This window comes from Heloderma suspectum, chromosome 3, assembly GCF_057233095.1.
Source record: "Heloderma suspectum isolate Gila_16-S chromosome 3, 16-S_ref, whole genome shotgun sequence".
In the NCBI taxonomy this organism is placed as follows: domain Eukaryota; kingdom Metazoa; phylum Chordata; class Lepidosauria; order Squamata; family Helodermatidae; genus Heloderma; species Heloderma suspectum.
Window position 1 is genome coordinate 189,107,268 of NC_139460.1, and position 71,822 is coordinate 189,179,089.

The window sequence follows — 71,822 nt, forward strand, 5'->3', positions numbered from 1 at the left end:
AGTGGGAAAAGTGGGTGGCAGGGACATATGGATGCAGTGGAGAGATTGATGATTGTGTGAGTGGCTACTGCAGTTTCTGACGCATACCATTGACCGTCCGGGTGCCCAGGCCAGTAGCAAAGTGCGTGGTGTGTAAAATCCTCTTGTGTCGGCCAGTGAGACCCCTTACTCACTGACCAATTCCCATTCCCTAATTGTGTCTGTCTTCAATTTAGGAGGGAGGTTATGGGTAGTGGGGGAAGCAAACCTTGCACCCCCTTGGGATGTATGCTAGCAAATTTTAAGAAAGGTTTTAGTGGAGATTATGGGGACCCCCCCATGAATCCTCAACGGTTGCAGACTTTGTGTGAAATAGAGTGGCCGTCTTTTGGTGTAGGATGGCCTACTAAAGGCTCTTTAGAGCCCAGCAAAATCAGCCGTGTATAAGCCATTGTGGTTGGGAGACCTGGGCACCCCGACCAATTTCCCTACATAAACTCGTGAGATTCCATAGTCCGCGCTTCTCCTCCATGGCTAAAGAAATGCCTAGAATCCCAGGCAAAAGTTTTGGTGCTCAGAAAAGAAAAATTGCCCCCCCAAAAAATTACAACCAGTGTTAGAAGCCTCGTGTAAAGATCTGGCAGAGCTAACGGCGTTTCCACCTGCTTATGCCCTGCTTCCACCACGGGCCCATGTTACTGTAAGACCGCCCCGTCGAGATCCAGATCCTGTGGCTCCTGAGCCCCTGCCATCCCCCCTACAGAGGCATTGCCCCTCGCTTTGACTTAGAACTGTCGCCATCAGTTTCAAGCCCCACCGGCAGTAATTCGCTGATTTCAGCTACGGTCCTCAACTCCCAGATATTGTCTGCCGAGACTTTCATCTCTACGGGATCGGGAGGTTCCCCTCTTACACCTCAATCAGCATTAATAAAAGAAACTGAAGAATTGAAGTGTTGGGCAGAAGATTTAATAAAATTGGCAGTGACCCTTAAAAAGATGTGTTCTCACAAAAAAGGGGAGGCGAGCTCGTCTACTGCTCAAGACTTGCACCCCCTTGAGATGTATGTCAAACAAAGAAGGAAAAAGGTTTTTTAAAAAAAGATTCAGAATAGAGAGAGAAAACAGCAAAAAGCTCAAGGTCGAGCTGAGAGGAAAAAAAGAACAAGATCTGAGGCTGTTAATTAGAAAAATGTTGCAGGACAGCCTGGCTTTTAACAAAGCGTGGGAGCGTGAGAGTGTAAGGCCGAAGAAGTAGCTGTTAGCCTAGCGCGCCGAGAGAGAGGAGGCAGGAAAATTGCCCACAGCGTTCTGAGCTGTGCAACATCATCACCTCGCCTAATTGAGATGAAATCCCTAAGAAATGCAAACTGAAAATGAAGACCCAGAAGATGAAAGCAAAATGGAGAATAAAGATGAAGAATCAGCCCCCAGAGCACAGGCTAGACCCCTCTTCAAGTGAAAAGTGTGCCATAAGACTGTCCCAAAGCAGAATGAAGCGGAAAGACCATGATGAAGATCTCTGTCAAGGTAACCGTGTTTAGCTTTGAACTGTGTTAGAATTGCATAGAGCCTGTAGCTACTGACCATCGGCTATATGATTTCTGAAGAGCGTAACCATTAAGCTTTTGCCGTGGGATTCCCTGCAATGAAGAAATCTCACTGATTTAAGTGTCCAGTGTTACACTGCCTGAGTGTGTGCGCTGAAGAGACCGAGAAACCAGACAGCATGTTCCTGGCCAAGCCAAAATCACGCTACTACCATGCTCCTGAAAGCTGCAATAAACTGTGTAAGCTGGGAGACCCAACCTGATTGAGAAGAAAAGAAGGTATTGGAGTAACTGTCTTGAAAAACAATGAGATCTGTGTAGCTGGCTGGCTGACGCTGTCAGTGATGTTACAACTTTAAATTAAGACTGTTTTCCTGTTTGAGACCCCAGCGAAGAAAGCTGACCCGAGTTATTTGTTGCCCGTGCCAAAGCAAAGATTTTGCTGCCCTGTACCTCATCATGTCCTGTTTTGAGCTTGAGATTTACAAATACAAACAAACTGAGAAGCTTGCCTTTGAAGTCCTGCAAATCACCCCACCGCCTCCCCCAAAATTAATGGCTGCCTGAAAAATGCAAGTATAAGGCGATGCCCTTCACCTCCCAGCATCCTGAGTTTCGGCACTCAGTGTTCCAGTGCTTTCGTGTACCAGGTTAGAAGAGGAAAAAAAAAAAAAGAGTAAGTTTTTAAAATATCTGTGAGAACCTGACAGAAGTAAAATAAAATTTACAGAGGAGTTGCCCAGGTTAAAGCGTCACGGCTAGAGAGCTAGGCTGTGCCGCTCTGTTTAGACAGAGGCCTTGCTAAAAAGTTAAAGGCCCTTGTCTGTCAGAAGGGGTGTAGGGCCACACTTTCCCTTTTTAAACTGATGCAAAAGTGGAGAGCCTTTGCTAGAAACATCTCATCTTCATTGCCCAGAGCCTTCTCTGTTTGCCTCCATCATCATCTAGGCTTGAGACACTCTGCACATAGACTAAAATTTTAAATTGTCAAAGACTTGCCATGGACAGTGCTGTAAAGCTTTTGATAAACTTGAACTCTCATCGCTGTGGACCGTGTGTCTGTATTTGTAGTCAGCTCAGTGTACAACAAGCTAAGTTTGATCTATAACTTTTAGATTTCCTTCTGCTAAAACTCATGCAGCATAGAGTTGCCGATGCAAAAATAGTGACCTAGAACTCTTTGCGTGTGTGGGTATGCCCGTCCCTTAATTTTAATGAGCCCTGAGCATGCCAGAAGAGCAGTATAATTGCTGAATCTGCTCCATCATGCCTTACCGTGCTAGAAGTGCTTTCCATTCATTGTGTTAAATTGCAGAAAAAAAGTTTGTTGTGTATATTTTATGATTTCTTAAATATCATAAAATCTATGTGATATTTGCAGATTAGTGTTAGTTGCAACTCCAAATAATACTGAGTGTGGTTCCCAATGGATGACAAGAAGAAAAGACAGAGGCAAGTAGAAAAGAGGAAATAGAAAAAGTAGCAGACAGATAGAGAAGAAAAAAAAGAAGAAAGAGGAGGCAAGAGGCAAAGAAAAAAACATTTGTAGAGAAGAAGCGTGGCCATAGTTGCCCCCAGGGTAAATTAAAAGCAGCTGATTGTGCCTGGAGCTTATTACCTGGGGTAAAGTAGCCACAATAATGTAATAGTTCTTTAAGATGAAGAAAATGTAACTAGAAAGAGAAGAAGAGCCTATCCCAAATGTGTGTCATTGAGACCAGTGTAAGGCAGAAAGGTTTAAGTAAGTAAGTTTAACTTGAAAAAGACAAATAAAGAGACAAGGCTGGTGCATGGAGCAGAAAGTTTTATGTAAAAAGTTTGAAACATGATCTGCAATACAGGCAGGTCAGCAAAGAAAAAGAAAGCAAAAAAAAGAGAAAAAATTTGTCTTCCCATACTAATGAATAAGTGTTATCAAGCACTTTGGGAAGCGAAGTTGTTTACAGGAAGCTGTGCCTGAGAACCAAACACTTTTAGCCTATGCTGAAAATGCTTGCTAGTGTTGTGCTGCCTCATGGGTAACATGTATGGTATAAAACCCATTTAGCCCAGTAGCTCGTGGTTCAGAGAAGCTGTCTGATCCAACCATTAAGTATGCCTGTGTGCTGTAAGTTACCCAATAAAGTCTCCTTGTAAGTAACCCCCCCCCCGCTGGAATCCCAAAACACAAGTGGGGCTAGAGCGCCTCACCCAGTATCAAACCCTGCTGTTAGAAGCCATGAAAGCAGGTATGAAGAAGTCAATTAATATGACCAAAGTGTCTAAAGTGCTGCAAGGTGCCACCGAGGCCCTAGAGCGTACTTAGAACGTCTTTTAGATGCCTATCGCCAGTACACCCCCTCGACCCAGAGGCCCAAGAAGACGTGGACGAAAAAAAAAAAGAAGAAGACCCGGCAGAGGCAAAAGATTCTTAAAAAAGAACCAGTGTGCCCAGTGTGGACAAGATGGACTTTAGTGGCATGAATGCCCAAATAAAATAAATCAAATACAAAAGAGAAAACCAAAGGGGCCAGAATGGGCGAAGAGAGAGACAGCTTGAGAGGGGCCGTGACATTGACTGTGAGGGGCCGTGACATTGACTTCATAATTGACACTGGAGCAGCATCAAGAGCAAGCAAACGTTAGCCTTAAACAAGAAGTCCAAACACTGAGCAAAGTTCTTCAAGCCCAGCGTCGCTTTGTCTTAAAAAAATAAGCCATTCCCATCACAGAAGTTCATCCTTTCCAACCAAGAGTTAAAGTATGAGTTAAAGAGGGAAAAATAACCCTTTGACTCTCAGATAGAGAGGACTGAGAACTGTCATACTTTCCACCCCCGCAGCTATGAAAGCAGCTGGAGTTAAACCCTGGATACATTGGACACGAGTCAAGAGAGCGAGAGGGGGAGAGTAGACTGTAAACAGAAATCCTGAAAATCCTTTAAAAATCATTCTGAAAAAGCAGTAAGAAGACTCAGGCTAGACCTTACTGTGGACACACCGGGAGACTGTCCCCCTGCGTACGGTCAGATCCCAAAGAAGATCAAACATGCGTGTTGTAGTGTTAGTAATGTTGCATTGTGTTTCCTTAATAAGGTGCAAAAAGGGGGGTCTGCCCCTGGAAGGAGAAGTTTGTCCCAGCGATTTGCTGATAATTACTGGCTTCACCTGGCTAACATCACGAGAGTAAAACATTTTTGTTTGCCAAGAGATATACCTGTCTATAAAGATATAAGATATAAAGCTATCCCTGGCCCCCTTCCACTGTAATAAAATTCAAAACATATATTTTAATGATGCCCACATAGTTTTGCCTCATGGATGGTTTTAGACATGTAGTTCCCACACTTGGTCATTCATTCCTGCCAACTTGTCTAATAACCACCCATGTTGCCTCAGCCGCCTGGTGCCAATTCTTCCCCTGTGGCCCGAGAAAATCCGTCGACGGCAGCCTCGAGCACTCCAACTAACTAAAAATTGTAATAGTCATGTGCAGTTATATTCTGACTCAGAAAAATTGGCCTTAGCAATGTCACTGGTTGGGGTTCCAGGTTTAGCCTTGGCTGATGGTCTGGAGATCAACCAGTTAGCTTGCAGCTTAGCCGAAAACATAAATGCCACCTCACGAGCATTGTCATTGTTAAATAAAGAGTTGCGTGATCTAAGAGGTGCAGTTCTAGAAAATAGAGCTGGTATAGATTACCTCTTCCTTCTTCATCATTTAAGTTGTGAGACACACCAAAAGCTCTGTTGTTTTAACTTAACTGATAATGGCAATGCTGTAGATGAACAGATCAACAAGCTGCACAATATAGTAGCTAACAAAACAATAAGACAAAACAATTAGCTCAATTAGTTAACCCCTTGGCTTCCAGATCTTAGCTGGCTTGAAGCATTGTTCATCCTAATTCTACCAGTGTTGTTCATAAAAGTTCTGTTATGTCTCTGCGTTCCTTGTCTTATGCGCTGTTTAACCAATCTGTTTTATGTCTCAGCTAGTAAAACTGCTGCCCTCTACGCTCTAATAGCCCAACAAGAAGCTAAGTAATATGTATGTCACAAAAAGCTTTGTATGGTTATCAGAAATGCTATAATTGTAATGAAATTATGCATTTAAGGGGGGAATGTAGCAGCCATATCGGGGGTCAGACTAAGTAGCCTCATGCAGTCTCATGCTTCATGTTCTTGCTGAGCTCTTTCTCCCTTGAGTATATTGTTGTAAGCTGACGAGACACAGGAATTCCTTATCTTGTCAAAGGTCATACAATTGTATAACTTGTTCTCGGCTGTTCTCTTCTGTTCTCTGCTTATCATGGCTACCCTATAACCCAGTTCTTGTATTATAAACAATGGTGCTAGGAGGAGAAATGTTGAGGACTGCAACCCCACACGGGTGGGGGAGGAGGAGCCGTTTCATATGTGTCACAATGTCTATAAAAACAATGTGCTGATGTATTTCGGGGCTTCTGGCTCTTTGGAAATGATTCCAGCCTTAAGCCCGCACGTTAAATAAAAAATCTCTTTTTCCTTCACTCCGTGGTCTCTCTGACTCTGGGTTCTGCAACAATCCTACTCACATACATCTTATCTTTCCTTCCAGCATTTTCTCTTTAAAAGGCTTAAAGGTTGTTGCATAGTAATGGGATCATGAATTATAATGAAATATTAACTCCTATACATCTTCATTAACCAAGGTACCTTGGGGAGTGCCTCCTCCCCTATGTCCCATCCACCACCTAAAGTCTTCTGAGGGCTCTCTGCTGCGGCTGCCTAATGTGAGACTGGCAGCCACACACAAGAGGACCTTTTCCGTGGCCTGCCCTCAGTTGGGGAATGACCTGCTGGTTGACATGCGCCTGCTGACCTCCTTGAAGGTTTTTATGCGGGCATTAAAGACTCCATTATTCCGGCAGGCCTTCCCTTTTGAGAAGTCTTGTCCTTTGCTGACTTTTGTATACTGTTTTTAAGCAGTGTTGTTTTAAGCTGTGTTGTTTTATTGTTGGACTTTTAAAAAACTGCTTTAGTTCAAAGTTGTTTTTAGTTATATGTTAATCGAATATGTTGTTTATATGCTTTATGTAAATTAAACTTGTATATTGTATTTTAATGTTTTAAGTTTTGTGAACTGCCCAGAGAGCTTTGGCTATGTTGCGGTATAGAATTATTATTATCGGTGGCAGCAGCAGCATCCCTAATAGAGAACCTCAGAGCACAAGCATTTTTTCCTGGTCCTTTATAATGTATAATGGTCAACTCAAAATTATTTGTTAAATTATTTTTCTGCTGGGCGATTCTTCTTACATTTTAGAAACATTTCCTTTGGCTTCCTGTTCTTAACATTTTTGGATGCTATGAAGAATTATGCCTAATTCAACAAAGCATATAAGAAAGATTAGTTTTATTCAGCAAATTCATTTATGCAGAATTCCATGATGAATCTGGTCAACCATGCTGGATTTCAATCTCTAAAACACTTGGGAGTCTTTCTTTTTTTTAAGGAGCACACTTTTCGTTCTCATGGTAGCAGTTTAGAACATTACACTGAGAATCAAGAGATGTCATTTCTAAAGCCATTCCTGCTGCATAACAGGACTATCTAAAGAAACATTGTGGTATAGTAGATAAAAATGGAAACTTGGAAAAATGGACCAAGGAAACTTGGATTTAAATCCCTGCTCAGACATGAAATTATGCTTGGTGATTTTAGGCTAGTCTTTTGGTCTCAAACCTACCTCACAGGGTTGTTGGGAAGATAAAGAAAGCAACCTCATGTACACTGCCCAAATGTGAGAAATACATTTGAAGACATTTAGGCTGACTGGGCAAATCGGGGTGGGGGGGGCCTCTTTCCCCTGCATGGCTCTCTTTCCTTTTTTATGGGGCCACCCAAGCTGTCTCTCGTTCCACCTCAGTTTTTTGCAAAGCAAAAACAAAATATTAAATTCTGCAGATGCCAGCATTGACTTCACACACAAAAAAGCCTAAAATAAGGCAAAATAACCATTTTTTGCATAAATATTATTGATTAACTTAATTTCAGCAGATATGGCTACCAGCATACACTGGTTCTTGTTTGAAAACTTAGGAAATTAATATGAAGAACAAATTTAAATGAAAACATTCCATGACATTTAGAACAAGGCTTAAAAATACTCTGTTTTCCTAGTTATCAGGGGCTTGTTTTTTCCTTTGCTTAATGTTTTCTTAGCTGAATGTCCAAATTTCTTAGTTGTTTCAGAAACCCTCGATTAGGAAAAATCCACCGATGCTCTTTCACTGTCTGAATTGCTTCAATCAAAGAGAAATGATGGTAGATCATGAGGTATGCCAGCACCAAGGAAGATGACCGGCTTATCCCAACTGCACAGTGCACTAAGATTTTGCCTGTAAATGGAAGTAAAAGGTTAGCAATGTTTTTGATAATCTTGAAATATGGCATTTTAAACCACAGAAGAGAGAGAATTCAAAAATTGCATGAGAAGGATCTAATATATTTAACAGTTGTTCATTCTAACCCCAGCAGATATAGTCATACTGAATAAAATTTAGCACAGATCCAAGCTTATCTGCATTTATACCTAAGCCATGCAGCTCTACAATACACAGCTTCCTCAGTTCAGCCAAAACAAAATTATTATTTAAAAACTCACATGTTTAATTAACACGTAAAATTTGCATCTCAAAATCTACATTTTAGCAGAAGAGAAAGGGGAGATATGCCACCTGCTGCTGCTGGTATGCAAACTATGGGTAACTTGCCAAAGTCAAGCACTTTTAAATCGCACTGATTTCATTGGGAGAGTAAATGGGACTTAAAGGGCTACATCGTCTGAGCAGGATTGTGCCTGATATTCACAACAGCAGGATAGAATTATGCAGATTAGCTGTTGGGTTCTCAGATACTAGCCAGGACACTTGAGTCAGTTAACTCCATTCTACATATTTTCAGAAGCTGGGAATCTGTGGGCTTAGGTTTTGTTGTAAGGTTGTTAGCAGAAATAGGGTGTTGGGTGGGGAAGGAGAGAATTTTGATAGAAATAAAATTTGGATGTTGAAAATGCCTCATATGCTCTATATGGATTGGTGGTTTGTTAAAACAACAACAACAACATTGTTAATAACAACAACATAATCTTATGGCTTCTAATGCAGGGCATGCTGGTGAAAATATCTGAAAACATCAGGATAGATGGTGTTGCTTCTATACATTTTTTTGGTTCTCCCTGGAATGAGCCCTAAATTTACTTACCTTCCAAAAGCTATGTTCAAACATATTTCAGATAATAAGCATTTGTCAGAGAAAGCTTGTGGGAGGAGTGGGGGCAGGGAGCGGGGAGAGTAGGCTCTGCCCTGACAAAGGATCTGGGAGAGAAGCAGGCACCAATGGGCTTGTGGGAAGCAGGAGGCATGTATCAGTATCTATAGAAGCACAAGGAAATAGCAGGAGACCACCTCATTACACATGCAATTGGGGCACATGGAACCTTCTCAAGAAGTTACAGCTAACATGTGCAAATAAGGAAAGGCGAACAGGATGGGTCCTTGTAGGGAAAGGGAAACTGGAGGTGGGCATAGTTTGGGAGCTGCTGATAAAAGACTGAGGCAGATAAAAGCTAAGGAGGAATTCCCTGCATCTCTACCTCGAACCCAAGAGGAAGTCGGGGATGAGATAAAGGACAAAGATACTTGGCAATCCCTTCCATCTTAGGTCACAGGGAGGCATCATGGTAAACCCAAGAGCCAAAAAAAGAGCTCCCAGTCCTCCCCTAACTTCCAGCAGTACAGAAAGAAATGGCGGTGAAGCTCCTGGTTAGCTCCAGTTTGCCAATATACCACAACATAATACCAACTTGTACCACCCACAATGATTTCATACCTCCTGGTGTAGTCAAGGCTTTGTGTATAAATTCTGCTGCAGGATAAAAATATGGACTGATGTCAAAACCAGGAAGGTCATGAGCTGGTACACCATGATATTCGATAGTAGTGCCATAAAAGTCATGGGGTTCTTTGCAATACACTGTGCCATGAGCAGCATTTAAAACGTGGCTAATGCCCATTTTCCACAAATCAAATCTGCTGTGAGCTGTAACACTGCAGAAAAGGCAAACAGAAAGTAGGAGACAGATTGGTAGACAGGAAAAAAAATTCTGATCCATTCATGTTCCAATGAGAAAATATCCCATATTAAGTAAAGATAAATGTCATACCATGAATGAACATTCTGCACTAAATCAATTAAGCACTTTTAAAAAACTAAAAATCCAACCCTTAATGTGCTTAATGATATCTGGAAATGTTGCAGTGTGGTAGTAAAAGTTAGAATATCCTGGTTAGGGTGGGAGCCCACAGGGCACTGGACAAAGCCTGGAGGTCTTAACTGGCAGCAGAGAGTACACTGAATATTAGAATGTAGTTATCAGACTGTGGGTCAGAATCAGGACCTGGGAGAGCTTCCAATAAAAAAAAAGACAACAGAGTGCTGCCTGGAAGCCAAATGGCATATGCCTGGGTTTTGGTGAGGTAACAGGAATTTCTTAAATGGGAACTTACAGAGGAGTGAAGAGCCTTGGGTTTTGGTGAGTTTAACACGTAGGTTCCTCATTTGAAGGGGATGAGCCACTGGCCTTTGGGGCAGTCCTCTTCCACAGAATATCTGCAGGTTGGTCTCCTTCAGACTGGGCCTTGGATACCCCTGGATATGTGGGCATCTTCCCAGACAGATTACTGCTAAACTGTATCTCTTTAGGCATCCTCTGACTCAAAGGCTGAGTTGCCACACAGAGGTGGTTACCCTGTGCTGAACCACTTCAAACTACAGGTGGGAGTTCATGTTACTGAATGCTCCTCCATTAATAAAAAAAAAAATCCCTCTACATATAGAAAACTAGGTATCGTTAAGAAAGCTAGGCTAAAACCAAGGTTCATCCCACTGAAATCTAATTTCTATATGGAAGGGATGTTTTGTTTGCAGTGTCGAGATTATTTGTTATTTTTGTTTTTAAAGTTATTTTACTGGTATGTTCGTTGCTTATCTATTTTTGTTAGCCATCTTGGTTATTTATATAAAAGGCTGGATATTGTCATAACTGCCAGATATGAGCAGTGACCTCAACACTGATACAGAGGGAGGGGAGGAGCCAAATAGGTTGGGAGGGCCACTGGCACAGGTTGCAGAGGCTCTCGACTTGGGCCCTGACAGTGAGCCCAAACTCAACAACATGGAATCCCCCAAGCCAGAGACCCCTAAGCCAGGAACCCCAGGGAAAGCATTGCCTAAGCTGGATTCCCCCAAGGGGGCAACACCTTCACCACCAAAGGCCCCGTGCTCTCAAAGGCCCACTCACCAACAGTAGGCAACATGCCTAGTGGGAAATAGAGAAGGGATGGATGGAAGACACCAGGTGAGAGGACGGCCTCTCTAAAGCTCTAAATTCTACAGGAAGGGGACAGAGCCTGGGAGAGCTAGTCAGGTCCAGAGAGTATGTAAGGACTCAATTGGAGTGAGGAACCTCTTGGAACAGGCTGTCTTTCTCTGATTCAGAGTACTGAAGGCCTCTGATTATCCTTGTTCTCAAGGCCACAGTTCCTTACACTGGAGGGAACACACTGCCCCTGCCTGTATAATGACTCCTATTACCATCAGCCCAAGACTGCTCACTGGATCTGCTTACTCCCAACACTTCTGTGGGCTCAGTCTTACTTGGATTAGGATGATATAAATACTAGAAATGAATAAAAAAGTGTAGATATGAGTTTTTCATTGGAGTGAGAACTAAGGGGTTAAAACAGTCAGGACAGTCAGTAAAATATAAGTAGATGCTATGGGGTAATGAAGCTGCACCCAATGAACACTTCAGCCTTTTCAAACACTCCTTGTGTAGCTTCAAACATATCCCTCCACAATTACAAGGACCAGGAATTGCTTTTTTTTTTTAAAGGTAACACATTCAAAAATCCACCTTGTGCCAGATTCTGTATTGAATTCTGCATGCACAAAATGAAAGAAGATAAATTTTTTAGGTCTTCTCAGCAATTAATTATTCAATGGTCTTCCCAAGAAAACATGATTCCACGCAATGTTAGGGTGCAATACTGCTACCCTTTATGCATTAAATATATTTTTATTTGCAACATAACAATAACAGGAGACAAAAAAGCCAAATGAAATTCATATTATGAAACATCAATATACAGTAATCATTAACATTCCCCTTGACATACAGAAAAGAAAGAAGAACACACACACAAGGAGGGGAAGAAAAAGGATTAACATTTCCATTTCAAATGAGTTTGATGGTTGTGGAAGGTTTGTTCAAATGTAGCAAGAGCAGTAAGATCTTCAGTCCATTGAGTGATAGGTGTGAGTGTTTTTCCTTCCAATCTTGGAATAAAAGTCTCTTTGCAATTGTAAAGGCTCTCAGTATCTACTTTTGCTATCCATCTGTTAATCCCCACATCACAGGGATGTGCCATCACTTATCCATAAGGAAGTCTCATTTATTTAAAGGGTGGGCATATTGATGCACAACTAGTAACTACATCCAACCAAGTCACAGAATTAAACATTCCTGGAAAGCAGCATTTACTTGGCTGCAGTAACTATGCAAGAGGAGTCCTTCATGGCTGTTAAGATATGCTGTGCTGTTCTACAAAGATATACTTACTGATCTCCTAAGAAAAGATTAGGCCACACTTCATCAGCATGTTTACAGGAAGGCCTCCCAGTATTCAAAAGCTGTTCTATGTCTTTAACAGTGGGGGTCTTTGCTGTGGATGTTCCAGAGCTTTCAGGCTCTTTGGAGAGTGATACACACGCTTCAGCCATCATAATTAAGGCAGCAACTCTGCCCTCTGAAACCTGAGAAAGTGAACCAGGTTGGCTTGTTTACTGAGATCCATGAACCTGTGCAGTTGTCATTTTGCATTCATTTGTAATGACAGATAGTGGACAGCAGCAAAGCATGTAGCCAGCTAAACCAAAGGTTATAAAAGGACTGTGTCAGTAGCACTCCCTGAAGGAAAACAGTCATTCTGTGATAGCCATCACTAGGTAAGAGGCAAAGTCTAATTCATCGAATAGCAATTAAACTGGAAAATAAGTTCTAGCAAGAAAACATCTCCAGTCCACATGTCATCTAATCTCTTGAGCAGAGCCTCCATTTCTCTCTCAATCAAGCACTCTTTATTCTGTTATGATTGCCATGGACTAGCCTTCTTCCTATAAGAGTTTGTTCTCTGGACTACTGACTGTAAAGTTGAACACAAAGAATCCTAGAGTAAGAAAGAATGTACATGTTTTTATTAATTTTATTTATGTATAAAATTATTTCAGACTCACCTTTCAGCCCAGGAAGGGCCCCCTAAGCAACTTATAATTTAAAATTTTAACAAGTTACAAACTTCACATCACACACAACAAAATTAAGAGCAGGACAAAACAATATTTAAAGCAGATGGCAGAGCTAATACATTCAAAATCACTGAAAAGCCAAGCAGCAAACATTTTGATAAGGAAGAGTCATTCTAACTTCCTCAGCAAGAGAGTTCCACAATTGGGATGCCACTACAGAGAAGCCCCTGTCATGTGTTCCCACCAATTTAGTCTCTCTTGGTGATGGGACACACAGAAGCACATCTGAAACAGATCTTAAAACTGCAGGCACGTTCATATGGGAGGCAGCAGTCTTTCAGATATCTTGGTGCCAAACAATTTAGGGCTTTATAGGTAAGGATAATCACTTTGAATTGTGCCCAGAAACAAATTGGCAGCCAGCAGAGTGGATGCAAGATCAATGTAATAAGGTTAACAAAGCATGCATAGAAAGCAATCTGGTCACCACATTTTGCACTAGCTGTGGTTTCCAAACATTCTTCAAGAGCAACCCCATGTAGAGCGCATTGCAGTAATCTAAATATGAAGTGGCCAGATCTGTCTTCTCCAAGAAGGGATGCAATTGGCATACCAGTCAAAGCAGGGCAAAAGCATTGCTGGCCACAGCACCCACCTGACTGTTCAAGAACTATGCTGGGTCCAGAAGCAGCCCCAGGCTGCGAACTTGATCCTTCAGGAGTGCAACCCCACCCAGAACAGGTTGGACCTCCAATCCCAGATTAGTTTGTCTACTGACCAACAGTACCTTCATCTTGTCTGGATTGAGCCTCAACTTGTTAACCCACATTCAGTCCATCACTACATCTAGACAATGTTTCAGAACTTCCCCAGCCTCCTTGGCACCAGTTGTAATGAGTTCATTAATAAGACACGTTAAAGACAAACCTGTCCATCTCAGAAAGTAACATTTTATTCCAGAGAGATGCTAAAGGGGCAGTATGCAGTATATAGGATACTGGACAACTAAGTCTTGACATATGGACCTAGAGATTCCAGGGGCATGGTAAGAGTAAGACTGAACAGTGAGGGGATTGTGATGTCGCTGGACATCTCCCATCCTTCTAGCCAGTTTATTCATTTTAAGCATCATGAGTTGCGAACTCCTCTATATAATGGGTTTCATTCCCACCCCCGCTTCCAATTGCATTGTCCAGCAGTGAATCACTCCAACTGACAAGGTAAAATGCAGGAACACTTTCAGGGTTTGGCACAAAGTGAGGGGAAGAGATTTCAGAAGGGAGCAAGGTTTCAGCAAGGTCCAAAGGCCTTGAATGTGTCCAAAGGTTCACTGGACACATTCAAGGTCAAATGGCAAGGAAGTTATATGTTCTAAGAGCATCAGTTGCTATTTGGGGTCTATCTATCTAATCTCAGAATAACTATAGCAATACTATCCGTGCAAAACAGTCCCCCTTTAAGTGTATTTACTTTTTTTCTTTTAAACTGAGGGATTTTGTGTGTGTTTAGCACTCAGTTTTTAAAAGAATGTTGTGAATTTCATTGGGCACAATGTAAAGTACCAAAACAAGCCTACATAATAATGGTATTTTAACCTACAAATCATGAACACAGCAAAACTTTCATGTATCTTCCTGCAGTATAATTCATACATTTTACTCTATTGTCCTTTAAGAAAATAATCTCTATAAGCAGTAACCATTGTTGTTCCTCTTTCAGTGAAGGAAATGGGAGTGGAAGCCCATTTTCCATTCCTTTCATTAGTTTTGGACCTTGACTGCTGGGATGTTGCACTCATTATCACAATCTTGTTCACTGTGACCATGCTCATGTGACTCTTTGCTGAATTAAGGGTGCAATCCTATCTAGATAGGCAGCCGCCTCCGAACTCGGAGGCGACTGCCTATCCAAAGCAAGGCAAGAGAAGCATGACAGGATTGTTTCCTCCGTGACTCTCCTGCCCTGCTTTTTCTGCTAGATGGCTGATTTCGGCTGTCTAGCCACGGGGGGGCCAAGCAGGAGAGGAAGCTGCTGTACAACACGCAGTTCTCCTCTCCACGCCCCAGAATGCCCCCAGCCATGCCCCTTTTCAGCTGCTCCACGCTCCTCTTCCGAGTGCACAGGATGGGGCTTCTCCGTGCTGCCTCTGAGGCAACGTGGAAGTGGTGGGAGGTCAGTTTTCCAGGAACCGACCTTGGAGTGCAGGCTCCGAGGTCAGTTCTCGGAAAACAGCATATCCTATGGCCGTCTAGCTGCTGTCTAGCAGCCATAGGATTGCTCCCTAACCCTATTCAGCAGAGATCATGCTTTGCTAGCCAGGAATGACCCACGATCTGAGGAGCTCTCAGATTTTTGGACCTTTAACTTGCAACATGGGGCCTACTCTTAATTTTCTATCATGTATACTTGTATAATACTTCAATTTTTTTGCTAACCATGTATGTCCTTTCTTTTTTCATTTGTTTCAGTAGGGCAGGGGGTCAGACTGCTTTCAGCCCAAGGGCCAAATTCAATTTTGAAGGAGCTCTCTGGGGAGTGGGGAGGGGGTGGATTCCAATGGTGGGTGGGGCTGAAGGCAAAAGGGGTGGGCCCAGAATACCAGCATATTTTAGCTTGGAGCTCTCACGGCCACAAGCTGGGAAACCACCAAAGGCTCAGCAGTGAGGAGAAAGGGGGCATGGCTAACTGGGGAACTCTGGGGGTCCAGATTGGAACCCCAGTGGGCCAGATTTGACCCATGGGCCTGATGTTCAACACTGCTGCTGTAGGGCAACCAGATGCAAAGGCAGACAGGGCATTTAACAGTTGAGTAGAACAGTGCTCAGATTAGATGGGGAGCAAGATGGGGCCCAGCTCCATTACAACTTTGTTCGTTCAGTTTATAAGTCACCCTATAGCCAACACTCTCAGTGTGACATACATAATATAAACAAATACAATAAGGCTATGAAGCCTTTAGAAGGCTATGAAGGGCATTTATATGGTTAAAATGTCAGGAGGAGGGTTTGTGAATATCATTAGCCCCACTCCTTTCCCCATAATTCAAGGATTGGTGTGAAAGATGGAAACTTCACAGATGCAGCTTCCCATACAGGGGTGAGAAAAGCTGCAGTGGTTGAAATCCCTTCTTCACAAGTATTAACACTAAAGGACCTCTTTACCCTTTCTGTGTTTTAATCCTTCAGGCTTCTCCCAAAGGCAAAATAGAGACAAGTGATTTACCAGGAACAGGCACTGTCCCTGGTAAATAGGGACAGTTGGAATGTATGCTGCTTTTGGCAACACGGGACAGCAATTAAAATCTGGGAAAAAGTTCCTACTATTGCATAACAGGCAGTGAGACATTTTCTTTATCATTTAGTGAGTCATGCAGTGACAAAGCTCATGGCTTTGTGACTCACTGAAAAAGACAGGAGTGGAAACAAAACTAAGTAAATGTTAATGGTTGACAATTCCATATTAAAGCTGAGAATGAGACTTAATAGACTAGTAATATGTTGAAAAAAGGGCAGGCCTAATATGTTCAAGCACTTTTGAGTAAAAGTTGCCGCTCAAAAATTCTAAAGGATTTGGGGTGAGAAATCCATTTTTGGCATTTGCAAAGCCACATCAATAATGCTTAGTGTGCAACCCTATTGGGTTTCCACCTGCTCGGAGGCTTCCAAAATTCCTATGGCTTGCGGGGCTGCTGCTGGCAAAGTGGGAGGAGCAATGGAGCTGATTTTTGCCTCTCTGTCCTCCTTTTACATTTTTTCCACTAGATGAGCCCATCTAGTGGAGTTGCACTGGCAGGGGTGGGCCAAGGGCGGGAGAGGAAACAGGATAAAGCAGATCCTGGCCAATCCTCCTCCCTCCCCGCATCCAAGGTCGTAACACTGACCTCAGGAGAGGAGCCACCCTGGAGCTTTCTGTGGGAGAAGGGAGGGGTGTGGGAGTGAACTTCTGAGCAGGGATTTTCATCTCTGAGGTTGTAGCTTTGTCTACAGCCTCGGAGGTGAACATTCTGTGGCTCCTCAGACAATGTCTAGGACTGTGACCTTAAACTTAAAAATAAATATGGTTTCACGAAAAACCAGGTAAGTGCCATATTTGTGTACTACTGTGATGGGAAATATTATTTGTGGTAAATGAATAACTTTGGTATGTTGAATCCAGTTGCCATGTGCACTGGATTCCTAGGGAAATTCAGAAATGTAAAATGCACTCAGAAAGAATTACCATCGAGGGGGAGCTCCATTCATCAAAGATGGTAATGGTTTCTAATTTCTTGAGAGCCACTTAATTACAAATTTTAAAAGCACGTATCTCTACAATATTGCAAAAGGATATATTGTCTCAACTTATTTTTATGCGAATCAAATGTTGCTACACATGCCACCTGGATGCAACAAAGTGCCGTCATTTAACTTGTATTAAGTTAATGTATTCATTTTCAAGGAAGCACAGTTCCTTCAGCATCACTGCAACTGTCACTGGTGACTCTGTATTTCCGTAGTGCTGTGTGCAGATATTTGGGCCCATACACTCACAGCACAGTATATAAATGTACTTTGATGTACAGTTCCAAGGTATCAGTTCCACACATGAATCTGAAATAGTAGATAGCACTATAAAGGTAGACAGCGACCTTTTTTGCCAACCTACCAGTTATGTGGGGTGAGAGCTATTTTCCTGTCAAAGTTGTTAGAGCTGATGTTAATGTTGTACAGATCTACTGTGCACTTGGCATTATTCCTGCTCATGTAATTATTGTTGCATTAACATAAAAACCACATACTAATTTCTGTGATCATTTTACTGGCCTAATATAGGGTACATCTACATGGGAGATTTTCTCTGATGCTGCCGTGGCTTAAAGTTGTTAAGGACACATGACGTCATGACCACTCTGCAGCCACCCCAGAGCTTACCTGTAGGGAAGCCACATTTTTGCAGAGTACTTTTACTCCCTTGTTTTTCTGTAATTCTGCTCCCCTGCAGTTCAGCTGCTGTGTGCCCTAGGGATGTCAGAGAATTCAGCAACAGATTTTGGTGAAGCTGAATGCCAGTGCATTCGGCCCCCCGAAATCTGTGGCGGAACGGCCTGCCACCCCCCCCGCGGATCCCCCCCAGGACGAGACTTACCTGGGGCAGATGTTCTGACCGGCTGCCGCCACCATTTGCAGGCTTGTCATTGTTGTTTTTTACAGAGACGTGATAGGCTACGTAAAGACCCGGTAAAAAAACAACAAAAAACAGTGTACGCAAATGGCGGTGACTACGGCTGCCACCATTTGCATTCCTTATTTTTTGCCGTCTTAGTCTACATATTTACATATAAATACGAAAATAAAAATAATTTTTATTATTTAAAATTTAATATTTAAAATAATAAAAATAATTTTTATTTAAAATTTGGCAAAAATAAAGGGGAACGCAAATAGCGTAGTGGGCGCTATTTGCGTCCCTTTTTGATTCGCCGTTTTAGCCTACGTAAATATTTATGTAGGCTAAAACGGCGAATCAAAAAGGGACGCAAATAGCGCCCACTAAGCTATTTGCGTTCCCCTTTATTTTCGCCGTAATAGTCTACGTAAATATTTACATAGACTAAGACGGCGAAAAATAAGGAACACAAATGGTGGCGGCCATAGTCACCGCCATTTGCATACGCTTTTTAAATTATTTTTTACCCAGAGCCCTCCGCGGCCAGAAATACGGCTGCAGATGGCTCTGGCCTGAGCCTGGCTGGCTGCTCCGCGGAGCTGCTGCGGAGCACAGCCGGCCGTCGAGGATTCCGGGGGGGAGGACCGGATCGCCTCCCCCCCGTCGAGGATTCTGGGGGGAGGGACGGAACGCCTCCTCCCCCATGAACATAATCCGCGGAAAGGTAAGTGACTTTCGTACATCCCTATTGTGCCCATCCCTCAGCTTTAAATTTGGTATGATCTGGGCATTCCTGGAGGTGTATCTTTCACCTGGCTGTGCCCCCCCTCCGTAACCTAGGTAACTAGAGTAACTTGCCTGCCTTTCCAACATATCAAAGCCCAAAAGCTCTCTTTTGAGCCTTCCGAATCGCCCTGCACTCCCAGTTTGCCAATGGGAGCAATTAGCCTTAGTGGTTATGTACTTTTCTGATGTTTGCGTTACTTCTCTTCCCCAATGCTGTGTTAAGTCACTTCCCTGATGCATAAGAGCTTTATTAGAGTGGCGTTCTGGTGAGGTCTCAGGAATACGGGCAAAGGGTCATTTCCTCAGATTTTCTTCTCTTCCACAAAGATCGCTGTAATTCCTCTGAAGTTACCATTTTGCCACACAACCGCCGAATGTGCGGCAACAGCCTTTTTCCTACTCGGCAAGATATGACATGACTGAGGTACCCTGGGATGAGGGCAGTCAAGAATCGGGCGCCCTTCTCTCTTTGCAGCCGGCTGAGCAATCCAGCCCCTTTCATGGATCACTGCCTTGTTGTGGTGAAGGGGCTTGCGTAACTCAGTGAAGCCATAAGCTATGCCGTGCAGGGCCACCCAAGACGGACAGGTCATGGCGGAGAGTTCTGACAAAATGTGGTCCACTGAAGGAAATGGCAACCCACTCCAGTATTCTTGCCAAGAAAACCCCATGGAACGTATCACAAGGCTAAAAGAGATGACGCCGGAAGATGAGCCCCTCAGGTCAGAAGGTGTCCAATATACTACTGGGGAAGAGCAGAGGGAATTTCCAAGTAGTGCCAGAAAGGGTGAAGCGGCTGGGCCAAAGCCGAAAGGACACTCAGCTGTGGATGTGTCTGGTGGTGAAAAGAAAATCCGATGCTGTAAAGAACAATATTGGTTAGGGACCTGGAATGTAAGATCAATGAATCAAGGTAAGCTGGAGGTGGTCAAACATGAGATGGCAAGATTGAACATCGACATCTTGGGAATCAGCGAACTAAAATGGACAAGCATGGGCGAATTTAATTCAGGTGACCATTATATCTACTACTGTGGGCAAGAATCCCTTAGAAGAAATAGTCAACAAATGGGTGGGAAAAGCAGTACTGGGGTACAATCTCAAAAACGATAGAATGATCTCAGTACGAATCCAAGGCAAACCATTCAACATCACAGTAATTCAAGTCTATGCCCCAGCCACTGAGGCCAAAGAAGCTGAGGTTGATCGGCTCTATGAAGACCTACAACACCTTCTAGAACTAACACCAAAAAAAGATGGCCTCTTCATCATAGGCGATTGGAATGCTAAAGTAGGAAGTCAAGAAATCACCGGGATAACAGGCAAGCATGGCCTTGGTGTACAAAATGAAGCAGGACAAAGGCTGATAAAGTTCTGCCAAGAGAACACGCTGATCATAGCAAACACTCTTTTCCAACAGCACAAGAGGCGACTCTACACATGGACATCACCAGATGGTCAATATCGAAATCAGATTGATTATGTCCTTTGCAGCCAAAGATGAAGAAGCTCTATACAGTCAGTCAAAACAAGACCTGGAGCTGACTGTGGCTCAGATCATGAGCTGCTTCTTGCAAAATTTCGGCTTAAAGTGAAGAACGTAGGGAAAACCACTAAACCATTCAGGTATGACCTAAATCATATCCCTGATGAATATAAAGTGGAGGTGAGGAATAGATTTCAGGGATTAGACCTTATAAACAGAGTGCCTGAGGAACTATGGACGGAGGTCCGTAACACTGTTCAGGAGGCAGCAACTCAATCTATTCCAAAGAAAAAGAAATGCAAGAAAGCCAAGTGGCTGTCTGATGAGGCTTTATAAGTAGCTGAGGAAAGAAGGGAAGCAAAAAGCAAGGGAGGAAGGGGAAGATCTATCCAACTGAATGCAGATTTCCAGAGAATAGCAAGGAGAGACAAGAAGGCCTTCTTAAATGAACAACGCAAAGAAATCGAGGAAAACAACAGAATGGGAAAGACTAGATATCTCATCAAGAAAACTGGAGATATCAAGGGAACATTTTGTGCAAAGACGGGCATGATAAAGGACAAAGAAGGCAGGGACTTAACAGAAGCAGATGAGATCAAGAAGAGGTGGCAAGAATACACAGAAGAACTATACAGGAAAGATCTTAATGTCCCTGATAGCCATGATAGTGCGGTCACTGAACTTGAGCCAGACATCCTCGAGACAATATTTCAGCTAAGCTATTTAAAATCCTAAAAGATGATGCTGTTAAAGTGCTGCATTCAATATGCCAACAAATTTGGAACACTCAACAGTGGCCACAAGACTGGAAAAAGTCAGTTTACATTCCAATTCCAAAGAAGGGCAATGCCAAAGAGTGTTCAAACTACCGTACAATTGCACTCATTGCACATGAGAGCAAGGAATGCTCAAAATCCTACAAGCTGGGCTTCAGCAGTACGTGAACCAAGAACTACCGGAAGTACAAGCTGGTTTTCGAAGAGGCAGAGGAACTAGAGATCAAATCGCCAACGTTCACTGGATCATGGAGAAAGCAAGAGAATTCCAGAAAAACATCTATTTCTGCTTCATTGATTATGCTAAAGCCTTTGATTGTGTGGATCACAACAAACTGTGGCAAATTCTGAAAGAGATGGGAGTACCAGACCACCTTACCTGTCTCCTGAGAAACCTGTACAAGGGTCAAGGAGCAACAGTAAGAACCGGACATGGAACAACCGATTGGTTCCAAATTGGGAAAGGAGTACGACAAGGCTGTATATTGTCACCCTGCTTATTTAACTTATATGCAGAGTACATCATGAGAAACACCGGGTTAGATGAATGACAGGTCGGAATTAAGATTGCCGGTGGAATTATCAACAACCTGAGATACGCAGATGATACCCCCTAATGGCAGAAAGCGAAGAGGATCTAAAGAGCCTCTTGTTGAGGGTGAAAGAGGAGAGTGCAAAAGCTGGTTTGAAACTCAACATTACAAAAACTAAGATCATGGCATCTGGCCCCATCACTTCCTGGCATACAGAAGGGGAAGAAATGGCAGCAGTGACAGATTTTATTTTCTTGGGCTCCAAGATCACCACAGACGGTGAATGTAGCCATGAAGTTAAAAGACATTTGCTCCTTGGGAGGAAAGCTATAGCAAACCTAGACAGCACAGTAATAAGCAGAGACATCACCTTGCCGACAAAGGTCCGTATAATCAAAGCTATGGTTTTCCCAGTAGTAATGTATGGCTGTGAGAGCTGGACTATAAGGAAGGGCAAGCGCTGAAGAATTGATGCTTTCGAACTGTGGTGCTGGAGAAGAGTCTTACGTGTCCCCTCGACTGCAAGGAGGTCAAATGAGTCAATCCTAAAGGAAATCAACCCTGAGTGCTCATTGGAAGGACAGATACTGAAGCTGAAGCTCAAATATTTTGGCCACCTAATGCGAAGAGAAAATTATCTGGAAAAGACCCTGATGCTGGGAAAGACTGAAGGCAAAAGGAGAAGGGGACGGCAGAGGATGAGATGGCTCGATAGCATCACCGATGCAATGAATATGGACTTAAGCACGCTCCGGGAGAGAGCAGAGGACAGGAAGGCCTGGCGTGCTGTGGTCCATGGGGTCACGAAGAGTCGGACACGAGAGAACGACTGAACAACAACAACGACGAGCAATCCAGCAACAGCGGCTGGCGCGCAGCGCCATTATGCCGAGGGAACTCCCCGAGCTCAATGGATTTCACCCCGGAGTGCTTGGTAGGGCTCACACGGCGGCCTTGCCATGGCCGGGCGGCGGCGGCCCCTCGTCGCTTCTTTTCCTCCGGGAAATCAACAACAAACGCGAACGCGCCGCGGACATCCCCCCTCCGCCCAGCCCGCGCGAGGCTGCCCGAGAGACGGGCGAGGCCCCGCGCCCGTCGTGGGGCTTTGGGCGGCGCCCGCCCGCGCGGCTCCCTCTTGCGGAAGCGGTGTGGCGTCTGGGTTCTGCCCCTTCCGTCACGTGGGGGTGGTTCGGTTGCTGGCTCGCCTGGCTGGGGCGACCTGGCGGCGGCTCCTCGAGGGATGGGGAAGGCGCGCCGGCGCGGGGGACGAAGCCCCTCGGCCCGGGCTCCCTCCGCCAACACGTAGCGGGCCGGGCCGCGCTGTCAGGTGAGGAGGGGTGCTTGGCCTGGGGGGTGCCCGCTCGCCCCGCTGCTCGCCCGCTCCGCTCCTTGGGGTGGTTGCGGGGAGTTGAAGCTTCTCCTCCTCCTGCGGTGTGAAGGGGGGCAGAACCAGGGCGGGCTGGCGGGGGTGGGGGAGCATCGCTGGGGTGCTGCTGCTGCCGTGATGCGTAAGAGGAGCCTCCGTGTTCGGAGGCAGTCTGCCTTTGCAGTAGCGGTTGTTACCTTTGGGGAACAGCTGGGGATTACGACCTTTGCCCAGCTTGTGAACCTCGCAGGGGCATCTGACTGGCTGCTGTTGGACACAAATGTGAGCGAGATGTCTCTTCTGGCTGATGTGACAGGGCAGGGCATTTTAGGCATAGCTGTGTTTATATATCTTTAAATACCAGCCAGGATAGATGAAAGGAACCTCTATGTACAGAGGCAGTCTCCCAGCTGCTGTACACAGGTAGGGAGCAGCTGCCACCTTCCTGCCCTGTTTGTGAGCTGCTCCAGGGGCTGTTGTGAACAGAATGCTACACCCAATAGGCCTTTTGAACTAGTCTTTATTCCTATGGCTACTTCGAGGGCAGCCTAAGTCTTTCCCCACCTCTCCCTAGCTTACACCCACCCAACAGAGCTCATATGTATGTTAGGTGTCCCTGGCAGTAGAGTTACTACTTAAAAAATAAAAATCTGGCCCTGCTGTTGTACCTTTTAATGGAGTCTCCACATAGAGAGGCAGTGTTCCTGGATACCCGCTTCTGGGAACACACAGCAGGAAAAGTCCATTGTTGTGCTCTGCTTGTGAGCGTCACAGGGGTGTCTGTGAATGGCCATGGAATATGGGAGCTTTGGTCTGAACCTGTTGTGGTATCTGAGGGTGTGGATGAGGCAGGTCTTCTATGGCGTGTGTCTGATTTCGCTGAGGAAAGCATATCCTCTCAGTATTTTGTAGATGAACATAGGGACACCCCCTGGTGTACATGTTACGTGCCTATTTTCACATCAAGGATCGCTGCCTGAGCTGCTTTCTCCCACTCCACCTCACCTGCCACACATGGCTGAAGGCTCTTGTCTGCCTACTGCATGCTGTACTCGTTTACTCTGCAACAGCCTGTCCCGCACTGGCATTTGAAGTGGGATGGGTAGGGCCAAATCACATGCTATGTGAAATACATAGTTCAGCATAGTGTTACTATCTCTTAAATGGGAAGTAGCTGCTTTGGGGGTAATCAGAATTTGAGCTGCATAGCACAGGGAGGGGACTTAACACTTTCTTCCCATACCATCGTCCTGATGAACATTTCCCCACTCCCACCTGCTATTTGGCATGGCAGGAAAGCTGCTGTCAATATTGGAGTCAATATTGTCTCTTATGAGAGTACCCCTATAAGCTTAAAAAAATCTACAATCATTTTGTGCTCAGACTATTGTTTAGGGAGGGTGTGAGAGGGCTTAATTTTTTATTTTTGTTTAAGGAGATGCTAGGACAGAAGCCAACAAGGAAATCCTGCCATCTGCTTTGGAAGGAAGTCTTGTTGTGTGTTCAGACAACTCCTAACTAATATGGGGGGTTGTGAAAAATGGTAACTGTTTTTGAATTTGCCACCCAGTTTGGAATTTGACATGTAACATTTCTGGAAATTTGGAAGCTGTGGACATTTTGGAAAAAATGGAAACATACGTAAATACTTTTATATCCAGTCTGATTGTACATCACTACTTTATGAATATGAAATATACAATTTGTAACTTAGCTGTTTGATATATTTATGAAATTTAGAAGTATAAATGCCTTTGTTTTATTAAAACAATATTTACAAATATACCCAGAGTTGGCGCTCCAAGTTGCAATCCTAAGGGATTGCCAGCCACTCGATAGACAGAGGACTCCCAAGATCTGAGCCCTCTTTCTGTCCTACGCCCTGCTAGCAGGAAGACAGACGTGAAAAGATCTTCAGTTCCTCAGTTGCTTTCCATTTACAGTTACATGAGGCTCTCAGCTCATCTAGCTGACCTACCTTTTTGTGGGTGGGACAGCTGGCAGAGAGGCTTTAGGATCCCAGCCTCTCCTCTCTCCCTCCCTGCTCACCATCCTTATCCCTTTCCTCTCTCCCCTAGCTTTTCTGAGGTCGGTCTTTTGGCCTCAGAAGAGCAGCCACTGCAATGCTTTCTATGGAGAATGGTCTGATCTCGGTTTCCCCCTCCTGAGAACATAGTGGTGTCTACAGTCTTGGGAGGGGGGATCCGCATAACCTATGGTCCCAGGGAGCACAGTATTGCTTTGAGAGAACTTACTTGATGGAACTTACTTCTGAGTAAACATAGATAGGTGTCTGGTACAGGGGGAAGTAACATTAGAGAAAATTACTTATCCTGAACCCATATTTATTTCATAGAATCATAGAGTAGTAGGGTTGGAAGGGGCCTACAAGGCCATCAAGTCCAGCCTCCTGCTCAGTGCAGGAATCCAAGTCAAAGCATCCCTGATAGATGGCTGTCCAGCCTCATCTTGAACGCCTCCAGTGTGGGAGAGCCCTCCACCTCCCTAGGTAATTGGTTCCATAGTTGTATTGCTCTAACAGTCAGGAAGTTTCTCTTGATGTTCAGCCGGAATCTGGCTTCCTGTAACTTGAGCCCATTATTCCGTGTCCGGCACTCTGGGATGATCGAGAAGAGATCCTGGCCTTCCTCACTGTGACAACCTTTCAAGTACTTGAAGAGCGTTATCCTATCTCCCCTCAGTCTTCTCTTCTCAAGGCTAAACATGCCGAGTTCTTTCAGTCTCTCTTCATAGGGCTTTGTTTCCAGTCCCCTGATCATCTTTGCTGCCCTCCTCTGAACCCTCTCCAGTTTGCCTGCATCCTTCTTAAAGTGTGGTGCCCAGAACTGGACACAGTACTCTGGACGAGGCCTAACCAGTGCTGAGTAGAGGGGAACTAGTACTTCCCGGGATTTATCCTCCTACCCTTCAGTAAATATATCATTGAAATTACTAGTATAACTTCATTGTATTTCTGAAATCAGAAAGTGTCTGAAGATTAATTGTTTATGATTCTGAACTTTTGCTTTTACATTTGTGTGCTTCAGAAACTGGAAGGTTTGCATGAGTTGAAAGAAAACACTTTTTCAACATCAAGTCCTTTGAGTGTTGCTTGCTCAATAATCCAAACGGATAGAGTAGCAATGCTATAATAACTAACACTGCTGTCTTTGAATTTTGGATGTAGAAATCTTGCAGCAGCATAATTGGCTGTGACAATATTATTTTAAATAATGCCTTCGCTCATCATTCTGAAAGAGAAAATATTGCAAAAGTTTTGTTTTTCTTAATTTCTCCAAAATTTCATTTTTTCCTGGTGGCAGGGAGGGGATAGGGGAAAGTCTTTCTCCTCCATCTCCTGAATTGTTTTTGCTTTTTCCCTGCACCTTCACATCCCTATCCTGCCAGTTCTTGGTCTGCGGTTTGGGCTAGTAGAAGTCAAAGTGCAGGATAGTCCCATCCCCTCATGTGGCTTAATGGGTGTCACACAAGCTGCGTCATTTCTTTGTTTTGTATTTACTGGTGTTCAGTAAATGTTTAGTAGCAGTACTTTCAAAGACCTTTGTTAATTTCCCAGGCATATATACTTTTTGTGCTAGGGAATATTCTGAAATTACCTGAACAATAAGCACATATTTTTTCATTGAAATGTTGCTGTGTGTCTGCAAAAAAGGTGGCAGGAGCTTTGAAACACTTGGTTGATGAATTTCTGTACTTACCTTTTGCATTTGAACTAATTCAGAACTGTTGTTGTTTGTTCTTTGGGTGTGTTGTTAGGGCTTATTCTTCATGTCAGATGGAGGAGGTATAAACTCACAATAACCTTTGGGCCACCCCAGATGATACACCCACAGCTCCAGGAGAGTGTACTCTACAAGATGGAATTGAAATATGTCCACCCCAGTGCTTTCTTTGGGCCAGAACACCTCACAGGGTTGCTGCTGTGAGGATAAAATGGAGGAGGAGGAGGACTATGTACGCCGCCTTGGGTTCCTTAAGGAGGAAAAAAGGCGGGATATAAATATAAATGTAATAAATAAATAATATAATTCAGTAGGGCTGCAAGGCACTGATGATTAAAGCACAGATAATACTAATACATTTGTTCTTTTGCTATAGAGTGAGGAAATGCATTGAGGATGTAATTCATTATCAAAGTTACATTTTTGTAATGCTCAATTTGCATTATGCTACTCATTTGTGTTTGTATCTCATATAAAGCAATTCCCAATAATTGAAGTATAAGTTTAGATCATTATTACAAGAGTCTGCAGTCCTGGGATCAATGTGCATTGAATTATGCATCTTTGTAGTGTTAAATGATAGACCAGTTTCTCTCTGGAGTAACTAAACAAGTTTCCTTTCTTATTCCTGGCAATGAGTGCTAAGTAAAACATATGCAATGCACAGGTGGGAAATACCATTTTTTGGCCTGGGGGTAGCATTACCCATGTTAAAATGGGTAGTGAACTGCGTGAAAAGCATGTTTTCATATATATACAGACAGAAACATTTATTGTTACGGGCATCTTATGCATTGATCTGTTTCTTAATCCTTTTATTTGCTTGCCAATTTTGAATGTCTGTTTGCAGGATGAGGGAAATCAAACTTAAGTTCCCTGCTAGGGAATTTGGTGCATCTTTGCCAACTAATTCCCCTATATCAGTGGTATGTGGAAAGTGAAGATTTTTATTTGGTGAAGATTTTTGAGGCTTAGGCAGCTTCCAAGTATGTGAAACCTGTTCTCTTTCTACAGTGTCATGATCTTTCACTACAAGTGGGTCAATATCTTTTCCTTTCCCTTGAAAGACATATCAGATTGGATATCTCAGTAACTAAATATAAAAGAACAGTCCGTGTAACCAGCCTGTGAAGCAATACTATCTTGCTTACAGAACAAGACACACTTTTAACTGACTTCTAACAATTTGAGTACAACTTGCATGTTCCCCCAACATAGAACTGCTTGTTTATATCTGTTTTATTTAAAACAATATCCTGCCTCCTAACACCCACTCTTAATAAACCAGTTAAAAATCAGCAAGTGAACCATCCAAAACAGCAATTAATTACTCATCACAAGTGACCTTGACTCCCAAACATCTTTCTGAATAAGCTCTTACATCTCTTTCTAAAAGCCTTCAGGCTTTACAGTGCAATTCTGTTCACATCTACTGGAAAATAAGTATCATGGAGTTGATGGGACTTACTTTCAGATACACATGTAGAGGATTGCAGCCTTAGTTAATATTTTCTAGAAGGCCATTCTGTGGCAGTGGTGAGCAATTCTACTGCTTCCTAGATTAACTTGACTCCACACGGTGATGGAATGCAGAGCAGGGCACCCAGTGGATGTTTTAATTAGTGCTAGAACATATGGGGAGAGACAATCTCACAAGTATGTAGTAGGTCCCAAGCTTTGAAGACCAGTAAGGATTAAAATTGGCACCTTGAGTTGAGCCTGACGCTAACCAGCACAATTATCACAGAATTAGTTTCATATGTTCCTACTTCCCTGCATCCTTCCAGAAACAGGCAGGAGCATTTTGCATCCTTTTTTTTTTTTTTCTTGCACCAGAATTGGCTTCAAGAGCTTTCCCATGTTATCCTATTTCAAGTCTTGGCACTCTCTCGGATCAACTATTGCAAAGATCCTTCTTTTCCAAGAAGAGTTATAGACTATGCAGTAGTTCTTACTGATGGAAGGTGATCTTGGATGCAGCTGCTACCAGGTGCACCATCAGGTCTAGGAATGCTCCAGGCTACAAACCTGTTCCAGTGTGCTAATAGCAACTGCCATTGGCCACTGGTAAAATTGCCCATCCTACAGCATTTGGCCTCCCGACAGTATCACCTCATCTTTTTTGGATTCAACTTCATCTACACAATTCCTTCTACACAATCTACACATTTCTTACTCCAAATATGGTATTGAGATCAGATTCTGTTTTTGTTGGTAAAACCCTATTCTCTACCAGGCAACACCATTGTAAGCCAGTTGCCCAGATGCCTTGCCTCATCTCACTGTTTATCCACACTTCTTGTCTTGCATTTGGACACTTTCTATAGTTATGCTCACTGTCCAGATCCTTTTCCTGCACTGCATATCCCTGCACATGTAAAGCTTTAGCTTCCAGTGGAGTTCCTTAACCCAGGATTGTTAAATCTGTTAGTGATCTATAGGCTATGCCCATCTCCCTTGGGTACAATTGCCTCATTACAGTAGCTCAGGAACCAGCAATCCAGTGCCATCCAGATGTTTTATATTATAACTCTCATTAGCTCCAGCCAGCTAGGCAAATAGTCGGGAATTATGGGAGTTGTAGTCCAAAACTTCTGGAGAGCACTAGGTTGCCTACTCCTGCTGTAGGTGTTGCACAGATCATTGATGGCCTAGATCATGAATAACATCACAGTTAAGAGAGGGATCCAATATTATAACCTAATTGTTTTCATAGTAGTTGTATCTTTTATGCACTTTGCAAAGGCAGGTGTTGATTATTATTATTATTATTACCATAGCTCTGTTTTCTTCTATCTTTGGTTATATATGTGCCCAATATGTATATTAGTGAATCATCTGCTGTTTGTTCTTTGTTATAGTCCGCTAGACTGTCTGGTAGAACTTGATTTGCATGCTGATTGTTGTTAAACAGGATGGCAGAAATTCCAGGAAGAGTTTTGGAAAGAAACATCCATGTAGCCTAGGTTTGCAATAGGTGTGTGCACTGATCACAGGATTCAGTTTGGAACCCAGTTCGGGAAAACGGCCCAATTTGGCCTGGACTGCTTCGGAAGCCAAATGCTTCAACTTCGGTCCAATTCTAAATCTTGATTCAGAAATCCAGATTTTTGTATCTCACATTGACTATTATTGTAAATCAGCAAATGGCTTTTGTCATAATAACTTTGCAGGCGTAATAGCTCCTTGTGTAGGGATTATGTCGGCCAAAATCCAGGCAAATTGGTGCACAGATTTTTGTGCTTCCTGCCTTTAAAGTTTGATATTTTTTTAAGGGAACTGCCAATAGCTTTTTTATTTCTTAGCAGAATTGGGTGAAATCTTCAGAGAGAGTTGCCCTTTCTGAGGGGATCAAGCCCGTTTCAAGATGAATAGATGCAGGGGGCAGAAGGATTGTGCAAGAACAACATTTATAGTTTCAGAGTTTCCAACAAAGGATGTGATTATCCCTTTATACTTTTTGTGGGAAACTGTTATGAAAATGACGTATAGAATAGACATAGCCCTAGTCAAGAAATCTGCAAAATTTCAGAAAGATAAGGTGAGTGTTGAAATGGGGCGGTGGGGGAAGGTTAAGTGATTTGCTTCCCCTTACTGCCCTCCATACATTTTTGGGCAGTTTGTATGAAAATGGCATGGAGGTGTCTCTAGGCAAGAAACATGCAAAATTTCAGAAAGGCTAGGGAGTTGTGATGAATGAAAACCGCTTTACAGCTTTTTTGTTTTCTGCTCAATTTGCACCAGAGTCACAGAGATCTGGTTCTCATGATCACTGCAGCCCACTGTGGCTTATTAGCCACAGCAGGTTGCAGTACCACTGGGTGCTAGGTTGCTAATCCAAGCCCCCGCCAATGCGGTTTCACCGATGTGGTTTCTCATGTCATTTGAACTCAGTAAGGGTGACTTGTGGGGGTGGTTTGCTAACCACCCCACAATGCTGTAGGAGGCCATGGGTTCTAGGTGGTTTGTTAACCACCCCAACAAGCCACCCTCGCCGAGTTCGGATGACACGAGAAGCTGCATCTGGCGAGGGTAATTATGCAAATCAGCCAGCATGTGACCAGCATGTGCAGGGTGGTTAACAAGCCACTGTGGCTTGTTAACCATCCTATGAACCAGGCCAGAGATTTAATAGGACAGGGTTGTGGAGCATACAGTTGCAGATACAGAAGGACCTGAACATGCAACATTTTCCAATCAAGCACCGTCCCAGGTCCCACAAGATTCCACCAAAACTCTTTTAACATTCCTGCGAGAGAGAGAGAGAGAGAGAGAATGTGCACTAGCAAACAGCACTGAAAGCTGGATCAGTCCTTCAGCATTCCTCCCTGAGAGCGCTGGGGCTGGAGGGCATTGGTAAAACCATTCACTGTGATTAGAAGCTAGAGCTCCCAATCTTAAAACGATGTCCTCCCCTCTCCTTCCTCCTTCTCCCAACCCTGATACTATCCTTATATAGAGAGCTTGGTGGGAAATGTGTCAATTTTTGGAGACACACTGTCTTTGTCCTTCTGAATCACTAACAAATCTTCAAGTGTGTTCAGATTTGGATTCAGTCCACTTTGGAGGAGCCCTGCTTCATCTCCCAAATCATCTTGATTTTGTTCTGAATCTGAAGCACACCCCTAGTCTCCAGTTTTAAAAATACTAAATAGAAGAGGAACCTTCCACACATCTCTCCAAGGAATCCAACTCGTGTCAGTCATGACTCAAAGTTTTGGCTATATTGTGCTGTCATAAAACCGAATCTGGAACCTTTCCCAGATCCTGGCTATGGAGTGTCTATGGCATATTTGGTTCCATTATAATTTGCAGCCTTACTGTCAGATGTGACAGTTGCCAGATGCTGACCAAGCTTGAGAGATTCTGTCTCCAGGACTATGGTCCTAAGACGGGTTTTTCTTTCTTACAAATCAAGACTAGGTAGCAATTCTTTGGAACAGTTTGCAGTTACCTCTGCCTCTGTGCAGAAAGACAGCTTCTGTCTGAGGGGCTGTGGATCCGATACCTTGTAGGGGCTAAAATTCAAAATGAACAAAGTAGTAAACATTTGCACCTGTGTTCCCTTAGTTTTTCTTCTTTCATTTTTTTGTCTTGTATCTTTCTTCCTGTGCTGAACTCTTATTTCAAGTATACACATGCTAAGATAATTGTGGGTAAAGTGGCCACATGGATTGCTTGAAATGGGGATAAATGGATTGCTTAAAATGGCAGTCTAGGATGCTTACTTGCCAGGAAATTTACTTGGATAGGCACTATATAGGGATGGGCAGATTCCCTACCTGCTGGTCCAGGTGGGAATCTGCCCACAGGGGGAGGCGATCCCTCCCTCCCCCCGGAATCCGTCTGAGCTGGCTCCGCTCTGCAGCGTTCCCGCAAGGCTGGCTGCCGACTCCACATTGCTGGCGATACAGCTGGCCGCCATTGCCATGCCGTATCGCTGGCTGAGTGAGGGCTAACTCTGGACGCAAATGGCATAGTGGACGCCATTTGCGGCCATAAAGCTGTTAGATTAACGTAAATGCAGCCATTATTTCAAGGAGACTTGATACTGCTTTAATGAGATATGGCTAACCGTGTGCAGAACCCAGAAATGAAGCCTTATTGTAATACCTCTGATTATAATGCAGGCTGTAGGCAAATTACTTGATGTCAAATTTTTTTAAAGGTCATTTTCTGTAAAAGTAAGAAATTTTGTTTATTGTTCCTTTAACAACTTGTAACCTGCTTTGAGTATGTATTCATGTAGAAAAGTGGGGTATAAATTAAAAACTAATCCCTAGTGCAGGACTACTGGCAAAAAAAATTGTCTTGAAAGTTCATTGAGAAAGCATGATCTCTTCATTCGTTTGACCCTCTGATTTCTTTATCATTTGGAACTCACTGTAGACTTACTCCCAAGTACAAGACTGCCACAGTACAAGACCTTTGATGTATTGGCAAATGCACTGCTTGTAACTTCCATCATGTGTGGTTTGAAGGATGTTACTCCTTTTTCCTGCAGTACCAGGGAAAGACTTTTGTCTTACAGCTCTTCTGGAGGCATTCTAGCTGAATACTCTGGGCTCGAGAATATGTATTGGGTTAATCCTTTAAACAACTGATTTCTGAATTTGTCAAAAGGTCTGGAGAGTAATCTTCTGGTGACTCTGTATTCTGTTTTTCTCTGATCCTTCTGTGTGTGTTATCTACTGAGGAAAGGATTAGAATTTTTTCCAGTGAGTTTCCTGTATGTGTGATCAGGCAAGAAACTTGATTTGCAATTTCAATATCTAAATGTTTGGTATGGTGATATTTGACACTGCTGGATTTCTGTTCTTAGTTTGCTTTGGGGGGGGGGGTTTCAATTGAAAAGCAAGATGTAAGAGATTTATACTTCACTTTTCCACCATCTAGGTTTTCATAATAGCTAACAGTTTTAATAAACTGTTTTATAATCTCAGCAGTGACCAGCTTCCACTTACAGATCTTCCACCCTTTCCTATGCCTTGTGTCTACTCTGTTCTCACTGTCTTGGTCTCAGTAGTGGGACAAAGAGTAAGCATTCCCTGGAAATACCCACTTTCTGCCACACCAAATCCAGCTGTGGAGCAAATAACAATGTTCGAGTTCAGGAGGTCAGGGTTGCTCCAGTCGCAAAGTTCTTCCACACAGTTGGCTTGATGGCATTTAGAATCCTTACATACTTCTGAATGCAGACCTCTTTTGTTAGTCCCTTGTCGCCATGTGGCTCAGCAGCATACTTGCTTCCTCTGCTCGTATTCTAGCTTACTATACCCAAGATGGCATGCCCTTGAGAGTGTGCTAGGGCTGATGGGGGACTGAAGTGCACTGGAAGGGTGGGGCATTAGCAACTTTCTCATCTGTTGGTAGTGCAGAGTTGTGGGAGAATAAAGGAAGAAGAGGTTGTTTGGGAAGCCAGAAAGGTAGGCGCAACAACGAGTCAGTTTGGCCAACAGTTAGCATGCCCAGAAGAGGCCCCCAGGTAGAGATCTGTCCCTCTCCCATTGTGGGGAAGCTAGGTGAAGACTCCGTGTCACTTTTTAATGTACTTGCTTCATGCAGTCAGCTTTCTCAGTGATGTCAAGAATCAGAATGAGCTGGGTTTAACAACTGAAAGCTGTGTATCAGCTATTTGCTTATGACGAGTAAGAATTAGGAACCTAGGAAGCTGTCTTTTGCTATGTCAGTCCATTGGTCCAGCTAGCCTAGTATTGTCTGCTCTGACTAGCAGTGGGGCTCCAGGGCTTCAGATAGGAACTTTTCCTGCCCTACCTTAGAGATGTGAAGGACCAGGGAAAAAATGGAAAAATTCGGGAAAAAACAGGTTCTATAGAGTGCTGTGTTTCTGATGCTGTCTGTAGCAGGCATTTCGTATAGTTCTAATCTATTCAGACAATAATTACAAATTTACTGAGTTTACCTTTAAACGTTTTAAAATATAATGATAATTTTATGAGCAAACTAAGTCATACATAAAATAACTTTAGGAACAGAAAGGCTGGTTTATGTTCCTAACACAGACCTCCCCAAGCTGGTGCCCTCCCAATGTTTTGGACTACAGTGCCCAGCATTCCAGACCATTGGCCATGCTGCCTGAGGCTGATGGGAGCTGAAGTCCAAAATATCTGGAGGGTACCAGATTGGGGAAGGCTGCCTTAAAGCAACAAAGTGACTTTAGATCTATAAAGAACACTAACAAATTAAGTATTGCTTATTTTTCAATTGTTCCAAAATTTCCAATCCCCCCCACCCCCAAACCCCCATTTTTCCCCATGACCTCAAAATGTCTGGGAATTTTACATCTCTACTTTATCTGGAGATGCCATGGCTTGAACCTGGGGCCTTCTGCATGCAAACCATGTGCTCTGCCACTGAGCCGCAGGCCCTCTGGAGACTCCCAGACCCGGAAAAATTCTTACATTGATAAAGACATCTTTTTTCTTGGAGGCCACTGGCTCGCAACACATTTTTAACATTGGCATGTGTAAGCAAGCAGGCTAGTAAATATGTTTGTAGGTGAGTAATATTTCTATTCTTCTTTGTAAGGCTGCAGTAAATTAACACTGGATTGGCTACAATAGCAATAAAATGGTGAAAAGGTTTGTTATATAGTTAGTGTTACTACAATATTTTTGTGCGAGTGTGGGAATGTGAATAATTCCTCAGCAGATTGTGTAACATGGTCAAGTCTTTGGACTCAAAACTGTTGTTCAGACTCATTGTTTTATCCAGCAATTTTCTAAATTATTATTCCTAAAGAATCTACATTTTTATTTTGTGAACTTTTAATTTCTTCAAAGAAAAAATAAAATTTACTTGATTATGTCCTGTCAAGATAAGAGATCTTTGAGTGAAACCTTTTTAAGGTACTTGTGCCCCAAATCAGGAGTAGACAGAAAGTAGATCTCCAGATGTTTTAGACTTCAACTCCCAGCTTTTCTGACTGGCAGGAGCTTCTGGCAGTTGAAGTCCAAAACATCTGGAGATCTACCTTCTGCCCACCCCTTCCCTCAGCTATATAAGGAGTACCTATCTTCTTCCTCCTCTCAGTGGCCAGGATCCGAAGATCTACTTACATGCACCCAAGGATTCGTTTTGATTCCCATGGAAATGTGTGGTAATGGACTTGTGTACATCAGGTATATGCTGCATGCATGTGCAGTTCTGTTTCAGCTGTTGAGGAAAGGCGGGGGGGGGGATTTGCCACTTTCAAGGTTTCTTCTTTTGTTTTTGCACTTACACAAATTTCAGGTTTCTGCCAATTTTGCAGAAACCTTCTTTTACTATGGGTAGTGCTACATAAGGATCAACATGTACCATTGAACATTGCTATTACAGGGTATGAAAACATCTCTTTTAAAGGTCTAGGGCCTTTTAGAGAATGCTGATTCCTGTTGTTTAAACAAAACATAGCAGCACACACATACAATGTTGTTTGCATTTATATGGAAAAGGTGAATTGAAGCAACCTTGAATGCTAGTTCATCAACCTGGAGAGGGGTGGGTTCTTGGGTGCTTGGTTTGATTTTCTTATCATTTTTAGGACAAGTATGGAATGTATGGTCATGTACTGTGTCTGTCTATTAAGGGTGATTCATGTATTTGTTCGCTATAGCTTTAATACAAAACTTTATCATACAACTGTATTTGTATGACTTGTATTGCTTTCTTAAGCACATTGGCCCTGATCCAATGAAGTGCAAGTGCTGCAGAAGGCTCTTGCACTTCGTTGGTTAGTTCCTCCCGAGTGGGTAGTACTGGTCAACATTTGGGCACAAGGAAAGCATCAGGTCCGAGTCTGATGTTTGTTTATTTCACCTGTGTGAGGTGGGGTATATCAGTGTACTGAGAGCTATCGTGCATGTTAAGTGATGTTACATGTGCAGTACTTAGGATGTGAGGTCATTGTTGGTTATTGTGCTGCCTTGGAAGATGATGCTGCATTTCAGCTCTGCCATACTCCTTGCTAAGGTTAAGTAGTATGTCACTAGTCTCTTTCCTATAGCAAGAAGCCATTGTTAAAATGAGCTGTAACTATTTGGCCAGATTGGTATTGAGAGCCATATTTGAACTAGAGAACAACCCAGAAGTGTAAATCATTGCCAGCCTTTTAAAGGAAAAGCTGTTTCCAGGTATTCTGGAATGTTGAGATATAATGCTGAGATATAATGGAATTTAAAAATTATTCTGAACTGAAAGTATGTCTTGCCATTAACTAGTGAGCTATTAACTCATCCAGTTTCCTTGTTTTTATTTTTGCATTTTATTTTAATTGATGTTTTAATGAATTTTGTGCACCACCCTGTGAATAAAGGGTGGTATGTAAATAATTTAAATAAATAAATAATGAGGTTCCCTATCGTCTTCAGCATTTTGTGCTGATGGTAATAGTGACCTGCACTCGTAAACCTGTTTCTACATGTGCATTGACTTTTCTGGATTTTAGAATGTGAGCAATTCTGAGAAGGGTAACCAGCTGATATAAGCATAACCACTTTTCTTATTTCATCAAGAAGTAGTGTTTTAGTCTCCAAATATATTTTAAATGGTTTCCTAGAAGAGTGATAACTTGATGCTCACTGGATGTTACTGTACTATCAATCTTAAAATCATCTGGTTTTTAGCAGGTAGAGAAAATGGAAGGCAACAGCCAACTTTGCATTCAACGTTGGTCTACGAGGCATGTGGCCAAATGGCTGAAGGAAGAAGGCTTTTGTGAGTATGTGGATATTTTGTGTGATAAACATAGGCTGGATGGGATGACACTACTGACCCTGACTGAATATGACTTGAGATCTCCACCTCTGGAAATCAAGATTCTAGGCGATATCAAAAGGCTCATGTTGTCAATACGCAAACTACAGAAGCACCATATTGAAGCTTTGGAAGAGCTTGGTTATAACAATGACAGTCCCATTGGTTCACTGTCACCTGTGATTGGCTCTCTTCAAGGAACAGACTGGTTTTGTAATGGTGAAGTGCAACGGGACTGTGATGACTGCGAGCCTGTTGCTGACTTGAATGCTGAGCAGTATCAGTATGCAAATGGGAAAAACAAACATTCTGTGCGAAGACTGAACCCAGAGTATTGGAAGACAGCTTTGAGCTGTATATATGTTTTCATTGTGTTTGGCTTCACGTCGTTTGTCATGGTCATCGTGCATGAACGAGTACCTGACATGCAGACATATCCACCACTGCCAGACATATTCCTAGACAGGTAAGTGCAATTTTAACCGACAAAGGAAAAAGCATTAACCCAGGATTAGCCAACTTAGATGCCAGGCTATAGAGAATTCGATGTAACTTTCCCCATTTTTTTTAATGAAAAGCACCTGCTGGAATCAGCCTAACTATCTGCAACTCCACTTGGGGGAATTATAAATTATTAAAGTGTTATAAATACTAATTTTCTGCAGCTCTTTCCCACCTCTTTGTAAAAATAGCCAAGGTCTGCCCAAGGCCATCAAAAGGGGAAATGGGAGAACGCCTGTATCACAACATCTGCACTGCTGCTCCTCTCCCTAGGATCAGAGATGCATGGTGGATTTGACACCTGTTCCTCCAGCCTATTGCAGTTAGCTATGATGCACTAAGGATTGCAAAGGGAGATTGGGGGCTAAGAAAATGAGTTAAAACTAAAACAGTTAAAACTGTAACCAAAATGTTTTTCTAGAGTTAAGAGAGCAATGTGACCTCCTTGAGTTTAATAAAAATGTAAAAATGACCCTTGGAATTATTTTGAGTTGTACTCTCCCTTCCTACACTGACTTGTGGCTCCACCCTCAAGGGCCGATTTCAAGCCTTAACCTCCTGTAAGCATGGGAGTTAATGGAAGTGAATTGGTTACGGTCAGAGGTGCTGACAAAGTCTTGTAATCTGGACCCCATTTGGAAATTTTGATTCCTTACATGTGTCTGTGAATGAAAAGGCCATTGCATCGCCAACTTTATTCAAGTCATTTTTTTGCTGTAAACTCCTGTGTCTACAAAAATACAACATCTGACCTGGCTCAGGCTGATGAGTTGGCAAAAGCTGCATCTGAATAAGCTATGTCCCAGCACTATCACAATATGTGAAATTGTCTCTGTGGAATACTTCCAAAAAGCCATTTACAGCATGAATTACTGTGCAGTTTCCTCAGTGAAATTGAGTGAGGAATATAGATCCCTTGGTTCAGAAACCAGACTAGGGTATTCTGTCAATGTACTATATTTATACCTCACTTTTCAGCCATGACTGGCTCCCAAAGTTGCTTACGATTAAAACCCACAAAAAGGTTAAAGGCTCAATCCTATGGACCTTTAGACAGAAAAAGTCCTACAACTCCCAGCATCCCAGTAGCCAGCCATGTTTTTTCTGTCTAAACATGCATAGGATTGCACCCTAAATGTATTAAGAATATGTGTAGTACTTGTTGCAGTCTCATAGAATCATAGAATAGTAGGGTTGGAAGGGGCCTACAAGGCCATCGAGTCCAACCCCCTGCTCAATGCAGGAATCCAAGTCAGAGCATCCCTGACAGATGACTGTCCAGCCTCGTCTTGAACGCCACCAGTGTGGGAGAGCCCACCACCTCCCTAGGTCATTGGTTCCATTGTCGTATTGCTCTAACAGCCAGGAAGTTTCTGCTGATGTTCAGCCAGAATCTGGCTTCCTGTCACTTGAGCCCATTATTCTGTGTCCTGCACTCTGGGATGTTCAAAAAGAGATCCTGGCCTTTCTCTCTATGACAAACTTTCAATTACTTGAAGAGCGCTATCATATCTCCCCTCAGTCTTCTCTTCTCAAGGCTTTGTTTCCGTGCCCACCTCTTTCATTCTCTCCGCATAGGGCTTTGTTTCCAGTCCCCTCATCATCTTGGTTGCCCTGCTCTGAACCTTCACCAGTTTGTCCACACCCTTCTTGAAGTGTGGCACCCAGAACTGGACATAGTACTCCAGATGAGGCGTAACCAGTGCTGAGTAGAGGGAACTAGTACATCACCTGATTTATTTATTTATTTATTTCATTTCTATACCGCCCAATAGCCGAAGCTCTCTGGGCGGTTCACAAAAATTAAATCCAAGCAACACACAATAAAACAATTTAAAATATACAGAACATTAAAACCACAATATAACAATACAACCACAATAAAACCTAGCAGCAGTGCAGGAGTTTAAAATACAGATTTAAAACAGCAAAGATAAAAGTCTAGAAAGCTAAAATGCTAAAATGCCTGGGAAAATAAAAAGGTTTTCACCTGGCGCCGAAAGGAATACAATGTAGGCGCCAGGCGAACCTCACTAGGGAGCTCATTCCAGAGCCGGGGTGCCACAGCAGAAAAAGCCCTCCTCCTAGTAGCCACCCGCCTCACTTCCTTTGGCAGGGGCTCACGGAGAAGGGCCGCTGATGATGATCTTAAGGTCCGGGCAGGCACATATGGGAGGAGGCGATCCTTCAGGTAACCTGGCCCCAAGCCGTTAAGGGCTTTGAATGTTAACACCAGCACTTTGAATCGGGCCCGGAAATGGACTGGCAGCCAGTGCAGCTGGAAAAGTACTGGCGTAATATGAGCTCGCAGGCCAGTCCCTGTTAACAATCTTGCTGCCCTATTTTGGACCAGCTGAAGTTTCCGGACCGTTTTCAAAGGCAGCCCCATGTATAACGCATTGCAGTAATCCAGACGAGAAGTTATCAGAGCATGGATAACTGTAGCAAAGCTATCTCTGTCCAGATAAGGGCGTAGTTGGTATACCAGCCTAAGCTGATTTGGAAGCTATACTTCTATTAATGCAGCCCAGAATAGTATTTGCCATTTTTGCAGCCACGTCTCATTGTTGGCTCATATTCAGCTTGTGATCGACAACAACTCCAAGATCCTTCTCACTTGTAGTGTTGTTGAGCCACGTATCCCCCATCTTGTAACTGTGCATTTGGTTTCTTTTTCCTAGGTGCAGAACTTGGCATTTATCCCTATTAAATTTCATTCTATTGTTTTCTACCCAGCGCTCTAGCCTATCAAGATCAGTTTGAATTCCGTTTCCGTCTTCCAGGGTATTAGCTTTCCTCCCCAATTTTGTGTCATCTGCAGATTTGCTAAGTATTCCCAGCACCACCTCCTCCAAGTTATGAATGAAAATGTTGAAGAGCCCTGGGCCCAGGACTGAGCCCTGTGGTACCCCACTTGTTACCTCTCCCCAGTTGGAGAAGATCCCATTGATAAGCACTCTTTGAGTCCGATTCTGTAGCCAACTGTGGATCCACCAGATCATTGTTTCATCTAGCCCACTTTGAGCTAGTTTGCTCATCAGGATATCATGGGGCACTTTGTCGAAAGCTTTGCTGAAGTTGAGGTATATGATGTCCACAGCATTCCCACAGTCCACAAGGGAGGTTACTTGATCAAAAAATGAGATCAGATTTGTCTGGCAGGATTTGTTCTTGACAAATCCATATTGGCTTCGAGTCATCATTGCATTGTTTTCAAGGTGCTTCCAGATGGATTGCTTTATTATCTGCTCCAGAATGTTCCCAGGGATTGATATCAGTCTGACTGGTCTGTAGTTCCCAGGTTCCTCCTTTTTACGCTTTTTGAAGATAGGGACAACATTAGCCCTCCTCCAGTCATCTGGCACTTCCCCCGTCCGCCATGATTGCTCAAAGAGAATAGACAGCGGTTCCGAGAGTTCTTCTGCCAGTTCCTTCATTACTCTAGGATGCAGCATCTGGCCCTGGAGATATGAACTCATTCAAAGTAATGAGGTGTTCCTTGACCATTTGCCTATTGATCTCAAGCTGCAATCCTGCCCCTTCAGCCTGTACTTCACCTTTGCCAGGGGGGTCATAGATCCTCTTTTGGGAGAAGACTGAGCCAAAGCAGAAATTTAGCACTTCTGCCTTTTCTTTGTCATCTGTTATCATTTTGCCATCCTCATTTAATAGCTGAACCACCATTTCTTTCCTCTGTCTTTTACTGTGCACATATCTGAAGAAAGCCTTTTTGTTGCTTTTAGCATCCCTTGCTAACCTCAGCTCGTTCCCAGCTTTAGCCTTCCTGACGCCATCCCTGCAATTCTGTGTTGCCTGCCTGTACTCTTCCTTTGTAGCTTGGCCTTCCTTCCACTTCCTATATGTGCCTTTTTGTTTTCAGGTCATCTGTAAGCTTTTTGTGAAGCCACATTGGCTTCTTCTGTTGTCTTCCACCTTTTTTTCTTGTTGGAATTGTTTGTAATTGTGCCTTGAAAATTTCCTTTTTTAAAAACTCCCTCCCATCTTTCTCATTAGCGTCACTTGCCATGGGACCTTACTGATCATTGTTCTGAGTTTATTAAAATCAGCTTTCCTAAAATCCAGGGCACGTGTTTGCCTACACTCAGCTTTTGCTTCCTTTAGAACCAAGAACTCAAGTACAACATGGTCGCTTTCCCCCAGAGTTCCTGTAACTGCTACTTTATCCACTAGGTCATCTCTGTTAGTTAGGATCAAGTCAAGGATAGCCGATCCTCTAGTTCCTTCCTCTGCTTTCAATGGAGGAAATTATCAGCAACACAAGTCAGTAATTGTTGGAGGGGCCATGTTTTGCAGAATTTGTCTCCCAACAAATATCGGGGAAATTGAAGTCCCCCATTACTACGACATCATGCTTCCTTGAAACATTGGCAATTTGCTTTTCAAAAGTTTCATCCTCGTCTTGTGCCTGATTGGGCGGCCGGTAGTAGACCCCAACACCATGTTCCTTTTATTCTTTGCTCTGTTGATTTTAACCCAGATGCTCTCGATGGGGCTACCAAGCTCATCCTCCTGTATTTCTGTGCAGAGATATGTATTTTTAACATATAGTGCAACTCCACCTCCCTTTCCGTTCCTCCTGTTCCTTTTGAACAAGTTATATCCTTCAGTTGCTGTATTCCAGTAATGGGAATCATCCCACCAAGTTTCAGTTACACCTGTCAAGTCATAATTTCCCTCCTGTATTAAGAGTTCAAGTTCATTCTGTTTGTTTCCTATACTCTGGGGATTAGTATATAGACATCGAAGACCATGTGCTTTATAGTCTGGCTTTCTTCTTACATGTTTCTAAAGGCTATTATTGGGCGCTATTAGAGCTGTTCTCTCCATTGTGGTGCATGAGCCTTCATCCATTGTTACCCCCAACTTTACGTCTCCTTCCCCCGTAGGTTTCAGTTTAAAGCCCTCCTGATGAAGTTCTTCATGCTGTGGCCAAACACGGTCTTCCCAGCCCTTGTGAGGCGCAAGCCGTCCCTTGCCAACAGTCCACCTTCCAGGAAGTACCGCCCGTGGTCCCAGAATCCAAATCTCCTGCGTCGGCACCCCCTTCATAGCCAGTCATTCACCCGGAGTATTTTCCTTTCCTTTTCTATCCCTCTTTTAACTACTGGAAGGTTGGATAAGAAAACTATCTGGGCCCCAAATTCTTGAGTTTCCTTCCCAAAGCTTCAAAGTCTTATGTGATTTCTTTGTCACTCCACTTGGCAGTATCATTTGTTCCCACATGGATGAGAAGAAAGGGATACCTGTCAGTGGGCTTTATGAGTGTAGGCAACCCTTCAGTGACGTCTCTAATCCATCCTTCTGGGAGACAGAATACCTGGCGAGTCCATGGTCTTCGCGACATACTTGGGTTTTGATCCCACGCAGCATAAATAATAATATTATTTTATTATTTATAAATAATAATTTATAATAAATAATATCCATATGTCACATTTTCACAGGTCCAGACTAGTTATCCCCAAAGGCCTGCTGGAACAAAAAAGATTTGCATGCCTACGAAAACATATCAAGGAGGGTGCTACTCTCACCTCCCTAGGAAGTGAGTTCCAGAGCCTTGGGGCAGCCACCGAGAAGGCCCTCTCCTGCGTTCCCACCAGGTGTGCCTGTGATGATGGCGGGATGGTGAGAAGGGCTTCCCCTGAAGATCTCAGGGCAGGAGTAGGCTCATAGGGGAGAATACAGTCTTTCAGATAACCTGGACCCGAGCTATATAGGGCTTTATAGGACATAATCAGCACTTTGAATTGTGCCCGGAAACAGACTGGGAGCCAGTGAAGCTGTTTTTATAGGGGAGTTGTATGCTCCCTGTAACCAGCCCCAGGCAGCAGTCTGGCTGCAGCTCTTTGAACCAGCTGCAGTTTCTGAACACTCTTCAGAGGCAGCCCCATGTAGAGCGCGTTACAGTAATCCAAACGGGATATAACTAAGGCATGTGTCACTGTGGCCAAGTCAGACATCTCAAGGAACAGGCACAGCTGGCGCACTAGCTTTAACTGTACAAATGCACTCCTGGCCACTGCTGAAACCTGGGCATCCAGTCTCAGGGCTGAATCCAGAAGTACACCCAAGCTGCGAACCTGCGTCTTCAGGGGGAGTGTAACCCCATCCAGCACAAGCTGTATCCCTATTCCCTGATCTACCTCTCGATTGACCAGGGGCACCTCTGTCTTGTCTGGATTGAGCTTCAATTTGTTTGCCCTTATCCAGTCCATTCTTGCCGACAGACACTGGTTCAGCACCCCAACAGCTTCCTTGGAATTAGATGGAAAGGAAAAGTATAGTTGGGTGTCATCAGCGTACTGGTGACACCAAACCTCAAAACTCCGGACAACCTCCCCCAGTGGTTTCAGGTATATGTTAAATAGTATGGGGGACAAAACAGAACCCTGAGGGACTCCACAAGCCAATGGCCAGGGAGTCGAACAGGAGTCCCCCAGCACCACCTTCTGGGTCCGCCCCTCCAAGAAGGAATGAAGCCACTGTAAAACAGTGCCTTGAAGTCCCATCCCAGCGAGGTGGCCCAGAAGGATACCATGGTCGATGGTATCGAAAGCCGCTGAGAGGTCCAGCAGAACCAACAGGGACACACTTCCTCATCTAGTTCCCAGCGTAGGTCATCCACCAAGGCGACCAAAGCTGTTTCTGTCCCGTAACCAAGTCTGAAGCCAGATTGAAATGGATCTAGATAATCTGTCTCATCCAGGAATCTCTGGAGTTGGGAGGCCACCATGCGCTCTAATATCTTGCCCAGAAATGGAATATTGGAGACTGGCTGATAATTATCCAATATGGTGGGGTTCAGGAAGGGCTTTTTTAACAAAGGTCTCATCACCGCCTCCTTCAAGCAGGCTGGAACTCTGCCTTGCCTGCGGGAGGCATTAACCACCCCCCTTACCCACTCGGCCAGTCCACCTCTGGCTGCTTTTATGAGCCAGGAAGGGCAAGGATCTAGAACACATGTGGTGGCTCTCACCTCTCCCAGGATCCTGTCCACATCCTCAGGCTGTACAAATGGAAAAGTATCCAACAACACTGGACAAGCAGGGGCCACAGTTACATCCACTGGGTCTGTAGCAACTATAGCATCCCAAGTCAGAGCAGATCCGAGCGATTTTGTATGCAAAGTGCTGAGCAAATTGTTCATAGTGGGCAGTCAAGGGGTTTAAATTATCCTCTTGCAGGCTAGCGTGTAAAAGACCCCTAACCACTCGAAACAGCTCCGCTGGATGGCTCTTTGCAGACACGGTTTAATAAATAAAAACATATTTAATGCAGGCAGTCCAGCAGTGCTGTTCTTCACTGTCCTGCTGTAGTTCTGCCATTCTGCCCAAGAATTCTTCGTGTTCTCTTATTCCTTGGAGGGTCGACACTCCAGTCCTCTTACTTTTTCTTCCAGCAGCGTGATCGACTTGCACTTGTTGCACGTGTAGGCCATGTTGATCTCAGGCAAGAAAACAGACATTGCACAGACCTTGCAGGTCACCACCACTAGAGAGTATTTTCCTTCCATAGTCTCTATTCCCTTTTTTGTTTCTACCTTTCTGATTGTACTGGAATAGCCTGTGCTTTGTCCTCTGTTCACTGGAGGTTAGAAGTAGAGTCCCAGTGGTATGGAAGTGTTACAAGAATTCTTGTGTGTTACAAGAAAAAGAAATTTAAAAGAAAATGAAAAAAAAATGTTAGGGACCTCCCCCTTGATCTCCCCTGGCCAACTCCTGTTCGCTCCCCCTGTTCGCTTGCTCTGATCGCGTTCTCTCTGGGAGCTTGCTTCCTTGTATAGCCCCTAGGGATGGCGGAGAATTTCTCCACGAATCTCCGGGAGGCCGAATGCCAACGCATTCGGCCCCCCGAAATTGGTGGTGAAATTCTCTGCCCCCCCTGCCCCCCCCCCCGGGATGGGACTTACCTCCTTCGAATGTCCCTCTCGGTGGCGGGTCCCGGCGGCATTTTGGCGGTGGCAGGGGTGGCGGCCGGTCTTCTGACCGGCCGCTGCCGCCGCCATTACAAAGTAAAGTAAAAAAAAAAAAACGTGATAGGCTACATAACGATTTACGTAGCCTATCACGGCTAGATTTTCAAAGTCAGCCGTGATAGGCTACGTAAATCTTTACGTAGCCTATCATGGCTGACTTTGGGGGGGGGGAAGCGTGTACGCAAATGGCGGCGCCCATGGGCGCCATTTGCATACGCGCTTTTTTTTTTCCCCCAAAGTCAGCCGTGATAGGCTACGTAAAGATTTACGTAGCCTATCACAGCTGACTTTGAAAATCTAGCCGTGATAGGCTACGTAAATTGTTACGTAGCCTATCACGTGTTTTTTTTACTTTACTTTTTTATTTCGTGGCCGGGGAGATGGGGCGCTCCCCCCCCCCCGGCCTGAATTTCGGTGGCGAGGGATGGGGCGCCTCCCCCCCAGCCTGAATTTCGGGGGGAGAAACGGAACACCTCCCCCCCCCACCGAACACAGCTGCGGAACCAGGTAAGGGACTTTCGTCCATCCTTAATAGCCCCTAGACCAGCTGGAGCAGCTTCCTCTGATTCCTGATTCTCTTCTGATTCCTGGCTATTGATGTCACAGTGCAGGTTCCAGGCTTTTAATATATTTTTGTTTTATGCAATTGTTTCAATTTTATGTTATGACCTGTGTTCACACTGTACATTCTACTACTGTTCAGTTAAATACAGCATTTTGCTACCAACCCAAATGTTCTGTTGGTAGTGGAATAAGTTTGATACTGCATCTTACTATTTAGTGCAGTCTGATAGATGTCAGACTGACTAGTCTGTAGTTCCCAGGTTCTTCCTTTTTACCCTTTTTGAAGATAGGGACAACATTAGCCCTCCTCCAGTCATCTGGCACTTCACCCGTCTGCCGTGATTGCTCAAAGAGAACAGACAGCGGTTCTGAGAGTTCTTCTGCCAGTTCCTTTCTTACTCTAGGGTGCAGTTCATCTGGCCCTGGAGATTTGAACTCATTCAGAGTAATTAGGTGTTCCTTGACCATATGCCTGTCGATCTCAAGCTGCGATCCTGCCCCTTCAGCCTGTACTTTACTTTTGCCAGGGGGGGCCTAGACCCTCTTTTGGGAGAAGACTGAGCCAAAGTAGGAATTGAGCACTTGTGCCTTTTCTTTGTCATCTGTTATCATTTTGCCGTCCTTATTTAATAGCTGAACCACCATTTCTTTCCTCTGTCTTTTACTGTGCACATATCTGAAGAAAGCCTTTTTGTTGCTTTTAGCATCCCTCGCTAATCTCGGCTCATTCTCAGCTTTGGCCTTCCTGACACCATCCCTGCAATTCTGTGCTATCTGCCTGTACTCTTCCTTTGTAACTTGCTCTTCCTTCCACTTCCTATATGTGCTCCCCCCCCCCCCCCGGTCATCTCTAAGCTTTTGTGAAGCCACATTGGCTTCTTCTGGTGTCTTCCACCTTTTTTTCTTGTTGGAATTGTTTGTAATTGTGCCTTTAGAATTTCCTTTTTAAAAAATTGCTTTCAGTTTGTGGATACCAAGAAGATAAAATATGACTACTGAATGGCTATAACTACTATCATCAAGGCACTGGGAGGGATTTGGAGCAGAGAGTTCTAAAAGAGTGTAAGCAGCCAAACAAGGCCAGAAGATTACAATAGTTATCTCAGTGACTGGCCTCTGTGTCATTACCCTTTTAGTAATACAATGGCATGTGACTTCGGAATAACTTCAGCTGAAGACTCAAGCCATTGTGTATTTATGGTGATATTACAGTGCACACATTCTATTTCCAGAAAGCATGGGTTGCTGACAGTGATCGCAAAACACTTTGAAAACAAGGCTAAAGGGTTAATAGACAGACTTTGTAGAACAGCAAAAAACCCTATGATTATAATTTTCTAATGGTAGATGAGGTAACAAGAGGGCAATGACTGAATATATGAGATGAGCCATTATCACAGAGTAGACCATCAGTAGCTCAGAGTCTTTAGCTCTTAAATGAATTACTTGACTCACGCTTCTTTGAAATGTTTGTTCTTGTGGTTGGTGGACATTTCTAGTGATATGTTAGCTGTTCTATCTGACACTTTAAAAATATCTAAACTGGCTTTGAAATGAATATATGGATCAGTCCTAATCATTGTAATTGTGGACAAGTAGTGAATGCTGTGACTTGTTCAACCCATGGTGATAATGTGAACCGGCCCTTTGTGTCTGCAGAAGGTTAGACAGATTGTCTGATTCTATGGCTTCTTGTTGGGTTACTTTTTCCAGTTTTAGTTCAGTTAAGCTAAACTCAAATTTAAAAGAAGGAAATGATCTATATCTCCAGAGAAATTTGGCACTTCTGGCAAATTCCAAGTTACTCCTTGGAATGCTATGTACCAACATTGGTTTCAAACCAATCTAACATTACTAGCTATGTGCTGTGTAATTAAGTACATACATGAACGCTTTAGTTATAAACCAAGTGATTTACATTTTAAAGATGGTAGTCACATCCATTTACGTTGTGTGGAATTGCAGAAGTTAAAGACTGTGACTCTTACATGGTTCAGATCATGCTATTTTTCTATTTTTAGTGTTCCTAGGATACCATGGGCTTTTGCCATGACTGAAGTATGTGGAGTGATTCTCTGCTATATCTGGTTGCTTGTCCTCCTCCTTCACAAACACAGGTATAGTTCTTCACTTGTTCTTAATTTGGAAATAGTAGGCAATCTTGTTTGAAAACTTAGTGTATATTCACCATTATTCCAGAGAAACATCGATGAGAACTTGATTCACCGTTAAGAGGGAAAACTAAAGTCTGCCTCACACGGAGAAGTAGCATGACACGTGAAACAGAATCTGTGGAGATGACTCCACGTGGTGAGGTGCTTGTGTGCAACGGTTGGCCAGGTGGCTCGTTCACTACCACAAAGCTGATTAGAGTTGTGGTATAAAAAAACTGGCCGATTTCTGTAGTGAGCGGTGGCACACCGCATCTTTCATGTGACCCCAATGTATTTCTGGCAGTGATTTGTATTGGTGTGAAGAAAGATGGCATGCCAGTGGCACAGGTATCGGAGCAGATGCTGCATACAGATTCGGTTTCAAGAGGTCTTTGTGCTGCTTGAGGCATGTGTGAAATCACCAACTGCTTTTCTGCCAGCCGATGGGGTTTATTTCAGTGAGATTCAAATGGAACTGATGTTGTGGACAGTCTAGCATGGTCTTATTTTGGTGCCTGCTAACAAGTTAGAGCCCTGTGGAGTGACTTTAACCATAAAGCCTGCATGTGGTAGGAGATTGTGCTGCCCTGGGTTCACGTGATGAAATGTGTATGTATGTTGGCCATCGACATAGGACACAGTACTTGTAGACAGAGATTCACAATTTCTGGCTGCCCTTGATTAGCCAAGATAAGTTGTGGTCACCTGCCCCTCCCCTTGTCCTTGACCTTGTACTGTACCTGCAGATGAGGTCAAGAATAACCCCTTGCTCCTCTCCAGGTTTGGGTCTGGATTGTGACAGGGACTTGTTTTGCCCCTGTGCTTTCAAGGGATCAATTGAAACAACCCTGGTTTGTAGGGAGTGCAAGCCACAGTTTCCTGATTCAGATGTCACTGAAAGCAGCTCAACAAACACGTCTTCTATGAATCTGGGTGCATGAGGGGAGGAGCTCTTGAGCTCATTGCTCATTGCAAATCAAATGGACCATTTGAAATGTCATATATTTCATCTCAAGGAATAGGTGAAGTCTCTCCTTAAAAGATGTGGCACACTTTTCTTATATATTTGAAATTAGGCTGATGTCACTGAAGTTATGTTGTACAATGAAGAACACACGAGTGATTTATTTGAATCTTTCCCCCAGGTTATCCAGAGATGGCCAAAACACTAGTTCCAAAAACCTGTCAAACAGGCTTGTGCTTTCCAAGTGCATCTTCATAAGATGGATTTAATGCAGTGGGAAACCACGTGTCCAGCTCAAAACAAAGGTTTTGACCCTAAGACAAGTTGACTAGGGACATTCCTGGAAGGAAAGCATTTTTATTTTATTTTTTGCAGGGGCAGGGGTCTTCCTGTCCAATGTGGGATTGGTTATGGAGGGCGGCTGGAGGGAGGAAACTTGCCTTCCAGAAACTTCCTTAAGTTATCTTAGGATCAAAACCTCAGTAATTAAAATACTTTTTGCTGCTTTTTTCTAGATCTATCCTTTTACGACGGTTATGCAGTCTTATGGGTACTGTGTTCTTGTTGCGTTGTATTACAATGTTTGTGACCTCACTATCTGTGCCAGGCCAACATTTGCAATGTTCTGGAAAGGTGAGCCAACATCTCCTCCTCTTCTCTCCCTCGTCCTTATATCATTTTACCTCTGCCACAGTATGGAATAACCAATATGTATGGAATAGAATTACAGTTCTGACAAGCAACCTAGTGTCATAGGAAGTGTTCTATTACCTCGTTAGATTATTGGTCTATCCAGCCTGATATTGACTCTGGCAGCAGGTTCCCAGGGTCTTGGGCAGAGGTCTTTAACGTCACCTTTTAACTTATCCCTGGCATATCAGTCCTTGAATATACCAGGGACTGAACTAAGGATCTCCTGCATGCAAAGCATGTGCTCTACCTCTGTTCCCTCCCTCACCCACATTCAACCCTAGTATGTTAAGGTGGGGGGTTGAACTTTCTATTGTGTAGGTGTGGGCAACATGAGTTCTCTAGAATATGTTCAATATATCCATATGTAGACCCTGTAACAAATGTACAATGTAACAAAAAAAGATATGTAACAAATTCTGCCACAGTAATTGTGACAAAACAGGACTGGGACTTCTTGGTGTTGATGAGTATATCGTAAAGTCCTCAGAGCAGCTCACTCATATGCATGTATGTATGTACAGAGTGTGCTTAGGACATGATAGGTTATATATTCAGTAGTAAAATAAGGGAAAATATTTTAGGCTAAATAGCTGAGGATGTCAATGCTTGCAATGTTCCTTGTGGGAAGTAGGGGAAATCCTGTAGAACTGATGGCTTGTATGCATTTAAGTATTAGAGCCAAATAGACCAACTGTACCAAAATTAAACGCAAGCTATATTTTGAATATGTATGGAAAGTGGGGGCAAAACAGTGATTTTCTGAAGTTGATAGGTCTTCTCAAGCATTCTTAATGTGTTCCTTTAACACTTTGTTCACTCTAATTCTAGTTGTATGGCAATGTATGGGCAAAACTTCAGCGAGCCTTTGCCATTTGGAGTGGGTTTGGCATGACCCTAACAGGAGTACATACCTGTGGAGACTACATGTTCAGTGGCCATACTGTTGTCCTGACTATGCTAAACTTCTTTGTCACTGAATGTGAGTACACCAGTGAAATGGCATAGGGTCATCATCCCCATGAATCTAATGTCACTACTTCCACTCCTCCTTTTACATCTTGCTTTTCTGCAACATTGTCTACTTAGAAGAGTAAAGGTTTCAGTGAGAATAAACAGGTTTCAATAGTAAAAAAACAGGAAACTTGTAGAGGTTGACTTTATTATTATGGAAAGTAGAGTTAGACAAGAACTACTGAATGCTGAATGCGCAAAGAACTTGTCATTCACCCTTAAAAATACAAGCAAATAGGAGCAAAAGTGCAATATCTCAGTCTCAGACCAGTCTTCATGATCAGTGTATTGATGCCATGTGAAATTAATTTTGGTGCAAAGAACAATATGAATATCATGGAAAGCATTTACTCATGTACAGTGCCTAGAAAATAAATCATAAGTCAAAAGTAAGACACGGACTATGCTGTCAGGCTTACAGTTTCAGACATACAAGGGAAGAGGAGTGGTGGGTAAAGGTATAGGAGGGAGAATGTGATAATGAGGAGGCAAGTTATCAGTAGGCATTTAAATCCAGTGAGATCCATGTTCTCATTCCCCTTGCTAGTGTTCTTGCTAAGAAGAATGGTAGTAACCTCCAGACAGTGTTTGATCTTCTGGTGCCAGGGTGTGGAACCTATGGCATTCCAGATGTTGCTGGGGGTGTTATACACCATTCCTGACCATTTGCTGGGGGTGATGTGTCCTGAAGTAGAATAACATCTTGAGGGCCAAAGATTCCCCACCCATAGGGAGACTAGGTTTGTTTTTCCCTTACCCTTTGCTGCCATGTGATAACTAACAGTTGCAATAGAGTATACCAAACCGTCCTAATTCACTATCTGTCCAGAGTATGCCTTTGTCATATCATTATGAAACATTAGAAATTATGATTGGTTGAATACTCTATCCTCTTCTTTAGATACACCAAGAAGCTGGAACTTCTTGCACACTTTGTCCTGGGTGCTGAATCTCTTTGGAATCTTCTTCATTTTGGCTGCACATGAACATTACTCCATTGATGTCTTCATTGCCTTCTACATCACCACAAGACTATTTTTGTACTATCACACACTGGCTAACACAAGAGCCTATCAACAGAGCAGGAGGGCCAGGATCTGGTTTCCCATGTTCTCTTTTTTTGAATGCAATGTAAATGGTACAGTTCCGAATGAGTATTGCTGGCCCTTCTCAAAACCAACTATAATGAAAAGATTAATTGGCTAAAGAGTACCAGATTTAGTTCACATCTGTGTGAAGTATTTGTGAACTTTCTTCAAGAATGGCTGGACGAAAACAATTTCTTCTTACCCATGTGACCTCCTTTGGCCTTGTTTGTTCTCTCTTGGCCACAAGGCTAAGAGATGCACCAGTCGCCATTTCTTAAATATGCAGGCAAAGTTGCAAGGAAGTTCTGCATGAATGTGATAAAGTTATGACTTGTTCATTTGGAAGACTTCAAATTGTCCTTTGCTGAGGGAATGACTTTGGATCCAGATAACACCAAGTACTACCTAGTTAGCTATTGTGTCTCAAACAAATATTAACACAAGTGTCATACTTCTAAAATAACTGTCAAATGAGAATAAGGTGTGTGTGGGGAAGGAAATGGGTAGGGAACCATTCAGCTGATGAAAACAGGCCCAAAGCCTTTAGTATGAGAAATACATGCTGCGTGTGGTGTTATGAAAGGGGCAGAGTAACAAAAGAACAAGCATGAATAGGGCTTCATTGACTTGGAATAAAGGATATCATGCTGTTCTACCATCCACAGGTTTTCCTTGTTTACATTTCAGTAAATTGGTAAGAAATAAATACATTATCTCTTAAAATGAGATTGATTTAGTTTTAGTGCCACAACTCTTTCAACACAATATTTACTTAAATATGTGCATGCTTTTTAACACTGTTCTTAGAGGAATAATACCATTAAATTGGGTCCATAAGAGGCAATGACTTATTGAACAAAGGAAAGGTGTGGTGTTCTGATTTTTTATTTTCTTGAAGCAAATGGTAAGACATTGAACAGTAGCATTTGGAAATATTGGTAATAGCAATCTATTTTTCTCCCCCTTCACTACAGTAATCAAATTCACCTCATTCTGCTCCTTGTAGCATGGGTAGATGTTGACATTTAACTGGATGACTGAGAAACTTTTGACAGTGTTTTCAATAAATGCTTTATTCTGATTTTTCTTACAAGTTAGAAACTATCTTAATCAGCTTAACCTTTGTGGTAAGTATCACTTTCTTCAGAGACTGTTCTTGTGATAGTTAAAAGAATAATACAGAGGGCTGGAGCTTAAAGTTCTGCAAGCATAGCACACAGCACTTGGCAGTCATGCAAACCCCATATTTTTCTGTGAAATCTACCTTTTATAGAAGTTACTCAGGTTTGCACTTAATCTTTTGAACCATCTGTTTAATTGCACATTGTACTTGAAATGCTTGAAAAGGACTACTTGGTTTAAAATCATAATGGTTATTGGCACATTGATTCAAGAGTGAGTTCAAATTGCATTATTTCAAAATAGGCAGTGTGTGTCAATGGTTACATTCAAAATTAGCATGCAAGTCCAGCACAAGCTGTTCATATTTTCAAGTAACTTTCAATTTATGTATTTATTTCCCTGCCCACACAACTGGGCATTTATAAGGCTGTGCAAGTTTGCAGCCTAGTAATCTCAAAGTCTCAAGTCATACAACGTATGTGGACCACTTACAATTATAAACTTGGCATTCAAAGTGGTGGGCAATAGTCTATACACTCTCAGTTATAAAGAGCCCATACAGTATGTGAATATCCTATAACACAGAATAGTAAATCACCCATATTGTGTGATGAAAACCAGTCAGATAATTACACTGAATTTGCATGTGGATTTGCATGGTGACTCGGTGTTGTCACTGGCAGCCAGTTATACCCCTTTTCCAGTGCCTCTTACTGGTAACTGAACTAAACCAGCTCCACAATGTAGATACTACTTTTATAGTCAAGTTACTAATAGGTTCTAAGGAGAAGCAAAGGGTGTCCACTTTATTGCCTTTGCTTCCAGAATGGGATAGGCAGTGTAAGCATTTCTTTCTGGTTCTGTGTTAAGCATTACTGCACATGGATCAGTAATAATTGCCGCAGAAATGCACAGGCCATTACATTGAACAGTATTCAAGAAATGTTTCCAAAAACATGCAGAACTAGAAATAAGGGTAGTTAAATGTGCAAATCTGCATATTAGAAGTATTTGCAGACTAGAACATTGTACAGCTTCTAGCTATATTTAATATTGCCACAATAATACTGTATACATGTTGAAATGACCACTTCAGTATGTTTATGTGCCACTTTAAAGGGAAAATATTCTTATATCAGAGCATGCCTTATTCTACACAAATCGCAATATATTGCAGAGTCAACACTCTGTAACTGAATCCACATTGTAAATCCATTCCTTTCTGCATTGGCTCTGAAGTTGTACAGGATTGCTAGCACTGATGGATGTCTGAAGAAATTGAGTAGGAGGTAGTCTGCCAGTATACTCAAATGCACAATGGTTTCTTTATCACCAAGACAGAAGCAGCCTCTCAGGGGGGTCTACCAGCTGCAATGGCAGCCTTTTCAGAACTCTTACTTTGGTAAATACTAACATGCACATTTTGTTGCATTTTGAACAGGATAATGTTTCTTTCAGGACAAGTGGCATATAGACAAAATGTCTCCTTCCCCCAGCCACACACCCTTGCGTTTACTGGATCTTTGCTTCACAAGGAATGACCTTCCAAAGCACATAATGCTGGTGGTTTAAAATACATTTCAATAAAATGCAGTTGGGAATTCAAGACAGAGGCAGCCTCTCCCTAAGTGTACAATTCCTTTTGTAAAGGAAAAAAGACCACACCTACCAAAATGTATTGAGAAGTTTACAGTTCAGATCTACATTACATTGTAAGCAGTATTAGATTGTCAGTTCAGATGGAAACAATGCCCCAATCCAGTAATAGTGTGATAAATATATTGGAAGCACTGGAACATAACACGCAATGACCCAGTTCATACATAACAGCAGCAAATTGTGGGTTAATTCATTCACAATTTGCCAGGGTTGCATGCAGCCATCATTTTGAATATGCAACTTGTGATCAGCCCAATCAGAGGTTATTTCATGACGTGTGAATCCAGACACTAGGGGTTAATCTTGGGTTAAACGACACACAGTTAACCTATGATTAGTTCTTAGGTTAAGTATGGGTTGTTTAACCCACAGTGCCCAGGTTCGCACACCACGAAATAACCTCAGATCACTGGTTGCATATTCAAAATGGTGGCAATACATGCCAGACACACAACCCAGCAAATCATGGGTTAATTTGCTGCTGTGCAAACAGAGCCATTGTCATCCTATGCATGTTTACTTGGAAGCAAGCTCCACATGGGCCTAATTGTAATACAGCAGAGGCATCTGTTGACCATCTCGAGGAGAACAAGGTCTGGGTTCAATGGGACTTGCCTGGAAGTAAGTATGCTTAGAATTTAGCAGGATTGGGGCTTCAAATGATGGAAGGAAAAGGAGTGGGGAGAAGATTAACCAAAAAATCCTGGCTCTTCAGGTAGCAATGCGTTACTTATGAATAGTATTTAGTATGAAATATGTATTTTTTCTTTCAAATACAAAAATCCTAATAGTCTTACTGACTACAGTTGCACTTTGAATTCTAATAAAAAACTAGCCATTACATGAATTATTGTACTTAAAATAATAAGTAATATATTCTTTGGCATGTCATCCTAAGTTTAATTATACATTTGTCCATTCTGAGAGAAGATATATCAGCTCCCAAACTTTTCCTGTTCTGGAGTGTCCTAAAATAGGGCATTCTCATATTAAAATTTCTGGTTTGAACACTCTTTTTTCACTTTAGAAAAATATGTATTACACTATCATTTATTTCTGGGTCTTCCAGTTCTTTGTTTAGAATATGTTAGTCGTTGGAATGGAGCTTAGTAAAGCAGACAGTTTGGAGCTGAAAATATGATAGATCCCAAGCAGTAATCAGAGTAGTTCATGTACTTGGGCATAAAAACCTTCTTCACTTTGCTTTACCCATAGTCTGAGTTCGCTATTTTGTGGTCAGTGTCATGTGAAGTATTTCTACCTGCGGTTGGCACCAAATACTGCCCTACATGAAACGGAAGAGTTGGTGAAATATGTTAAGGAACTATCCAAAGCACTATAAATTATAATTTGATAAATACATTTAACTGTTGGATTATTGCCCTGATACTTAATTGAGAAATGGATAACTCATCCATTACTCAACGTCTGTCATGTGCAAAGGTTTTTTTTTAATTAGCAGAATTTGATGTACACACTACTATCCTCCAGCTACTTATTTGGAATAACACAACAAACTGTCGTTGAAATTGTGAGACTATTCATTTAATAAGGGAAAGTGCATGCTATAGTTACAAAGCTATCCTCCATGTGTTGAATTGTGTAACATTTCGGTGGTGTAACGACATTATAATGATAGTGGGATGTGTATAATCTTAAAATACACAGAACAAAAAGGACAAGGTCCCCCAAAAGCAGTATCAATGTAAACACTCCTGCTGTAAGAGACCTACAACACAGCAGTATTGTTACTGAACTTGGATCTACAGGAATGCCTGATGAAGACCTCATTTAGTCGAAATGGAGGTACACCAAGTTTCTGTAGGCATAACTGTTACAGATGCTGGTAAACAGACCAGCATAACTGATATAGTTGCTTTGAAGTTCTGACTGATTCTGTATAATTGGAAATCAATTGGCTCACCTGTACTTCTTGTTGTTAATTTGGTAACTGGCCTAGTGCTGTGTTGTAGGTCTCTTACACCAGGAGTGTTTATATTGATACTAATCTTAAAATACTACATATTTTTTCAGTAGGAAACTGGAAGTGTTTGGACTCCTGGACACATTGGTTCTGGTCTGCCAAATCTGGACTGGATCTAGAATAGATCCCTGATCCCAACACTGTCTGAGGATGTCCCTAGGCCACTTTAAACCCCTCTGGGTATAGCCAAGGTGGCATGGGGTCAATAATACCACTGTCACCATAGTGGAGGCCTCTACATGTGCCCTGAGAGGCCTAACTTGGCCTGAGGAAGTCCCATTTAAAGGCAAACTACTGTTTAATTCTACAATCCCTATTTCCTCTATCATACTTTAAATGAATGATGCATTTGCTATTTTTGCATTTTGTTCCGTGTAACCAGGGAGAGAGGAAAACAGTGGTTACTCTAAAGTGGTTGACTTGGTGCTTAACCCATACCTTTAACTTTTGATCTCTCCTCTAGAAAAGTTTGTGTTATTTGAAGGCTTGAATGTTCCAATTGTGGAAAAGTTCAAAGCACAGAAGTTGTGTAAATAACGATGGATTTTGCTCAAATTTGAACCCAGATTTAATTTATATTGTTTTGTATGTGTTGTATTAAGCTATTGAAGCATTAAATCTAAGATGAATTAAAAACATTCAATGTCTAATCCTGTGTCCTACAAATTTTTACCTAAATAGTCATCTAGTGAAGATCAGTCCCATTTCAACCTTTACTGGATCTGGAATAGCCATTTCTAAACTACATGCCACAAGAGAACAACTTGAGTACTGTGACTTAATTTCTCAAAGGCTTCTGTGAGTCAAAAATTCCCAACTACAGAGAAGGCTGCCTGCTGTTGCCTCTGCAAGTTTTGCTGCTCTGGCCTTTACTCTTTCTGTCTAATCAGCCTCTGATGGGGTTGGTTAATTCTGCTACATGTCTGCATTGGGTGTGATTGAATCCTTCGTGGTGCAATCCTATGCATGTTTAGATGGGAGTTGTAGGCCTTTTCTCTGTCTAAACATGCACAGGATTGCACCTCCAGTCACTTTTGCTGAGAGACACAGCAGTGTTACCTGCCCTCAGGAGAGGTGTACCACTAATGGTATATTACTGCTGGTGACCAGATCCAATTACTTATAACCTATAAGCATGTTGGATCATGTCTAGGAATGATGTGACATTGCAGGGTTTGGGACTAAACCCCTGCTTAAATAAAGCACCCCATAGTTTTAAAAGCTGCTTTTGTCTTTCATGTTGTTCTTGTTGTTGTTTGAGCATTTTTACCCCACTCAGCCAAAAAAGGCTCCTTGAGTAGCTTACAAATGCTAATATTAAGGCAGTCCCTTCCCTCAGGCTTTCAATCTAAAAGACACAACACAAAAGGAAAGGGAGTTGGGAGGGAGGAGGGGAAAGAAAGCAAATACATTGCTAACAAATGTACTGGGCTAGGTTGGTTCCCCTTTGTGATGATGATGTTTGTTTGTTTGTTTGTTTGTTTCATTTCTATACCGCCCAATAGCCGAAGCTCTCTGGGCGGTTCACAAACATGATGTTCTTCCTGGGAGGCAGGAGGTGCAGCCTCCCAGCAGCCCTCAGTTCTCTGGCTGACACTTTGTACATATTGTTCATGCATTGAACACCAACAGAACTTTCAGTCCCAGAATTGCCTATTGTTGGCAGTTTTAGAATTGCTTACTGGCTAATATATTTAATCTAGCTGCCAGACTGCATATATCTTAAGAGATGCCACTCTTATGAATTGCTAATTTTATAAATGTACAATAAGGAAAACCCTAGCAAGACCATTTTGTCTAAACCTAGTTACAAAATTGGCTTAAGGAGCCAAATCAATACCATAATTACGTTTAGGTTATCAATGAACGATCAAGACAGCAGGTGGGCATGTGGGAAATGCATGTGAAATACAAATGCTCCTTGCTTTTAAGCTGAGAACTGATCAAGTTTGCAAGCAGATTCATGTTTTTGCAGCAGATTTAAACCAAAGCATACATCCAAGACCCCTTCATGGATCACTGCCTTGTTGTGGCGAAGGGGCTTGCGTAACTCAGTGAAGCCATAAGCTATGACATGCAGGGCCACCCAAGATGGACAGGTCATGGCAGAGAGTTCTGACAAAATGTGGTCCACTGGAGAAGGAAATGGCAACCCACTCCAGTATTCTTGCCAAGAAAACCCCATGGAACGTATCACAAGGCTAAAAGAGATGACGCCGGAAGATGAGCCCCTCAGGTCGGAAGGTGTCCAATATACTACTGGGAAAGAGCAGAGGGAATTTCCAAGTAGCGCCAGAAAGAGTGAAGCGGCTGGGCCAAAGCCGAAAGGACACTCAGCTGTGGATGTGTCTGGTGGTGAAAAGAAAATCCGATGCTGTAAAGAACAATTGAAGAACGTACAGTGCTTAAATTGAAAAGAAAATCCGATGCTGTAAAGAACAATTGAAGAACGTACAGTACGGCTTAAATTGAAGAACGTACAGTGGAGGTGAGGAATAGATTGAAGGGATTAGACCTGATAGAGTGCCTGAGGAACTATGGACGGAGGTCCGTAACACTGTTCAGGAGGCAGCAACTCAATCCATCCCAAAGAAAAAGAAATGCAAGAAAACAAAGTCGCTGTCTGATGAGGTTTTACAAGTAGCTAAGGAAAGAAGGGAAGTGAAAAGCAAGGGAGAAAGGGGAAGATATATCCAACTGAATGCAGAGTTCCAGAGAATAGCAAGGAGAGACAAGAAGGCCTCCTTAAATGAACAATACAAAGAAATCAAAGAAAACAACAGAATGGGAAAGACTAGAGATCTTTTCAAGAAAATCGGAGATCTCAAGGGAACGTTTTGTGCAAAGACAGGCATGATAAAGGACAAAGAAGGCAAGGACCTAACAGAAGCAGATGAGATTAAGAAGAGGTGGCAAGAATACACAGAAGAACTATACAGGAAAGATCTGAATGTCCCTGATAGCCATGACAGTGCGGTCACTGAACTTGAGCCAGACATCCTCGAGAGTGAAGTCAAGTGGGCCTTAGGAAGCATTAGTAACAACAAAGCTAGCGGAGATAACAGTCTTCCAGCTGAGCTATTTAAAATCCTAAAAGATGATGCTGTTAAAGTGCTGCACTCAATATGCCAACAAATTTGGAACACTCAACAGTGGCCACAAGACTGGAAAAGGTCAGTTTACATTCCAATTCCAAAGAAGGGCAATGCCAACGAGTGTTCAAACTACCGTACAATTGTGCTCATTTCACATGCCAGCAAGGTTATGCTCAAAATCCTACAAGCTAGGCTTCAGCAGTATGTGAACCGAGAACTACCAGAGGTCCAAGCTGGGTTCCGAAGAGGCAGAGGAACTAGTGATCAAATCGCCAACTTTCGCTGGATCATGGAGGAAGCAAGAGAATTCCAGAAAAATGTCTATTTCTGCTTCATTGACTATGCTAAAGCCTTTGATTGTGTGGATCACAACAAACTGTGGCAAATTCTGAAAGAGATGGGAGTACCAGACCACCTTACCTGTCTCCTGAGAAACCTGTATGAGGGTCAAGAAGCAACAGTAAGAACCGGACATGGAACAACCAATTGGTTCAAAATTGGGAAAGGAGTACGACAATGCTGCATATTGTCGCCCTGCTTATTTAACTTATATGCAGAGTACATCATGAGAAACGCTGGGTTGGATGAATCACAGGTCAGAATTAAGATTGCCGGGAGAATTATCAACAACCTCAGATATGCAGACGATACCACCCTAATGGCAGAAAGCGAAGAGGATCTAAAGAGCCTCTTGTTGAGGGTGAAAGAGGAGAGTGCAAAAGCTGGTTTGAAACTCAACATTAAAAAGACTAAAATCATGGCATCTGGCCCCATCACTTCCTGGCATATGGAAGGGGAAGAAATGGAAGCAGTGACAGATTTTACTTTCTTGGACTCCAAGATCACCGCAGATGGTGACTGTAGCCATGAAATTGAAAGACGCTTGCTCTTTGGGAGGAAAGCTATGGCAAACCTAGACAGCATAGTAAGAAGCAGAGACATTACCTTGCCGACAAAGGTCCGTCTAATCAAAGCTATGGTTTTCCCAGTAGTAACGTATGGCTGTGAGAGCTGGACTATAAGGAAGGCTGAGCGCCGAAGAATTGATGCTTTCGAACTGTGGTGCTGGAGAAGACTCTTACGAGTCCCCTGGGCTGCAAGGAGGTCAAATCAGTCAATCCTAAAGGAAATCAACCCTGACTGCTCATTGGAAGGACAGATACTGAAGCTGAAGCTCAAATATTTTGGCCACCTAATGCGAAGAGAAAACTCCCTGGAAAAGACCCTGATGCTGGGAAAGACTGAAGGCAAAAGGAGAAGGGGACAGCAGAGGATGAGATGGCTAGATAGCATCACTGATGCAATGAATATGGACTTGAGCACACTCTGGGAGAGAGCGCAGGACAGGAAGGCCTGGCGTGCTATGGTCCATGGGGTCACGAAGGGTCGGACACGACTGAACGACTGAACAACATACATCGAAGATGTGCCCAGACGCCTTTTGACTGCATTGGAAAAATCAACCCAGACAGTTGTTCTCCTGTCAACTATATTCGCATGGGCAGCTCATGCACTCATCAATGTTACATGGTCCTTTTGAAAGCAATATTGAAATATGTGTATTGGGGCAGGGGAGGAGCCTATGCTGGGCTCCTCTTTACCCTCCTGCGACTCCTGATTTGGCTATCCCTAAGACAGGGTAGACAACCTGATGCTGTCCAGGTTGGGGCTTATGAGAGTTTCAGTCCAAAACATTTGGAAGGCAGCAGGTTGCCTACCCCAGCTTTTAGGGTGGGAATTGGACTGCTTCAGCCGTAAACCGAAGTACCATGGGGAGTAAGTTCCATTAAACTCAATGGGACTTACTGCTGAGTAGCCATGCATAGAATTGCACTGTTGTGTTTCATTGTTATGTATGTTCTAGAAACCAAAGGTTACAGTTGTGGCCAACTGCTATCACTCCCTGTATTTTTATTGACCAGTTTCATCTGTTTTCCGCTCCTCCTTTCCTAGGTTCATTGCTTTCTCTGGCTGGCTCCACTTCCCCTTTATCCTGTGGAGAATAGTATTGCTCCTACTTTCCTAAGCTCCTCTATTTCCTTTACCCATTCTTCTTTAAATGCTTCTCTTTTCTTCCACTTGCTGCTACTTCTGCATGTTCCCTGAGGCTGTTTCTCAGCCTGCTGTTTTGTGCTCCCTTCACCCTCTGCTCTCTAGACTCCCCTTTGCTATTAAGCTTTTCTATGCCATCAGTGAAAAGAAAATCCGATGCTGTAAAGAACAATATTGTTTAGGAACCTGGAATGTCAGATCAATGAATCAAGGTAAGCTGGAGGTGGTCAAACATGAGATGGCAAGATTGAACATCGACATCTTGGGAATCAGCGAACTAAAATGGACAGGCATGGGCGAATTTAATTCAGGTGACCATCATATCTACTACTGTGGGCAAGAATCCCTTAGAAGAAATGGAGTAGCACTCATAGTCAACAAAAGGGTGGGAAAAACAGTACTGGGGTACAATCTTAAAAACGATAGAATGATCTCAGTACGAATCCAAGGCAAACCATTCAACATCACAGTAATTCAAGTCTATGCCCCAACCACTGATGCCGAAGAAGCTGAGGTTGATTGGTTCTATGAAGACCTACAACACCTTCTAGAACTAACACCAAAAAAAGATGTCCTCTTCATCATAGGGGATTGGAATGCTAAAGTAGGAAGTCAAGAAATCACCGGGATAACAGGCAGGCATGGCCTTGGTGTACAAAATGAAGCAGGACAAAAGCTAATAGAGTTTTGCCAAGAGAACACGCTGATCATAGCAAACACTCTTTTCCAACAGCACAAGAGGCGACTTTACACATGGACATCACCAGATGGTCAATATCGAAATCAGATTGATTATGTCCTTTGCAGCCAAAGATGGAGAAGCTCTATACAGTCAGTAAAAACAAGACCTGGAGCTGACTGTGGCTCAGATCATGAGCTTCTTGTTGCAAAATTTCAGCTTAAATTGAAGAACGTAGGGAAAACCACTAAACCATTCCGGTATGACCTCAATCATATCCCTTATGAATATACAGTGGAGGTGAGGAATAGATTTCAGGGATTAGACCTGATAGACAGAGTGCCTGAGGAACTATGGACGGAGGTCCGTAACATTGTTCAGGAGGCAGCAACGAAATCCATCCCAAAGAAAAAGAAATGCAAGAAAGCCAAGTGGCTGTCTGATGAGGCTTTACAAGTAGCTGAGGAAAGAAGGGAAATGAAAAGCAAGGGAGAAAGGGGAAAATATACCCAACTGAATGCAGAGTTCCAGAGAATCGCAAGGAGAGACAAGAAGGTCTTCTTAAATGAACAATGCAAAGAAATCGAGGAAAACAACAGAATGGGAAAGACTAGAGATCTCTTCAAGAAAATTGGAGATCTCAAGGGAACGTTTTGTGCAAAGACGGGCATGATAAAGGACAAAGAAGGCAGGGACCTAAAAGAAGCAGATGAGATGAAGAAGAGGTGGCAAGAATACACAGAAGAACTATACAGGAAAGATCTTAATGTCCCTGATAGCCATGATAGTGCGGTCACTGAACTTGAGCCGGACATCCTCGAGAGTGAAGTCAAATGGGCCTTAGGAAGCATTAGTAACAACAAAGCTAGTGGAGATGACAGTATTCCAGCTGAGCTATTTAAAATCCTAAAAGATGATGCTGTTAAAGTGCTGCATTCAATATGCCAACAAATTTGGCACACTCAACAATGGCCGGAAGACTGGAAAAGGTCAGTTTACATTCCAATTCCAAAGAAGGGCAACGCCAAAGAGTGTTCAAACTACCGCATAATTGTGCTCATTTCACATGCCAGCAAGGTTATGCTCAAAATCCTACAAGCTAGGCTTCAGCAGTATGCGAACCGAGAACTACCGGAAGTACAAGCTGGGTTTCGAAGAGGCAGAGGAACTAGAGATCAAATCGCCAATGTTCGCTGGATCATGGAGAAAGCAAGAGAATTCCAGAAAAACGTCTATTTCTGCTTCATTGACTACACTAAAGCCTTTGATTGTGTGGATCACAACAAACTGTGGCAAATTCTTAAAGTGATGGGAGTACCAGACCACCTTACCTGTCTCCTGAGAAACCTGTACGAGGGTCAAGAAGCAACAGTAAGAACCAGACATGGAACAACCGAGTGGTTCAAAATTGGGAAAGGAGTATGACAAGGCTGCATATTGTCACCCTGCTTATTTAACTTATATGCAGAGTACATCATGAGAAACGCTGGGTTGGATGAATCACAGGTCGGAATTAAGATTGCCGGGAGAATTATCAACAACCTCCGATATGCAGACGATACCACCCTAATGGCAGAAAGCGAAGAGGATCTAAAGAGCCTCTTGTTGAGGGTGAAAGTGGAGAGTGCAAAAGCTGGTTTGAAACTCAACATTAAAAAAACTAAGATCATGGCATCTGGCCCCATCACTTCCTGGCATATAGAAGGGGAAGAAATGGAAGCAGTGACAGATTTTACTTTCTTGGGCTCCAAGATCACCGCAGATGGTGACTGTAGCCATGAAATTAAAAGACGCTTGCTCCTTGGGAGGAAAGCTATGGCAAACCTAGACAGCATAGTAAGAAGCAGAGACATCACCTTGCCGACAAAGGTCCTCATAATCAAAGCTATGGTTTTCCCAGTAGTAATGTATGGCTGTGAGAGCTGGACTATAAGGAAGGCTGAGCGCCGAAGAATTGATGCTTTCGAACTGTGGTGCTGGAGAAGACTCTTACGAGTCCCCTGGGCTGCAAGGAGGTCAAATCAGTCTATCCTAAAGGAAATCAACCCTGAGTGCTCATTGGAAGGACAGATACTGAAGCTGAAGCTCCAGTATTTTGGCCACCTAATGCGAAGAGAAAACTCTCTGGAAAAGACCCTGATGCTGGGAAAGACTGAAGGCAAAAGGAGAAGGGGACGGCAGAGGATGAGATGGCTAGATAGCATCACCGATGCAATGAATATGAACTTGAGCACACTCCGGGAGAGAGCGCAGGACAGGAAGGCCTGGCGTGCTATGGTCCATGGGGTCACGAGGAGTCGGACACGACTGAATGACTGAACAACAACAACAACAACATAGTACACAAAGACCTTAGACAAATTGATTGTGGCATAAGCTTTGGTGAAGAAGAGCTTACAGCAGTAGATGCATGAAGCAGCATGTGTGGATGTCAGTCGGTCAGTGTAAGAGGGGTGAAATGTAAGCAGATAGTTATATGTTTCATTAATTCAGTTTAAGTCCACAAACATTTATCCCACAGCAAGCCTGTTGGTGTTTCAGCTTCTGCAATACTCTTTGTTTTTGCTTTAACAGACTAACATGGCTACCTTTCTGAGATGCAATACATGTATGAATATATGCTACTTTAATTCTAGACCCATCTGTAATTCTGCAAAGAGTAAACTCTTCCATCACCTCCAGATACGTTCACTGCCAGAAATGTTTCAAAGCTGGGATGTAATCACCAGGAATTCCTTTCAATTTGCTCTCTTGTTCAAACTGTAGCATGGATGGTATACTTAAGAAGGATGCTCCCAGCTATCTAGGAAGCAAGAAGACAAAAACACAGCAGCAGCTGAGTCCTCCCTGGCTGCTACTTCTGTCTTTGCTTTCTTAGTGGAATTACTCATAAAGTTGGGCAGAAGAATGGTGTATATTCCTGCATTGACACGGATGTTAAAGTGACAAAAGTGAGTGATGAAGCTAAATACAAATAAAACGATAGAAAGTGCACAGAAATGCATTATTACAATAAAATACTAAAACCCAAAGTGGGGCAGTGCAGCCCTTTGCAGGGACATATCTGGGGGGAAATGATGATATAAAGTAAGGTTGTATCAAAAATAATTTACAAATTTTCTGTGCATGTCTGCTAGGTGTCTGTACATCTAGCTGTCTGTGTATGAACATCATAAGTACTATAGAGTACACAGTTTATTAGAGTTCTACATGCTGCTGGAGGCCTCTGTGCAGCCTTGGCGCTTCAGCAGGGTGACGTGGACTCTTTGGTTCCTTCCTCCCCCCTCCCCAGAATTGCCTGTGGCAGGCAAAGCTATGGTTCACACCACCTCAATTTCTGTCGAGCTGGAATCCTAAAGCCAATTTGATGAGATGCTCCATTGCAGTTTTTGTAAAACGAGACATTCCTTTAGAAGACAAAGTGTCCCACAACATAGGTGTCTGAGAAGGGAGGAGGTTGAAATGCTCTGACTCAGGCACTCCATAGCAAGCATCCTTGAGACAAATGTTAGTAGAGAAAAGAGCTCACAGTGCAGTGAACTCCTTTGTACTTGATGATGTGTGACTTCGGCCGTATGCTTATTGCTAATTCTGAGTCCATGTCACAATCATTCTGTGGCTACACTCAAGGAACTATGTGTGTGTGCACATAGGGCAGGAGGAAACAAACAAACAAGCAGCCTCTGGTTTGGTCTGATCCAACAGGGTGGTTCTTATGTTCCATGAACATTGTTGTTGTTGTTGTTGTTGTTTGTGACAGACGACCATACTCTCAACTTGTAGTGGTGACTCCTATAAATTAATTATGTGCTGTATGAAAAGTATGTCTGTCCTGAGCCTACTGCCGGTCAGTTTTATGTGCTGACTCCAAATTATGGGAGCAGAAGCAGAAATTCTCTCTCTCTCTCTCTCTCTCTCTCTCTCTCTCTCTCTCTCTCTCCACACCATTCATAATTCTGTGTCCCCCCGTCATTGTTTTCTTTTATAAGGAGTGAATGGAGGCTTTGTGTTTTACAAAGGCTGTCCCAAACCAGTTTGTCATGACCATTGCTGTACTTAGGACTGGCTTTAGGCCAGAGGTCTTCAGACAGTGAGCTGGGACCCAGTTGGGTCACAACAAAGCAGCTGCTAATGGTACTTTACTTCTTGGGTCTCCAGCGCAGCACCCACAGGCACAAAAGCCCCCTTGGGGATTATCAGCTGCACCTGCAAAGCTCAGCACACCCAGCTCCCTTCAGAAGTTAGGACGCCAGGCTCTCCTTCCTATTCCTGAACCTGCCACTGATCAGCTGTTCTGTGGGTACATCTGTGTGGGCTGGCTGTGTGAATGGGGCTTGTGTGTGTTTTCTGTGGGGGGTGCTGGATGTGTGTGTATTTGTGTGTCATCTGTTTGGGATGGCTGTGTGTCTGTCTGTGTGACTAGTGTGCTTGTGTTTTGAGGGGTGGGGAGATGGCTGGGGATGTATGAAAATGAGTCCCATGTTGCAGTTTGGGAATCAGAGGTGGGTCTTGGTGAAGACCATTGGTCTAGGCAGTTGGGCAACATAGGCTTTGGTCTTCCTGGTTATTTGGTCTGTTTCAGCAGAGGTGGGTGGGTGAGCTGGGGAGGGGTGTGGGGTGGGGAACAGAGACACACAAGCATTTCCTGGCTGCCTCATAACCACCTGATATATTCTTGTTGTCGAACTGGCTAGGGAACCCATTGCATTGGATGCTAGGTAGGCACCAAGTGTTTCATCCTTCATACTTCAGAATGGGTAAAGCTAACTGGGGCTGCAGTTCTTTGATGGCAAGGAGAAAGAGAGAAAAATTTACCTCAAAAGTTGAAACTATGAGGGGGGGAGGAATTGCCTCCCAGCCTACTACCACTAGTAGCTCATTCTAGCAATGGGCCCCATGGCACCCAGAACAGACTAATGCCCTGGGGAGTGTTTCCATGACAATCGAAGGAGAAGCGAATGGTGGAGTACCAGATTTTTTTTTTACAAGGGACCAGCTTTGCTGCACTTCAGTCCATGCAGGGCTCCATAAGTGAGTGCTCCACACTAGTAAAAATTGCTTCACAGAACATACTTCCCGGTGGGGGCTGGATTGAACATCATCTGGCTGGCAGGGGTTGCTCAACCAGCAAGAGAGGCTTCCCTCTGCTCTCCCCTCCTTTCTCCCTTTCCCTGAAGCTCTAGATGCACCTGCTTTTCAGGAGCAAGCCTCATTGAGCACAATGGGAGTTACTTCTGAGTAGACACACATATGCTTGTGCTGGGAAAGACTGCGGGGGAGAGAACACAAGGATGGAAAACCAGCCCCCTTTCTAACCTATAGCGAAGGTGTGAAATAGTTACTTCCTAAGGCAATAAACCAAACAACAGAGAATGGGAGCCTCAAGATCGCGCTTTAGAGCATTTAGGGAATTTGTGCTTTAAACTGTGCCATTTCAATTGAGGGGGACCTCTAAATTCTGATGTGGGCATTCAGGGGACATGTCTCATTGAGCACAATGAGCGTTACTTCTGAGTAGACACTAGTTTGTGCTGGGAAACACAGGAATTGAGTAGCCTGAAGAATGGGATACTGAGCATGCTGCCCTGAGAGTCAACATAAGGCTTTGAGTAAGTAACAGTTTGTGCAAATTTTAATAAAGACTAGCAAAAGGCCTGTCAGGTTTGGGAATTCAAGACAGGGCTTGCTCCCTGTCCCCCAGGTCAAACATGCCTGTGAGAAAAGAGGTGAGAAATCCTTTCCTGCTTGCTACACATTTCTGAACTCTGGAGCAGTGATCAGTCAAGCAAGGAGGGATGTTGTTTCCTAGCCCCAATGTTCCTCTCTGTAGAGGCCAGGCTATCCATTTTCAGACAGTGGGCAGGCTTGACCCCCACCTAGTGTTGTCATCCCCAAGTGCAGTGTGTTACTTTTTCCTCATAGGAATGAATGGTAAATTGCTATCCATTTACTTCTCTGGGAGATGGTAAAGGGCTACACTAAGGAACATTATTGGGAAGTGGGCTAAGATTGCTCCCAGGTCTTAGTGATACCAGGCATCATTGCTTTCTGCATAATCAGTCTGTTTCCTGCCTCCCACCTGAGCGGAGCAGAGCAGAGGAAGCTGCTCCAGCTGGTCCAGGGACTACAGAAGCAAGCAAGGTCCCAGAGAGCGAGCGAACAGGGGGAGCAAACAGGAGTTGGCCAGGGGAGTTCGGCAAGGGAGGTCAAGGGGGAGGCACCTAACATTTTTTTAAAAATTATTTTTCTTGTAACACACACTTCCATACCAATGGGACTCCGCTTTTAACCTCCAGTGAGTAGAGGACCAGACACAGGCTAGTCTAGAACAATCAGAAAGCTAGACACAAAAAGGGAAAAGAGGCTGTGAAAGGCCAAGACTCTCGAGTGGTGGTGACCAGCAAGGTGTGTGCAGTGTTTGTTTTCTTACCTGAGATCAACATGGCCTACATCTGCAACAAGTGCAACTTGATCACGCTGCTGGAAGAAAAAGTCAGAGGACTGGAGCGGCGACCGTCGACCCTCCAGGGAATAAGAGAACACGAAGAGTTCTTGGACAGAACGATAGAACTACAGCAGAGAAGTGAAGACCAGAAGCTTGAACAGCAACAGCAAGCTGAGGCAGAGGTGGGAAATGCTGAGGTGAGGAAAAATGCAGTAGAGGATACTCCTTGGAAAAGGGTGACAGGAGCAGAAGAACTAGACGCCACTCTGCACCAGTGGAAGCAGTGGAGCTGTGAAACCAATTCCAGGTACTTGAGGATGAGACTGGAGGACAGCCTGCAGAGGAAGAATTACAGGGGAACCTGCATGAGAGTGAGCAGGGAGCTGAAGGTCAGTCAAGCAGAGGCAATGAAACCCAGGCCTACAACAACAAGAAGAGAAGAGTAGTAGTAGTGGGAGACTCCTTGCTGCGTGAGATCGAAACCCAAGTATGTCGCAAAGACCCGTGGACTCGCCACATATGTTGTCTCCCAGGAGGATGTATTAGAGACGTGACTGAAGGGTTGCCTGCACTCATAAAGCCCACTGACAGATATCCCTTTCTTCTCATCCATGTGGGAACAAATGATACTGCCAAGCAGAGCTACGAAAAAATCATGTCAGACTTTGAAGCTTTGGGAAGGAAACTCAAGAACTTTGGGGCCCAGATAGTTTTCTCATCCATCCTTCCAGTAGTTAGAAGAGGGATAGAAAGGGAACGAAAAATACTCCAGGTGAATGACTGGCTACAAAGGTGGTGCCGATGAGAGAGATTTTGATTCTGGGACCACAGGCTATACTTCCTGGAAGATGGGCTGTTGGCAAGGGATGGGTTGCACTTCACTAAGGCTGGGAAGAATGTGTTTGGCCACAGCATGAAGAACTTCATCAGGGGGCTTTAAACTGAAACCTACGGGGGAGGGAGATGTAAAGTTGGGGGTAACAATGGACAAAGGCTCATGCACCACAACGGAGAGAACAGCTGTAATAACACCCAATAATAGTCTTCAGAAACATGTAGGAAGAAAGCCAGACTGGTCTTCGATGTCTATATACTAATGCCCAGAGTATGAGAAACAAACAGAACAAACTTGAACTCTGAATATGGGAGGGAAATTATGACTAGATAGGTGTAACTGAAACTTGGTGGGATGACTCCCATGACTGGAATACAGCAATTGAAGGATATCACTTGTTCAAAAAGAACAGAAGGAACAGAAAGGGAGGTGGAGTTGCACTATATGTGAAAAATACATATGTCTGCACAGAAATACAGGAGGATGAGCTTGGTAGCCCCATCGCGAGCATCTGGGTTAAAATAAATGGAGCAAAGACTAAAAGGAACCTGGTGATGGGCGCCTACTACTGGCCACCCAATCAAGGAGAAGACGAGGATGAAACTTTTGAAAAGCAAATAGCCAATGTTTCAAGAAAGCATGATGTAGTAATAATGGGGGACTTCAATTTCCCCAATATTTGTTGGGAGACAAATTCTGCAAAACATGGCCCCTCCAAGAGATTCCTGACTTGTGTTGCTGATAATTTCCTCCTACAGAAAGTAGAGGAAGGAACTAGAGGATCAGCTCCTTGACGTGATCCTAACCAACAGAGATGACTTAGTGGATAAAGTAGCAGTTACAGGAACTCTGGGGGAAAGTGACCATGTTGTACTTGAGTTCTTGGTTCTAAGGGAAGCAAAAGCCAAGTGTAGTCAAATGCGTACCCTGGATTTTAGGAAAGCTGATTTTCATAAACTCAGAACAATGATCAGTAAGGTCCCATGGCAAGAGACTCTAATGAGAAAAGGAGTCCAAGATGGGTGGGAGCTTTTAAAAAAGGAAATTCTCAAGGCACAATTACAAACAATTCCAACAAGAAGAAAAGGTGGAAGACAACAGAAGAAGCCAATGTGCCTTCACAAAAAGTTTAGAGATGACCTGAAAACAAAAAAGGACACATATAGGAAGTGGAAGGAAAGCCAAGCAACAAAGGAAGAGTACAGGCAGGCAACACAGAATTGCAGGGATGGCATCAGGAAGACTAAAGCTGAGAACGAGCTGAGGTTAGCGAGGGATGCTAAAAGTAACAAAATTGCTTTCTTCAGTTACATGCATAGGAAAAGACAGAGGAAAGAAATGGTGGTTCAGCTCTTAAATAAGGATGGCAAAATGATAACAGATGACAAAGAAAAGGCAGAAGTGCTCAATTCCTGCTTTGGCTCAGTCTTCTCCCAAAAGAGGGTCTAGGCCCCCCCTGGCAAAGGCGAAGTGCAGGCTAAAGGGGCAGGATTGCAGCTTGAGATCAATAGGCATATGGTCAAGGAACACCTAATTACTTTGAATGAGTTCAAATCTCCAGGGCCAAATGAAATGCACCCTAGAGTAATAAAGGAACTGGCAGAAGAACTCTCAGAACCACTGTCTATTCTATTTGAGAAATCATGGAGGACGGGTGAAGTGCCAGATGACTGGAGGAGGGCTAACGTTGTCCATACCTTCAAAAAGGGTAAAAAGGAGGAACCTGGGAACTACAGACCAGTCAGTCTGACATCAATCCCTGGGAAAATTCTGGAGCAGATAATAAAGCAATCCATCTGGAAGCACCTTGAAAACAATGCAATGATGACTCGAAGCCAACATGGATTTATCAAGAACAAATCCTGCCATATGAATATGATCTCACTTTTTGATCAAGTAACCTCCCTTGTGGACTGTGGGAATGCTGTAGGCATAATATACCTTGACTTCAGCAAAGCTTTCGACAATGTGCCCCATGATATCCTGATGAGCAAACTAGCTCAAAGTGGGCTAGATGAAACAATGATCCG

General features: G+C 43.3%; 2 protein-coding genes across 4 annotated transcripts; one reads left to right on the forward strand and one right to left on the reverse strand.

Moving 5' to 3' along the window:
- Positions 1-7,515: 7,515 nt before the first annotated feature.
- Positions 7,516-12,388, reverse strand: LOC146350559 (dual specificity protein phosphatase 13A-like). The gene is made up of 3 exons (XM_084841862.1): positions 12,174-12,388; positions 9,383-9,600; positions 7,516-7,890 (listed from the first exon to the last, which is right to left on the reverse strand). The coding sequence occupies exons 1-3, from the start codon at positions 12,335-12,337 to the stop codon at positions 7,700-7,702; spliced, it is 573 nt and encodes a 190-aa protein (XP_084697988.1). The 5' UTR covers positions 12,338-12,388; the 3' UTR covers positions 7,516-7,699.
- A 10,373-nt stretch (positions 12,389-22,761) lies between these two features.
- On the forward strand, positions 22,762-52,581 carry SAMD8 (sterile alpha motif domain containing 8). 3 transcript variants are annotated; one of them, XM_084845202.1, is made up of 7 exons: positions 22,762-22,912; positions 24,387-24,494; positions 36,822-37,417; positions 48,034-48,129; positions 49,645-49,762; positions 50,651-50,801; positions 51,735-52,581. In XM_084845202.1, exons 2-7 carry the CDS (start codon positions 24,492-24,494, stop codon positions 52,037-52,039), a joined length of 1,269 nt encoding a protein of 422 aa, XP_084701328.1. In that variant the 5' UTR covers positions 22,762-22,912; positions 24,387-24,491; the 3' UTR covers positions 52,040-52,581. The 3 variants fall into 3 exon arrangements, with proteins under 3 accessions (XP_084701328.1, XP_084701331.1, XP_084701330.1); XM_084845205.1 differs by lacking the exon at positions 24,387-24,494; XM_084845204.1 differs by lacking the exon at positions 24,387-24,494 and having other exon boundaries at positions 36,825-37,417.
- The last annotated feature ends 19,241 nt before the right edge of the window (positions 52,582-71,822 follow it).

Coding starts and splice junctions, on each gene's coding strand:
- LOC146350559 (XM_084841862.1), bottom strand. CDS start 12,337: ATGATGGCTGAAGCGTGTGTATCACTCTCCAAAGAGCCTGAAAGCTCT. Junction 9,601..12,173: donor AATCTTTTCTTAGGAGATCA/GTAAGTATATCT, acceptor CCTTTTCTGCAG/TGTTACAGCTCACAGCAGAT. Junction 7,891..9,382: donor AGCCTTGACTACACCAGGAG/GTATGAAATCAT, acceptor TTCCATTTACAG/GCAAAATCTTAGTGCACTGT.
- SAMD8 (XM_084845202.1), top strand. Junction 37,418..48,033: donor CCAGACATATTCCTAGACAG/GTAAGTGCAATT, acceptor TTCTATTTTTAG/TGTTCCTAGGATACCATGGG. Junction 50,802..51,734: donor AAACTTCTTTGTCACTGAAT/GTGAGTACACCA, acceptor CCTCTTCTTTAG/ATACACCAAGAAGCTGGAAC.